This window comes from Bos mutus, chromosome X (assembly GCF_027580195.1).
Source record: "Bos mutus isolate GX-2022 chromosome X, NWIPB_WYAK_1.1, whole genome shotgun sequence".
Taxonomy (NCBI): domain Eukaryota; kingdom Metazoa; phylum Chordata; class Mammalia; order Artiodactyla; family Bovidae; genus Bos; species Bos mutus.
In genome coordinates, this window is record NC_091646.1 from 8,644,912 (window position 1) to 8,717,000 (window position 72,089).

Sequence of the window (72,089 nt, forward strand, 5' to 3'; positions counted from 1 at the left end):
TTTGGACTCTACTTTTTCTCCACCAGGTAGCCTCTATCTCCTCCCTTCCCCTTCTCTCCTCTACCCAACTCTGTGAATCTCTTTGTGTGTTCCAGATGGTGGAGAACACTTAGGGAACTGATTACTGGCTGGATCTGTCTCTCTCCTTTTGATTCTCCCCTTTATCCTTCTGGCCACCTCTGTCTCCTTCCTCCCTCTTCTCTTCTCTGTATAACTCTGTGAACATCTCTGAGCGGTCCAGACTGTGGAGCTCACATAAGGAAGTGATTACTGGCTAGCTTGCTCTCTCCTCTTTTGATTCCACCTCATCTCATCCTGGTCACCTCTATCTCCCACCTTCCTCTTCTCTTCTCTGTGTAACACTGTGAACCTTTCTGGGTGTCCCTCACTGTGGAGAAACTTTTCATCTGTAACCTAGATGTTTTACCATCGGTGCTGTATAGATAGAGAAGTCTTGAGGCTACTGTAAAAATAAGACTGAAAACCAGAAGTAGGAGGCTTAAGTCCAAATCCTGAGAACACCAGAGAACTCCTGACTCCAGGGAACATTAATCAACAGGAGCTCATCCAACGCCTCCATACCTACACTGAAACCAAGCACCACCCAAGAGCTAACAAGGTCCAGAACAAGATACCACATAAATTCTCCAGCAACACAGGAACATAGCCCTGAGCTTCAATATACAGGCTACCCAAAGTCACTCCAAACCCATTGACAACTCATAACTCATTACTGGACACTTCATTGCACTCCAGAGAATAAGTCCAGCCCCACCCACCAGAACACCAACACAAGCTTCTCTAAACAGGAAACCTTGATAAGCCACCCCTACAACCCCACCCACAGTGAGGAAACTCCACAATAAAGAGAACTCCACAAACTGCCAGAATACAGAAAGGCCACCCCAAACACAGCAATATAAACAAGATGAAGAGACAGAGGAATACCCAGCAGGTAAAGGAACAGGATAAATGCCCACCAAACCAAACATAAGAGGAAGAGATAGGGAATCTACCTGATAAAGAATTCCAAATAATGATATGAAAATGATCCAAAATCTTGAAAACAAAATGGAGTCACAGATAAACAGCCTGGAGACAGGGACTGAGAAGATGCAAGAAAGAAAGGTTCAACAAGGACCTAGAAGAAATAAAAAAGAGTCAATATATAATGAATAATGCAATAAATGATATAAAAAAACACTCTGAAGGGAACAAATAGTAGAATAATGGAGGAAGAAGATAGGATTAGTGAGGTAGAAGATAGAATGGTAGAAATAAATGAATCAAAGAGAAAAAAAGAAAAATGAATTAAAAGAAATGAGGACAATCTCAGAGACCTCTGGGACAATGTTAAATGCCCCAACATTCGAATCATGGGAGTCTCAGAAGAAGACAAAAAGAAAGATCATGAGAAAATACTTGAGGAGATAATAGTTGAAAACTTCCCTAAAATGGGGAAGGAAATTATCACCCAAGTCAAGAAACTCAGAGAGTCCCAAACAGGATAAACCCAAGGTGAAACACCCCAAAGCACATATTAATCAAATTAACAAAGATCAAACACAAAGAACAAATATTAAAAGCAGAAAGGGAAAAATAACAAATAACACACAAGGGGATTCCCATAAGGATAACAGCTGGCCTTTCAATAAAAACTCTTCAGGCCAGGAGGGAACGGCAGGACATACTTAAAGTGATGAAAGAAAATAGCCTACAGCCCTGATTACTGTACCCAGCAAGGATCTCATTCAAATATGAAGGAGAAATAAAAAGCTTTACAGACAAGCAAAAGCTGAGAGAATTCAGCACCACCAAACCAGCTCTCCAACAAATGCTAAAGGATCTTCTCTAGACAGGAAACACAAAAAGGGTGTATAAACTCGAACCCAAAACAATAAAGTAAATGGCAATGGGATCATACTTATCAATAATTACCTTAAATGTAGATGGGTTGAATGCCCCAACCAAAAGACAAAGTCTGGCTGAATCGATACAAAAACAAGACCCCTGTATACGTTGTCTACAAGAGACCCACCTCAAAACAAGGGACACATACAGACTGAAAATGAAGGGCTGGAAAAAGATATTTCATGCAAATTGAGACCAAAAGAAAGCAGGAGTAGCAATACTCATATCAGATAAAATAGACTTTAAAACAAAGGCCGTGAAAAGAGACAAAGAAGGACACTACATAATCAAAGGATCAATCCAAGAAGAAAATATTACAATTATAAATATATACGCACCCAACATAGGAGCACTGCAATAGGTAAGGTAAATGCTACCAAGTATGAAAGGGGAAATTAACAAAAACACAATAATAGTGGGAGACTTTAATACCCCGCTCACACCTATGGATAGATCAACTAAACAGAAAATTAACAAGGAAACACAAATTTTAAGTGATACAATAGACCAGTTAGACCTAATTGATATCTATAGGACATTTCACCCCAAAACAATGAATTTCACCTTTTTCTCAAGTGCACATGGAACCTTCTCCAGGATAGATCACATCCTGGGCCATAAATCTAGCCTTGGTAAATTAAAAAAAAAAAAAAAAAAGAAATCATTCCAAGCATCTTTTCTGACCACAATGCAGTAAGATTAGATCTCAATTACAGGAGAAAAACTATTAAAAATTCCAACATATGGAGGCTGAACAACATGCTGCTGAATAACCAACAAATCACAGAAGAAATCAAAAAAGAAATCAAAATATGCATAGAAATGAATGAAAATGAAAACACAACAACCCAAAACCTGTGGGACACTGTAAAAGCAGTGCTAAGGGGAAGGTTCATAGCAATACAGGCATACTTCAAGAAACAAGAAAAAAGTCAAATAAATAACCTAACTCTACACCTAAAGCAATTAGAAAAGGAAGAATGAAGAACCCCAGGGTTAGTAGAAGGAAAGAAATCTTAAAAATTAAGGCAGAAAAAAATGCAAAAGAAACAAAAGAGATCATAGCAAAAATCAACAAAGCCAAAAGCTGGTTCTTTGAGAGGATAAATAAAACTGACAAACCATTAGCCAGACTCATCAAGAAACAAAGGGAGAAAAATCAAATTAATAAAATTAGAAATGAAAATGGAGAGATCACAACAGACAACAAAGAAATACAAAGGATCATAAGAGACTACTATCAGGAATTATATGCCAATAAAATGGACAACTTGGAAGAAATGGACAAATTCTTAGAAAAGTACAACTTTCCAAAACTGAACGAGGAAGAAATAGAAAATTTTAACAGACCCATCACAAGCATGGAAATTGAAACTGTAATCAGAAATCTTCCAGCAAACAAAAACCCAGGTCCAGACGGCTTCACAGATGAATTCTACCAAAAATTTAGAGAAAAACTAACATCTATCCTACTCAAACTCTTCTAGAAAATTGCAGAGAAAGGTAAACTTCTAAACTCATTCTATGAGGCTACCATCACCCTAATACCAAAATCTGACAAAGATGCCACAAAAAAAGAAAACTACAGGCCAATATCACTGATGAACATAGATGCAAAAATCCTTAACAAAATTCTAGCAATCAGAATCCAACAACACATTAAAAAAGATCATACACCATGACCAAGTGGGCTTTATCCCAGGGATGCAAGGATTCTTCAATATCCGCAAATCAATCAATGTAATACACCACATTAACAAATTGAAAAATAAAAGCCATATGATTATCTCAATAGATACAGAGAAAGCCTTTGACAAAATTCAACATCCATTTATGATAAAAACCCTCCAGAAAGCAGGAATAGAAGGAACATACCTCAACATAATAAAAGCTATATATGAGCAACCCACAGAAACACATCCTCAATGGTGAAAAATTGAAAGCATTTTCCCCTAAAGTCAGGAACAAGACAAGGGTGCCCACTTTCACCACTACTATTCAACATAGTTTTGGAAGTTTTGGCCACAGCAATCAGAGCAGAAAAAGAAATAAAAGGAATCCAAATTGGATAAGAAGAAGTAAAACTCTCACTGTTTGCAGATGACATGATCCTCTACATATAAAACCCTAAAGACTCCACCAGAAAACTACTAGAGCTAATCAATGAATATAGTAAAGTTGCAGGATATAAAATCAACACACAGAAATCCCTTGCATTCATATACACTAATAATGAGAAAATAGAAAGAGAAATTAAGGAAACAATTCCATTCACCATTTCAATGAAAAGAATAAAATACTTAGGAATATATCTACCTAAAGAAACAAAAGACCTATATATAGAAAACTATAAAACACTGATGAAAGAAATCAAAGAGGATACTAAAAGATGGAGAAATATACCATGTTCATGGATCTGAAGAATCGATAGAGTGAAAATGAGTATACTACCCAAAGCAATCTATAGATTCAATGCCATCCCTATCAAGCTACCAATGGTATTTTTCACAGAGCTAGAACAAATAATTTCACAATTTGTATGGAAATACAAAAAACCCTGAGTAGACAAAGCAATCTTGAGAAAGAAGAATGGAACTGGAGGAATCAACCTTCCTGACTTCAGGTGCTATTAAAAAAGCTACAGTCATCAATACAGTATGGTACTGGCACAAAGACAGAAATATAGATCAATGGAACAAAATAGAAAGCCCAGAGATAAACCCATGCACCTATGGATACCTTATCTTTGACAAAGAAGGCAAGAATATACAATGGAGAAAAGACAATCACTTTAACAAGTGGTGCTAGGAAAACTGATCAGCCACTTGTAAAAGAATGAAACTAGAACACTTTCTAACACCATACACAAAAATAAACTCAAAATGGATTAAAGATCTACATCTAAGACCAGAAACTATAAAACTCCTAGAGGAGAACATAGGCAAACACTCTCCGACAGAAATCACAGCAGGATCCTCTATGACCCACCTCCCAGAATAGTGTAAATAAAAGCAAAAATAAACAAATGGGACCTAATTAAAATTAAAAGCTTCTGCACAACAAAGGAAACTATAAGCAAGGTGAAAAGACAGCCTTCAGAATGGGAGAAAATAATAGCAAATTAAGCAACTGACAAAGAATAATCTCAAAAATATACAAGCAACTCCTACAGCTCAACTCCAGAAAAATAAATGACCCAATTAAAAAATGGGCCAAAGAACTAAATAGACATTTCTCCAAAAAAGACATACAGATGGCTAACAAACACATGAAAAGATGCTCAACATCACTCATTATCAGAGAAATGCACATCAAAACCACAATGAGGTACCATTTCATGCCAGTCAGAATGGCTGCTATCCAAAAGTCTACAAGCAATAAATGCTGGAGAGGATGTGGAGAAAAGGGAACCCTCTTACACTGTACACTCAGCAGACGAATGGGTATTGTCCATTACTCCAGAGTCCAATACTCCATTGTGTATATGTACCACAGCTTTCTTATCCATTCGTCTGCTGATGGACATCTAGGTTGCTTCCATGTCCTGGCTATTATAAACAGTGCTGCGATGAACACTGGAGTACACATGTCTCTTTCAATTCTGGTTTCATCAGTGTGTATGCCCAGCAGTGGGATTGCTGGGTCATATGGCAGTTCTATTTCCAGTTTTTTAAGGAATTTCCACACTGTTCTCCATAGTGGCTGTACTAGTTTGGAGGGTGTACACCGGTGCACTTTGATGACCCAAAGGGATGGTATGGGGAGGGAGGTGGGAAGGGGGTTCAGGATGGGGTACACGTGTACATCCATGGCAGATTCATGTTGATGTATGGCAAAACCAATACAATATTATAAAGTAATTAGCCTCCAATTAAAATAAATAAATTTATATTTAAAAAAAACAAGTCAAAGATGACACAAATTGATGGAGACATATACCATATTCTTGGATAGAAAGAATCAATATTGTGAAAATGACTATACTACCCAAAGCAATGTATAGATTCAGTGCAATCTCTATCAAATTACCAGTGCCATTTTTCACAGAATTAAAACAAAAATTTTTACAATTTGCATGGAAAAACAAAAGATCCTGAGTAGCCAAAGCAATTTTGAGAAAGAAAACTGGAGCTGGAGGAATCAGGTACCTTGATTTCTGACTATACTACAAAGCTACAGTAATCAAGACAGTATGGTACAGGCACAAAAACAGAAGTATAGATCAAAGGAACAGGATAGAAATCCCAGAGATAAACCTACCCACCTATGGTCACCTAATTTTTGACAAACGAGGCAAGAATATACAATGGAGAAAAGATAGTTTCTTCAATAAATGGTTCTGGGAAAACTGGATAGCTACATGTCAAAGAATGAAATTTGAATACTTCCCAACACCATACACAAAAATAAATTTAAAATGGATTAAATGTAAGATCAGAAACTATGAAACTATTAGAGGAAAACATAGGCAGAACATTCATTGTCACAAATCATAGCAAGATTTTTTTTGACCCATCTCCTAAAGTAATGAAAATAAAAACAAATGGGACCTAATTAAACTTAATTAAAATCTTTTGCACAGCAAAAGAAACAGTCAACAGGATGAAAAAACAACCCTCAAAATGGGACAATATATTTGCAAACAAAGCAACTGACAAAGGTTTAACTTTCAAAATATACAAACAGCTCATGCAGCTCAGTATCAAGAAGATAAACAACCCAATCAAAAAATGGGCAGAAGACCTAAATAGACATTTCTCCAAAGAAGACATAAATATGGCCATCAAACACATAAAAAGATGCTCAACATCACACAGTTGTGTCTGAGTCTCTGCCACTCCATGGACTGTAGCCCACCAGGCTCCTCTGTCCATGGGATTCTCTAGACAAGAATATTGGAGTGGGTTGCCATTTCCTTCTCTAGGGATCTTCCTGACCCAGGGACTGAACCTGGGTCTCCCACATTGCAAGGAGACTCTTTACCAACTGAGCCACCAGGGAAGACCACTAATTACTTGAGAAATGGAAATCAAAACTGGGGCTTCCCAGAGAACACACCTGCAAATCCAGGAAACTTAAGAGAAGTGGATTCAATCCCTAGGTCAGGAAGATCCCCTGGAGGTGAAAATGGCAACTCACTCCAGTTTTCTTGCTTGGAGAATCTCATGGACAGAGGAGCCCAGTGGGCTATAGTCCACAGGGTCACAAACAGCCAGACACAACTGAAGCGGCTAAACAGCATGCATGCAAATCAAAACAATGAAGTATCACCTTATACCAGTTAGAATGGCTAGCATCAAAATATCTACAAACAATAAATGCTGAAGAGGGTGTGGAGAAAAGGGAACTGTCTTTTACTACCTGTGGGAATGTAATTTGATACAGCCACTATGGAGAACAGTATGGAGGTTCCTTAAAAAACTAAAAACAGAATTACTATATGATCCAGCAATAACACTGTTGGGCATATATCTGGAGAAAACCATAATTCTAATATATATATGCACCCCAGTGTTCACTGCAGCACTATTTACAATAGCCAGGATGTGGAAGCAACCTAAATGTCCACCAACAGAGGAATGGTAAAAGAAGATGTGGTACAGATATACAATGGAATATTACTTGCCCATTAAAAGGAATGAAATCGTGTCATTTGCAGAGACATGGATGGACCTACAGACTGTCATACAAAGTGAAGTAAGTCAGAAAGAGAAAAATAAATATCAAATATTAACATACATACTTGGAATCTAGAAAAATGGTAGAGATGAACCTATTTGCAAAGCAGAAGTTGAAACACAGTCATAGAAAAAAAAAATATATGGACATCAAGGGGAAAAGTGGTGGGGAGGGATGAATTGGGAGATTGGGATTTACATATATACACTGCTATGTATAAACTAGATAACTAATAAGAACCTACTGTATAGCACAGGGAACTCTACTCAGTGTTCTGTGGTGACCTAAAAGGGAAGGAGATTCAAAAAAGAGGGGAAATATGTATATGTTTGGCTTATTCACTTTGTTGTACAGCAGAAACTGACACAGCAGTGTAAAGCAACTATACTCCAATAAAAAATAAGATATAGAGTACTACCATCAACCTAAAAATTCTCTTATCCATTTCTGATACATCCTCCTGCACCTCCCAGAAGCAATGGTTTCTATGATTTCCATCTCTTTAGCTTTGTTTCTCCTATGGCAGCAATTCAAAAATGGAATTGTGCAGTGAGTACTATTTGGGATCTAGGTTCTTTAACTGGGTATACTTATACAATTCATCATGTTGTGGGCATCTATAGTTCTCTCCTTTTGGTTGTTGAGCAATAGTCCATTACTGATGTATCAAAATTTTCAATTATTTTTCATGCTGATGGATAGGTAGATAATTTTCAATGTATTTTTTTTTATAAGTAAGGCTACCATGAACATTGTTATACAAAACTTTGTGTGGATATATCCTTTCATGTTTCTTGAGAAAATATCTAAGAGAGGAACTGCTTTGTCATAAGGTGGGTAGTTATATGTTTAATCATAGCAATTGCATCATTTTACACTCCCATGTAAATGTATGAGAGATCCTGTAGCTCTAAATCCTCCTCAACATTGGGCTCTGTTAGTTTTTTGAAATTTAGTCATTCTAGTATATATAGTGATATCTAATCATGAATGTGACTTGAATTTTCCTAATGATTTAAAGGTATTTGTACATCTTGTCATGTTTTGATTGGTCATTACCATTTCCTCTCCTGTGAAGTGTCTAAGACTTTTGCTTATTTTGCAATTTGGCTTGATTTTATTATTTATATATTCTATTTTATTTAAATATTCACAGGCACACACTTAGAGGGTAGGAGGAGAGACATTTAAAAATTCTATCTGAAATGCAAATCAAAACCACAATAACTATCATCTTACTCCTGTCAGAATGGCTAACATCAAAAAGAACACAAATAACAAATGTTGGCCAGGATATGAAGAAAAGGGAACCCTTGCACACTGTTGGTGGGAATGGAAATTGGTGCAGTCACTGTGGAAAACAGTATGGTGGTTCCTCAAAAATCTAAAAATAGAGCTACCATAGGATCCAGCAATTTCATTCTTGGATACATATCAAAAAAAAATTGAAAACACTAGCTGAAAAAGATACATGCATCCTAATGTTCCCAGAAACATTAGTCATAATGGCCAATATACAGAATAAATTCAAGTGTCCATGAACAGATGAAAGGATAAAGAAGATATGGTACGTATGTGAGCATGTGTTGTGTGTGTGTGTGTGTGTGTGTGTGTATCCATAAGATGGATATCCATCTTATTCATAACATGTTACAGAAAAACCTGAGTAAACTTTTAGCCAACCCATACACACACACACACACACACACACACACACCTATACCCATACACCATGAAATTCTCCCATTTGCAACAATGTGGATGACAATATTATGGTTAGTGAAATGTCAGAGAGAGACAAATACATACATGTAATTGAAAAGATTATACAGATGTGTATATATGCAAATAAGAACTCACAGATATAGAAAACAAGCCAACAAACTAGTGGATACCAGTGGGAAGAGGGAAGAGAGGAGGGACAAGATAGAAGTATGGGATTAAGAAATACAAACTACTATGTATAAAAGAGATAAACAACAAGAAAATATTGTATAGCACAAGGGAATGTAGCTATTATTTTATGATAACTGTGAATTGAATATAATCTATAAAAATATTGAATCACTAATGTGTACAACTAGAACTAATATAATATTGTAAATCCACTATACTTCAATAAAAATCTGCTATACTTCAATAGATATATTTCTATCTATCTACACTCTGTATAGTATCAATATACTAACACCTCACAACTCAGAGCATACAGGGAAGCATCTTATCAAACATTTTGAATGCATTCACTTCCAGACATTGGAAGTTTCAGGGAAAATGTAAGCAAGATTCAAATAGGAACATGGAATTTCTGAAAGACAAGGGATAGCCACTCTTCATAGACATTCAAAATTATCAATGCCTTGACCTTTGAATTAGGTAAGATCTAAAGAAGATGCAAGAGTGAGGGACAATGCAATATATCACATTCAGTATATTTCATACCAGGGCTGTGTCACTGGAGGGATGTATGATCTACTGACTGTGTACCATTAGTGCTAAAATGTATCTGACATCAGAAATCCTGAAACTCTGGGAAACTTTTGAAGCAAAGAGATCTTCAAATATATAAGTTGAAAGTGATATTATTGGCAGATGCATGTTGATGTATGGCAAAACCAATACAATATTGTAAAATAAAAAATAAATAAAAAATAAAACTGTAATCTCTGAGGCTGGGGAATTTTTATTTTTGTGTATCTAGAGCTAAGAATGTGAAGAAGGCATATGCACATTTATTCCTTGACAAACCACTAAAGGGAGGAAGGGTAGAAATGGTAAATGGATCCTTTTACCGAACTACTCATACTTCTTTGTTGTTTGTTGTTTAGTCACTAAGTTGAGTCCAACTCTTTTGCAACCCCATGGACTGTAGCCTGCCAGGGTCCTCTGTCCATGGGATTTCCCAGGGAAGAGTACTAGAGTGGGTTGCCATACCCTCTTCCAGGGGATCTTCCCGACCCAGGAATTGAACCTGTATCTCCTGAACTGCAGGTGAATTGGTTTTGGGAAAATTGGCATTTATTTTGCCAAAAGTGGGGGGAACCATGGCAACAGTAAGAATTGTATGTATGTAGGGCTTCCCTGGTGGCTCAGATGGTAAAGAATCTGCCAGCAATGTGGGAGACATGGGATTGATCCCTGGGTTGGGAAGATCCCCTGGAGGAAGGCATGGCAACCCATTCCAGTATTCTTGCCTGGAGAAACCCCATGGACAGAGGAGCCTGGTGGGCTACAGTCCATGGGGTCGCAAAGAGTTGGACACGACTGAGCAACTAAGCACAGCACAGTACAGAGTATCACTGGATGTGAAGATGTTTGCTTGAGCTTTCTGTTACTTCCCTTGAAAGGATACAAATCAATGATCTTTTTATTTTTATTATTTTTTTGGAGTATATGTGTCTTTTTTTAATTTAAATGTATTTATTTTAATTAGAGGCTAATTACTTGACAATATTGTATTGGTTTTGCCATACATCAACATGTATCCACCATGGGTGTACACGTTAACTCGTAATTTCCCTTCTGAGTTGAATGCCTTTGATGAAGCTACAGAGTAACGTGCTGTGCATTTTTGTTCTTTACTTGCTTCTTGTCTTTTCCAAGGTCCTACTTAAACAGAATCATTGCAGCAAACTTATCATCAAAAAGCCACTCATCTGAGAAAGCAGACACTGTTCTTACATGTGCTGACATAGCACAGATGTAGCCAAAAATTCTTCCCCAGCTTCAAATATACAACATCAGGATAAATGACACTGACGTTCATACTCTTCCAACATCCTGTAGAATCTCTCTTCTGATTCTGACCTTTGAATACCAAGTTTTCCAGTTCTCCAGTTATTATTTCTTCTGGATATTATATGGTAAATAATGTTTCTTAGAAATAAAATTGTATTTTCACCTTTACCGAGGAAATTTATCTTGATTTCTGAAAATGATTTTGTGTAGTCTAAAGAGAAGTAAGCTCATATGGGAATGTAAGGCAGGAATGGGGTGGTCCCAGTAGGAACTAAGTGATCCTCTCCAGTAAATCTGCTATCTGGACGGAAGAACTGACAACACATTCATGGATTGAAAAAAGGACCATATATACACACAAGAGTACCAATATGTATGTACAAATACAAAGATAGAGAAATAAACTATAGGACAGAGATAAGTGAAAGGAGTTTAGTGGGGCTAATTGTAAAAGGCTTCATGAATTACTGAAGGAAGGGATGGAAGGGATGAATTCAGTTCAGTTCAGTTCAGTCGCTCAGTCATGTCCGACTCTTTGCGACCCCATGAATTGCAGCACACCAGGCCTCCCTGTCGATCACCAGCTCCCAGAGTTCACTCAGACTCACGTCCATCGAGTCAGTGATGCCATCCAGCCATCTCATCCTCTGTCATCCCCTTCTCCTCCTGCCCCCAATCCCTCCCAGCATCAGAGTCTTTTCCAATGAGTCAATTCTTCGCATGAGGTGGTCAAAGTACTGGAGTTTCTACTTTAGCATCATTCCTTCCAAAGAAATCCCAGGGCTGATATCCTTCACAATGGACTGGTTGGATCTCCTTGCAGTCCAAGGGACTCTCAAGAGTCTTCTCCAACACCACAGTTCAAAAGCATCAAATCTTTGGCGCTCAGCTTTCTTCACAGTCCAACTCTCACATCCATACATGACCACTGGAAAAACCATAGCCTTGACTAGACAGACCTTTGTTGGCAAAGTAATGTCTCTGCTTTTGAATATGCTATCTAGGTTGTTCATAACTTTCCTTCCAAGGAGTAAGCGTCTTTTAATTTCATGGCTGCAGTCACCATCTGCAGTGATTTTGGAACCCCCAAAAATAAAGTCTGACACTGTTTCCACTGTTTCCCCATCTATTTCCCATGAAGCGATGGGACCAGATGCCATGATCTTCGTTTTCTGAATGTTGAGTTTTAAGCCAATTTTTCACTCTCCTCTTTCACCTTCATCAAGAGGCTTTTTAGTTCCTCTTCACTTTCTGCCATAAGTGTGATGTCATCTGCATATCTGAGGTTATTGATATTTCTCCCAGCAATCGTAATTCCAGCTTGTGCTTCTTCCAGCCCAGTGTTTCTCATGATGTTCTCTACATATAAGTTAAATAAGCAGGGATGATTTACTGCCAGGTTTTGTGAGATGTGAAATATGTGAATTGCTAATGTGGTCCTTCCTGGATTCCCCTTCACTAAGTGATATATGAAATATTTGGGATACTTCTAAGGAGGGAACAGGAGAACCAAGCTAGATCTCTGCTAGTAGAGTATGAAGAAAATGAACAGGAGTGGTGATGACTTCATCGGTGAGAGGCAGGATTGATCACCAAAAGCTTGATTATACAAATCAAAGAAGTTATGAATCAAACCTCATTTAATTCAGATACCTGTTAACAGGTATGGTGGGCTAGATGCCACATTAAGATTTCTGACAGTGATAGACCTCAGCATCTGGTGAAAAACAGGTTACTATACAGCTGTAACACATGAAAGGAATTGACGAACAAAAAAAAGTTTTTGTAATCTCTAGGAGGAGTCTAGAGAATTGAGGGCTCTCTGAGAAACAACTAGTGCCCATCCAGTTGAGGGAAAAATAAAACCAGATGTCAACACCTGAAAGTAAATGTCGAAGTAAGCAAATTGGCTATGGTCATCTTCATACAGATAACAGATTCAATAAATGACAACTTGGCTCCCAGGGCTCCGTTCACCATTATGTCCTTGTCTAATTGGTATTTGGCATCCAAGGACTATATCTAAATCCTATTTGCCAGTTTGGAGGAGATATCTTAATAGTTTATAGAGCAGTCTTGAATAGGAGATAAGCAGGAAGGCATGTGGGTTTCTGTATCCATGCCCTGGGTACTCAGAATTCATTTTAGCAGTTTCTTGCTTATTCATCAGATTCAGATGGGTGTATGTGAAGTGAAAAGCCAGTTCTCTTCCATGCTCTGCTTTTAAAAAAACTGGATTAATACATGCATGCTTTTAATACCAATCATCTGATACTACTTCCTCCTGGATCAAAGAAAACATTTTAAGCCTTCTCTTTTTTTTTTTTTTCCTAACTGCATTAATCACTTATTGCATTAAAAGTGTTACTTGACATGAATTGCAAATATTATGCTCATTCTTCCATTATCTTTTAAAATTATCAACTGCATTAACATATTTGGAGGCCTTAATTTGTATCTATGCCCTATTTAGTTTAACCAATAAGATTAACTCCAGTAATAATTTTGCACACATTTACTTTAAAAATGAACATGTTGAAATAATTGTCAAATTAGTAAAGTATTGCTTCAGATATTTCAAGCTGGGGCAAAACTAAATCTTTGCTACATATTGTATTGCAATTCAAATTAAACTACTCCAAGAATGTTATTGGTTTTCTATAGAATAGATTTAGGCAAAGGAAAACTAACTTGCATTACTTTCTAAATTAACAAAGAATCTCAGAGAATCATAAACTATTAAAAATAAATTGGACCCCTACAATATTGTAAAGTAATTAGCCTCCAATTAAAATAAATAAATTTATATTAAAAAAAAATTGGTCATTAAGAGCCACTATCCCCATTTACAAATTATGCAACCTACATGTAGGGAGGAAATAACTGGTGTAAGATGACATAAATTAGTAGAGGAAATAGGGCAAGAACCCAGGTTGCTTGAAATCCAGCTCACTTTTGTCTATCATACAACTTCTCAACATTGTAGAAGGGCTCCTTTAAGGTACTGAGGTTGGGGGTGGTGAACATTGGTCTTAGTATAGTATATTAGTATGCTGCTGCTGCTAAGATGCTTCAGTCGTGTCCGACTCTGTGCGACACCATAGACGGCAGCCCATCAGGCTCCACCATCCCTGGGATTCTCCAGGCAAGAACACTGGAGTGGGTTGCCATTTTCTTCTCCAATGTATGAAAGTGAAAAGTGAAAGTGAAGTCACTCAGTCTTGTCCAACTCTTCCCGACCCCACGGACTGCAGCCTACCAGGCTCCTCTGTCCATGGGATTTTCCAGGCAAGAGTACTGGAGTGGGGTGCCATTGCCTTCTCCGAGTATATTAGTATAGACTGGGCAAATGGAATTCATTTAACAGTACCCGCATATTTCAAAACTGATTAAGGTCATGACAAATCCAGGATAAGAGGTAACCCTCCAACCTGTATGTACATCACTTTGGGCAGGCATTATTTGATTTTGTGGGTAGGTTGACAGAGGAGCCTCACAAAGAAAAGACTGTAGAGGAAGGATGTGTGTGGAGGTAGGGTGGAGAAGGAGGGTGATAAAAAAAAGTAACTAGGCACCAGGCAGATTTTTTTTTATCTAGATTGGCAGCAAAAATGCACATATTTGATATGAGTATCTTCTATTGTCTCCATTAATCCTTTGGTTACAATCCACTAAACACAAGTGGGCCATTATCCTTCATCATCATCACCATCCATAACATTGCGATTGAATGAAAAGGTGAATAACTATAACTCATAATCAAGCTGGATGGTCTTGTTAAATTTAATTTATGAATCATTTCAACATATAGCAAAGGAACAATTCCTTGAGGAAAATGTATTAATCACAAAAAGATTGACTCTTTGAAAACATGGGGGGCTGGATAAACTGCCTTCTGTCACTGAAGAAGATGATTTCTATAGAATGAATAATGGATGTCAAATATTAGAGATGAATAGCAATGTTATGGCATACCCACAGTCCAAAAATGAGTTATAAAAATATTACTTCCTTTTATGTTAATTCGTACTCTAGCATGATGGATTACTATATTTGGAGGCCATTTGACTCACTCATTTATTAAACATATATGTGCTGATGTCTACTCTATGAGCAAATGTTAGTCTAGATGCTAGACATATAATAGTGAACAATAAAGACATAATTTCTGTTCTTATAAATTCTACCTTCTAACAAGAAAGATAAAAAGAAACACGTTTTATACACATACACACAAAGACTTGAATGAAGAGGATGATAATAATAGTAACTAGCATATCTTGGGAGAAGGCAATGGCACCCCACTCCAGTACTCTTGCCTGGAGGATCCCATGGGCGGAGGAGCCTGGTAGGCTGCAGTCCATGGGGTCGCTAAGAGTCAGACACGACTGAGTGACTTCACCTTCACTTTTCTCTTTCATGCACTGGAGAAGGAAATGGCAACCCACTCCAGTGTTCTTGCCTGGAGAATCCTAGGGATGGGGGAGCCTGGTGGGCTGCCGTCTATGGGGTAGCACAGAGTCAGACACAACTGAAGCGACTTAGCAGCAGCAGCAGCAGCATATCTTGAACACTGTATGCCACACACTTGCTAAGTGCTTAACATCCATTATCTCATCTATTCAGTCCTCCTAGATAAGGCTTTGAAGGGAATATTATTCATCCCTACTTTATAGATGAAGAAACTGATGTTCAGAGAGGTAAAGTAATCTCCCTAAAGTTTCACAACATGTGGTAGAGATGGCATTCTAATCTTGATGTAACAATGAAGTTTAAGTTCTTGACCATGATTCTAGGATTTGTTCAAATCATATTCCTGCCTCACAGAAGACGGGGGCCAGATAAAATTTTTCCTTGTTAGGTAAACTGTGTCTTTGGTTAGTGGGTTTTTCTACATGCTTAAAATACACTGTTTAACAGCTCTGTCTACCTGGGCTCTAGGAAAGTTGTAGTAGCTTATAGATCAATGCTAACAATTTTCAAAGGGCAGATGGTAGCAGTTGTGTCTTGCAATCAAAGTAAGGCTTCCTGGGCTACAGCAAAAAGGAAGCATCAATGCATAAGTGAAGTCTAATAAAAAGCTTTGGACTGGAATCCAGGGGTCTTGAGTTATAAATCTAACTTGTTTGCTTATATGCTATGGACATGGAGCAAGTCTCTAAAGAGTTATTACTCTGAAAAATACAAAGAACAGACTAGACATATTTTCCTCTTATAATCTTTTGTTTATCAGTCACATAAGAGAAGTTACAAAGACTAGGCATTTGCCTTCCACTCCAGTTAGGTTTCTTTCTAAGAAACAGCTTGTTCCTTTCCCTACCCTTTCCTTTCTGTTTCTGGGTTATCAGGGGAGGAAGAGACAGTGAGGTGAGGCAAAAGTCAACCATTTCTGCACGATGAGCTGAGAGATGGAATATACCTGGGCATTTCTTTCTTCAAGTCTCACTCTAGGGAAGTACTCTTTGAGTTACACTTTTGGAAATGGGGATTTGGTGAATCTCAGGGCAGGCCAAGTATTGAGTCAATGCTATTTGGTAGTGCCCCAGAGTAAGGTAGGGATTTGGGGTCTGGCCCATTATAGATATTTATCAGCTGATTTCTGTTCAACTGTCATTTACTGGTTGTTTCATTTTAATTCATTGACATTGTTGCTAGCCTTAACACAGGGGCCCTTTACAGACTAGGTCAAGTCTCTGATGTAATGAATGGGAAAGCATTTAGATCATGACTTTAAGAAATAAGAAGTAACTCTAATTATCTATCATGTGTCTTAAAAAAGGAAAACAAGTTTACATATGTCAAACAAAATGAAAGGCTGGGGAACAGAGAGGCCTCCATGGCTGGCAATGAAATAGGAGGTTGCTTCCTAAAGAAGAGGATACAAATGAACTTACAAAACAAATACAGACTCACAGATTTCAAGAACTAACTTATGGTTGCCAGAAGGAAAAGATGGGGGGAGGGATAGTTAGGGAGTTTGGGTATATGTACATACTGCTGTATTTAAAATACATTACCAACAAGGACCTACTATATAGGACATGGAACTCTGCTCAGTGTTATATGGCAGCCTGGATGGAAGGGGAGTTTGGGGGAGAATGGATACATGTATATGTATGGCTGATTCCCTTTGCTGTTCACCTGAACTATCACAACGCTTTTAATCGGGATCTTCCCAACCCAGGGATTGAACCCGGGTCTCCTGCATTGCAGGTAGATTCGTCACTGTCTGAGCCACGGGGGAAGCCCCTAATCAGCTATACTTCAATACAAAATTAAAAAGAAAAAAAAAAAAAAAAAAAAGAATAAAAGAAGAGAAAAAACTACTTTCTGAAACAAATGGAGGAAGAGGTTAAAATTTTATACCCCCTAGTTCAAATGATAGAAATCAATTTCTGTTTACAGAAGAGAAACAGAAGAATCTACTTTTTCCAAGAACAACTCTCACTGCAAAAACATTACTATACCTGGTGATTCTCACAAAGAACTTCCATATAGAATAGACAAGGGATTCACGGATCGCAGAATTATAGACATTGCATCTGGTGAAATCCACCTACTACATGTCACATCTAAGGATAATTATCCCCCAAAAGGTGAAGGGACTTGTCCTGAAGTGCACAGCCATGAAGTGAGAGAGTCAGGCCAAAACAAGAGAGTGATTTCTAGTTTAGTTTTTTTTCCACTTTATCACAATGCCTTGTTTTTCCCACTGAAGGATAGGGGAAAGGAAGGGGAATTTATATTTTCTCTTGTTGATCCTCATATGTCTGGTTTTATTCCTCTTAGAAAAAGTGATCCAATTCAAGTTCCCTACATTGCAAAGATGTTAAAGGGAGGTCACAAAAGATTCAATTGCTGAATGTGATTCATTTCATATGGAGGTGTATATCTGACTCAGAGGACTGCATGTTCTTGAAGGCAATCACGGGTGTGCTTTCTTGCCTTCTCTGCTTTTCTTACTGCCATAGCATGAAATATTTAAGTACAGCAAATTTATATAAATGAGTAAATTAACTAGCATCCTATATATGATTTTGTATTTATACATTTTACAAATACGAAATAGAAGATAGGGTGGTTTTTTCAGAGAAATCCTATTACAGTATTAGCAATTCTTGCAATCTTAAAGGTTAGAAGTATGTTAAAATGATATATAATTATTGACTAACATTTAATATGGCCCAGTTTATATACACTAAAATATTCTCAAATAATTTCTTACCATTTACCTTTACTATAGTTTTCCTTTGAATTCGTATCATTTTGTTAAATCCCCAAATAACAAAAGTGGATCAATGTTGTAAAACTTGTGCATCAAAACATGAAAGTAATGGTAAAGATAATGATATAAATGCTACAGCTCAGAAAAATCACAAATGCAAATTGTCCTTTTATATACATTTGTGCATATATACATATAATGGGATTATGTATTTGATAGTATATGGTAGTAACATGGGACTTTGCAAGTGTGACGATTTTGAGGAAGTAGTGAAAAATGATGAGGTGGGTTAAAGATGAATTTGCTCAATTGGCACACCTCAGCAGGGACCCATTATCACAAATTTCTTATACATCAGCTATCATTTCAAGGATATATAACCTATAATTTCAAGAATAAGTTATCTTGCTTCTTTTTATGTTGAAGATAAAATGAGAGAGCTGTATAAGAATACTCAGCTGTGATGAAAACAGTTTGATTACCAAGAGTTTGACTGTTTTGGAACAATGGGTAATATTCTTTACTCAGAGAAAAAAATAAATAACACTTATTTGGGCATACTTAAAAACCAAATATAAATATTTCAAAATAATACTGAAACACATTTCCTAGAACTGAAAGAAACCTGAGAATAGATTGGTAATTCATTTATAGCTATCAGGCAGTATGAACATGCAACCATCCAACTTTTGCTTATGATGTATTCATTAACTTAGCTATTGACAAGTGCTGAAAGCATTCTTAAGCTGGAAGTACCTTTTTAATAATTTGGGGTCTAAGTTGGGCACAAATAACTACCAATTTTTGATGGAGTAATAACACAACTATATTTTATAAGGAATATTAACAAGTTAAAATTTTTAAATTTCAATAAAATTAAGAGTCTCCAAAAAATGACTCGATATAAAATCTGACCTATTGGTCAAACTATAATTGAGCAGGCTACAGATGCACATGTGCAAGTCTAAAACCAAAAAATTAATTGGAAATAATACTTTTGAAAATCATAATTTCTTTTTGTACTTCCCTTAAAGTGATAGACTCACACATAACAAATACCCTTCCACTGTTGACTATACCTAAATTTCAGCAAACGCAGGGATAGATGAATCTCTTATTCAGTCAAACTCACTTTTGATTCTTTGCTCTCATGTTTCTTCCATGTCAAAATCCTGCTTCTCTTGAATTAGTTATCTTAGGTCCTTTCCCTTTTACTCTAAATTAGAACATCTTGAATTATCTAATGCCAATTTTCTATTCAAGTTTCAAACTTTCTTCAATTTAACTCATATCCTCTCTGTATGTGTGGGCATAACCTCCTGTTGGACATGAGGTATCTAACAAAAATTACACTCAAATGGATTCAAGGATATATTCCAGGGTGTTTTTAAACTTCTCTCTACCACTTTACCTTAGCTAATTTTGAGTTCAACATGGTGTGTGTTCAAGGAATGGTGTTAACTATCTTATAACAAATACTCTGGGCTATCACAGTTAGGTAATACTGGATTTTAAAAAAATGACAGATTCTTCATGTGGGTCAGTTAAATTCACACAGAGAAAACCTATTTCTCTGTTTTATATTATACGCCTAAATGAGATCAGCTGTCTTACCAATGCCTGATATTTCACTTCCCCCTTTTTTTTACTAAGACATGACTTTAGACACCATAAGAATATTATTATAATGAGTAAAATGGTTTTACACCCAGCTTTCTATGTTCATACAGTTTTCCTCATACTACTTCATTTTTTAACTGCCCAGTTGACTCCTAGCTTGTTTCAATATGATCCATAGGACGACTCTTAAATAAAAAAATCAATCTTGCTAAACTGCTCATACCTTCTTAAAATAACCAGAAACATGTTTTGCCCCCAAATATATAAGCTCCATCTATACCAATGGCTGTTCTACCTTCAACTCTCTCTTTGACACTGAGATGGTGTGATCACTCACCTAGAGTCAGACATTCTGGACTGTGAAGTCAAGTGGGCCTTAGGAAGCAACACTATGAACAAAGCAAGTGGAGGTGATGGAATTCCAGCTAACCTATTTCAAATCCTAAATGATGCTGCTGCTAAAGTGCCACACTCAATATGCCAGCAAATTTGGAAAACTCAGCAGTGGCCACAGGACTGGAAAAGGTAAGTTTTCATTCCAATCCCAAAAAAGGGCAAACCCAAAGAATTTTCAAACTACCACATAATTGCATGCATCTCACGCACTAGCAAAGTAATGCTCAAAATCCTCCAAGGTAGGCTTCAAAAGCACATGAACCAAGAATTTCAAAAAAAAAAAAAAAAGGAATTTCCAAATGTACAAGCTAGATTTAGAAAAGGCAGAGGAACCAGAGACCAAATTGCCAACATTCATTGAATCATAGAAAAAGCAAGGGAATTCCAGAAGAACATCTACTTCTGCTTCATTGACTATGCTAAAGCCTTTGACTATGCAGATCACAACAAACTATGGAAAATTCTTAAAGCGATAGAAATACCAGACCACCTTTTCTCCTCCTGAGAAACCTATTTGCAGGTCAAGAGACAATAGTTAGAACCAGACTCAGAACAATGGACTGGTTCAAAATTGGGGAAGAAGTATGTCAAGGCTGTATATTGTCACCCTATTTATTAAACCCATATGCAGAATACATCATGCAAAATGCTGGGCTAGAAGCACAAGCTGGAATCAAGGTTGCTGGGAGAAATATCAATAACCACAGATCAGATGACACCACCCTTATGGCAGAAAGAGAAGAGGAACTAAAGAGCCTCTTGAGGAAAGTGAAAGAGGAGAGTGAAAAAGTTGGCTTAAAACTCAACATTCAGAAAACTGAGATCATGGCATCCAGTCCCATCACCTCATGCCAAGTAGATGGGGAAACAATGAAAACAGTGATGAACTTTATTTTCTTGAGTTCCAAAATCACTGGATGGTGACTGCAGCCATGAAATTAAAAGACACTCGCTCCTTGGAAGTAAAACTTTTACAAACCTACACAGCATATTAAAAAGCAGATACATCATTTTGCTGACAAAAGTCCGAATAGTCAAAGCTATGGTTTTTCCAGTAGTCATTTATGGATGTGAGAGTTGGAACATAAAGAAGGCTGAGCACTGAAGACTCTCAAGAGTCCCTTGGACAGCAAGGAGATCAAACCAGTCAATCCTAAAGGAACTCAAAACTGAATATTCATTAGAAGGACTGAAGCTGAAGCTCCAATCCTTTGGCCACCCAATGTGAAGAACTGAATCATTGGAAATGACTCTGATTCTGGGAAAGATTGATGGCAGGAGGAGAAGGGGATGACAGAGGATGAGATGGTTGGATGTCATCACCAATTGAATAGACATGAGTTTGAGCAAACTCCAAGACATAGTGAAGGACAGGGAAGACTGGCATGCTTCAGTCAATGGGTCGCAAAGGGTTGGACACATCTGAGCAACTAAGCAAAGTCTTCACCACTCTTTCTTAATAGTGTTGACTTCTTGGCATCCATAGTAACACTTCTTTTCTTGTAGGACACAGATTATGTAATAAAAAAGTACATACCAAGACAGTTCATGATCAGAGCTATATCTTTATTACCTTATTGTTTTATTAATTTATTACTTTATTATTATGTGCACTCAGTTCCAGCGTGGAACCAACTGAAAGTAAAATATTTTTCTCAATTTCAGGCCACTTGTCCCAACTAAAGAATAGAAAGTCTCTGGGAAGTGGTCCTGAATGATTTGCATAGGCTGATCAGATTAGATCAGTCGCTCAGTCGTGTCCGACCCTTTGCAACCCCATGAATCACAGCATGCCAGGCCTCCCTGTCCATCACCAACTCCCAGAGTTCCCTGAGACTCTCGTCCATCGAGTCAGTGATGCCATCCAGCCATCTCATCCTCTGTCTTCCCCTTCTCCTCTTGCCCCCAATCCCTCCCAGCATCAGAGTCTTTTCCAATGAGTCAACTGTTCGCATGAGGTGGCCAAAGTACTGGAGTTTCAGCTTCAGCATCATTCGTTCCAAAGAAATCCCAGGGCTGATATCCTTCAGAATGGACTGGTTGGATCTCCTTGCAGTCCAGGGGACTCTCAAAAATCTTCTCCAACACCACAGTTCAAAAGCATCAATTCTTCGGCGCTCAGCCTTCTTCACAGTCCAACTCTCACATCCATACATGACCACAGGGAAAACCATAGCCTGGACTAGACGAACCTTTGTTGGCAAAGTAATGTCTCTGCTTTTGAATATGCTATCTAGGTTGGTCATAACTTTCCTTCCAAGGAGTAAGCGTCTTTTAATTTCATGGCTGCAGTCACCATCTGCAGTGATTTTGGAGCCCAGAAAAATAAAGTCTGACACTGTTTCCACTGTTTCCCCATCTATTTCCCATGAAGTGATGGGACCAGATGCCATGATCTTCGTTTTCTGAATGTTGAGCTTTAAGCCAACTTTTTCACTCTCCACTTTCACTTTCATCAATAGGCTTTTGAGTTCCTCTTCACTTTCTGCCATAAGGGTGGTGTCATCTGCATATCTGAGGTTATTGATATTTTTCCTGGCAATCTTGATTCCAGCTTGTGTTTCTTCCAGCCCAGCGTTTCTCATGATGTACTCTGCATATAAGTTAAATAAACAGGGTGACAATATACAGCCTTGACTAACTCCTTTTCCTATTTGGAACCAGTCTGTTGTTCCATGTCCAGTTCTAACTGTTGCTTCCTGACCTGCATACAAATTTCTCAAGAGGCCAATCAGGTAGTCTGGTATTCCCATCTCTTTCAGAATTTTCCACAGTTTATTGTGATGCACACAGTCAAAGGCTTTGGCATAGTCGATAAAGCAGAAATAGATGCTTTTCTGGAACTCTCTTGCTTTTTCCATGATCCAGCAGATGTTGGCAATTTGATCTCTGGTTCCTCTCCCTTTTCTAAAACCAGCTTGAACATCAGGAAGTTCACGGTTCACATATTGCTGAAGCCTGGCTTGGAGAATTTTGAGCATTACTTTACTAGCGTGTGAGATGAGTGCAGTTGTGCGGTAGTTTGAGCATTCTTTGGCATTGCCTTTCTTTGGGATTGGAATGAAAACTGACCTTTTCCAGTCCTGTGGCCACTGCTGAGTTTCCAAATTTGCTGGCATATTGAATGCAGCACTTTCACAGCATCATCTTTCAGGATTTGGAATAGCTCAACTGGAATTCCATCACCTCCTCTAGCTTTGTTCATAGTGATGCTTTCTAAGGCCCACTTGACTTCACATTCCAGGATGTCTGGCTCTAGGTCAGTGATCACACCATCGTGATTATCTCAGTCGTGAATATCTTTTTTGTACAGTTCTTCTGTGTATTCTTGCCATCTCTTCTTAATATCTTCTGCTTCTGTTAGGTCCATACCATTTCTGTCCTTTATTGAGCCTATCTTTGCATGAAATATTCCTTTGGTATCTCTGATTTTCTTGAAGAGATCCCTAGTCTTTCCCATTCTTTTGAATTATCTTTGTAATGAATATTGTTTTGCTGAGCAACATGGGCATATGAAGCTGACAGGGAAAGAAAGCACAGTGAGTTCCCAAAACAAAAACAGACGAATTAATTGTGAGAGAGAATGTCTTCTTCAAAACTTCTGTAGACCCTTCCCAAACAGTGGATGTAGTCACTGCTGCTATAATCAAGGAAGAAAGTGAAAGTGTTAGTCACTCAGTAATATCCGACTCTTTGTGACCCTGTGGACTGTACATCAGCCTCCTCTGTCCATGGAATTCTCCAGGCAAGAATACTGGAGTGGGTTGCCATTGTATTGCTAATAATCTTAGCAAGGAATGGTCTTTACTTTTAAGTAGAAAGTTTCCACATTCAGGAGAAAGGGGCCAAGTACTTTGGGAAACTTAAAAAAAAAAGAAAAAAGAAAAAACACCAAGGAACAAAGCTCCTGTGGTCGCTATTGCCCTCAGCCTTACAGAACTTCCTCGGGTATTACATTTGACCATTTGTTCCCCTAACCAGCCCAGCTGCTCTCACCAGGATATTTTTCTGTCCTAGGAAACTGCCTGGTGTGTATTCTATTTTAGAAGTGCACTTATCATTGCTCTTGAAATGCCATTTTGCCTTTGGAAACACTCACAGGAACTAGCATTCAGAAGGTGAAAAGATTTTTGAAAGCTAAAAAATTTCCCAGTAGAAGTTTCGATTTTCAAAAAGCCATTAAAGAACACAGCCTGGGTCATTGCTAATACAACAACAGCAAAGTTGAAAATATCTCTCAAACCATAATATTGAGCTAAAAATATTATCATAAGATGGCAAAGAGTAATTAGTAATAGTATCTGCTGCCATGCATCGGTTCCTGCTTTTTGCTAATGCTTTACATTGATTTTCTCAATATTCACAGCATTTATATTCTATATAAATGTAGAAACAGAGACTCAGAGAGGTTAGGTAATTTGCCCATGGTTACCCAATGAATAAGTTGGTCAAGATGAGATTCAATCCCAAGTGTCTTTCTCCCACCACTCTGATTTACTTAAGTCCCTTCCATTAATGCAGCCTAGCCCTTAAAACAAGTATCAATGTGATGGACCCACAAAATAAGCAAGCTGAGCTCTGCATTTACATGGTGAAGAAAGCAGTTTCTTCTGACATTTTGTATCTGCTGTATTATCTACAGATATTTTCTGCTTTCAAGTTTTCAAGAGAAAATTGTGGAAAGTTACAGAATTCTGAGAAGATACTAATAATTGATTTGTGCCTGCTATATGTCAAGTACTTTACATATATAACTTATTTTCAGGACAGCCCTTCAAGTTTTATAGTATCATTGCCACTTAACACATGAGAAAACCAAAGCCTACTTTAGTATTCTAGCAATTGGAGGCATTTTGGTGCTGATGTCCTCTTCCCCAATCCTCCCCTCTTCTGAAGCATAATGTCATAAATGATTTTTAAATTAAAATTAAATGGAAAAAAGACTACTTGTAAAACCCTTTTCAGTATTATTAAAGGCAAAACTATGAAATCCTACCATTAGTCAGACTGTGAGTGTGCCAAATTTAAGTTTTACCAAATGAAACAAATAATTATTTTCATATTTTAAAGGTATCAAGCCATACTTCACTTTATTTGCCAATAGCTGTATTAGTGAAATGTACCCATATCAGATACAGTAGCTCAGAAAAGGAGGCTGCTTCTTTATCTGTGGGCATCAATTGCCTAATGATACAGATTTCTCCCTTCATCCCTCCCTTGATTATACACTAATTTGTTTCTACCTGTTATTTATTGCAACAATAATGCTGTGTAGCAAATCACCCCAAAACTCAGGAACTTTAAAACACTAAGCCTTTATTTAGGTCAGGAGTCTGTGGGTTGACATTCTAAGCCACACTCAGATGGATGATTCTGATGTTAGGTGGGCTTACTCACACGTCTGGCAATTGGTAAATGATAGTTAGGCCATAGGGGTGTCAGGGACACATGTCTTTCATCATGCAGCAGTCTAAACTATGAATGTTATTATGTTGAAGGGAGAGTAGCAAGAAAAAAAAAGGCAGAAGCAGACAAGTATTTTTTAAAGCCTTCAACTTATATTAAATTTTCTACTTTCAAATTAGCAAAATAGTCACAAGGCCAAGCCCAATATCTACAAAGATCAATGATATGGGGAGGTCTGATATAGATGGCCTTTAGTGCAATCCATATATCATAGTCCACTCTTGTAATAATTATTCACAACATTCCTACATGCAAAATATGCTTTCTTCCAAAGAGGATCTCAAAACTTTCATTCAGTCACAACGTCAGACCTAGAATCCAGTATCTCATGATCTATGATCAGGTGCTGACATGGCTCCTCAGATGAGGATCCAAAGACCAACAGATTTAAATGAAAATTATCAGCCACCCACATATCCAACATTCAGTGATGACAGTGGCACTGGATACAAAAATACTCGTCCAGAAAGGGAAAGAAAATGTGAAGCTGCTAGCCCTGGTATACAGCCATAGCAATTCCCATTGGGTATATATGACCAGAACCCTACAACTTAGGAATGGGAAATGCTTCTTACATATATTCCATCATGACTCCAGAGAGTGGCTCACCTGCCCATTGTTCTCCATGGCTTTTAACTTTATTATTCTTTTTCCATTCTGCTTGGTCGCTTCTGAAGAGAGAACTTATAAACATAATTTCTGAGTAACTTTTTAGTCTGCCTCCTGCTCACTGAATATTGAAGGACTGGTGCTTTTCTGAGTTTTCCACAATCTCATTCTTTTTTAAACCAGACTGGTTTCACTTTTGCCCACACAACCCCTGAAAAACTTTTTGGGCTTCACATAAGTATTTTTCAAGTTCACTTCATAGGCAAAAGCCAAAGTCATAATTATTTTTGAGATAGGCCTCTGTCTCTAAATTTTGTTAGTGTTTCTTTGGAGATATCAGGCTGCTGCAAGGCAATACCCTTAAGATTTCTCCAAAGACTTTTGTCTAGTTGAGAATGTCTACTTTGTTGCTGTTTAGTTGAGTAAGTCATGTCCAACTCTTTTGTGACCGCATGGACTGTAGCCCGTCAGGGTCCTCTATCCATGGGATTTTGCAGGCAAGAATACTGGAGTGGGTTGCCATTTCCTTCTCCAGAAGATCTTCCCAACCCAGGGATTGCACCTGTGTCTCCTTCATTGGCAAGAGAGATTCTCTACCACTCAGCCACCAGGGAAGCCTGAGGATCTATTTAGAAATCCCTTAATTCTATCAAATATCTTAACACAGTCTTACAAAACTGTTTTGGTCTTTAGTACTAAGATCACATCTTTCTGGGTGTTCCCTGGATTTAATCTTTTACTAGTATGAGAGGCTATAGATGAGAAAAAATGTTTCTTCTAATCCAGTGAGTTGTTATATTCTCTAAATTTTACTTAAAAACTGGCCAGTTCTTTCTTTAACTCATTTCTTTCTTGTTGTTATGCACAGCAAGTAAGAGCCAGGTGATATTTTCAATATTATGTTTGGCAATACCTTAACTCAAGTATAAATGGTAATTTGGTATATTTTCTATATTCTGTTACAACATTTATCAAATGTTTCAGTAAATAACATGTTTCACCATTTATCCAAGTGCTATAGCAGCTTTCTCACCATTGTTTCAGCCTCCATTCTTTCAACACTGTCTTCCTAGTCTCTACCTACTGCCTTTCCCAAAGCCAAGGACACATATTTCAGATTTTTATTACAATATTTTGCTTCTAAAAGGACAAATATCTCTATTTGTTAACTAGTTCCACAATAATGCTATATAACAAAACAAATCGAACTCAAGAATGCAAATCAGTAAGCATTTCTTAGCTCACAAGTCTCTGGGTTAGGGATTTAGAATGAACGTCTCTGGCCCATGCTTCTGGTCTAAGCTGAACTCCCTCACATGTTTGGAGGTTGGCTGCCTGTCAGCCAGGACAAAAGCCATCACTGGGCCAGCTGGTGTCTCACATCATCCAGCAAACTATCCAGGGAATTTTACCATGGTGAAGGCAAGGAAAAATAGAAAAGTGGAAACACTAAGTACTTTTTCAAGCTACTGATGGCATCAAATTTTCTAGTCTTTCACTGACCTAAACAAGTTTCATGATCAAGTCAATATGAGAAAACACTGCCAAATGATGTTGACACATAGAAACATGAAAAATTAAGGCCATTAATTCAATCAATCAAAAGACACTTATTATATAATTGCCTCAAATATATTAACAGTTTTTCATCCCAATAAGATGACAGCCATCTCTAGGGAAAGGAATTGCTATGCATTTTTTGTTTTTGCTAAGAAAACACATATTTTTGTAATGAAAGATATGGAAAACAGGAACAATTCAAGGAGAAGAGGATTTTAATGAGGATTTTCAATACCCAATGCCTGAGGATTCTGGAAGGTAGTGTGATTACTGAAGCCAGTGGGGACAGGAAATGATGGGCCATGGCAGGGATTATGGTGAACTATAAAGCCCTACATAAAAGCGGCAGCTACTCTTCAGTTCCAACAGATCACTGCCCTAAGTATGGGCAAATTATTGCCAGATGATACAATTTTTTTTTAAAAAGAACGAGAAATCCAGATTTTTTTTAAAATGTGAAATCTCTTGCTTTTTAATTATTGGTGACTAAGTCAATGAAAATAAAATAAAATATTGAGGAGACCACTACTGTATGATTTCCCAAAAAGTCCATAACTGCAAGCTGAATCTGAGCTTAGGTTGCCAGTTTGTGACCTGTGCTTTAGATCTTTGTAGATAGATGGTTCTTAATTTTTTTCCAGCGTTACTGACTGAAATATAATTAACACATAAAATTATAAGATATTTAAAGTACACAGTGCAATAATTAGACATATGTATATATTGTGAAAGGATTCCTCCCATTGAGTTAACACATCCATCACCTGACATATTCAACTTTTACTGTGTGTTGAGAACATTTGAGTTCTACTCTTGGGACTTCCCTGGTGGCCTAGACAGTAAAGTTTCTGCCTACAATGCTGGAGACCCAGGTTCGATCACTGGGTCAGGAAGATCCCCTGGAGAAGAAAGTGGCAACCCACTCTAGTACTCTTGCCGGGAGAATCCCATGGATGGAGGAGTCTGGTGGGCTACAGTCCATGGGATCGCAGAGTCAGACATGATTGAGTGACTTCACTTTCACCTTTCACTTTCACTTTTAGCAAAGTTAAATTATAGAGTTATCAACTATAATCACCATGTTATATATTATATCCTCAGGCCTTGTTCATCTTATAACTAAAAGTTGATACCCTTTTACCAATCTCTCCCTATTTTGCCCACTCCCAGCCCCTGTTATCCACTTATTTTTGGCTATGCTTTTGACTTTTCTTTTTTTTACTACATACAAGTGGTACCATGTGGTATTTGTCTCTGTCTGGCTGGCTTATTTCACTTAGCATAATGCTCTCCAGGTTCATATTTTCTTTATCCATTCATCTGTCAAATGGACATTTAAGTTGTTTCCATTTCTTGGCTATTTGTGAATAATGCTGCTATGAACACAGGAGGATGACAGATGGTTTTTCATTTTAAATTCAATACATCACAAATAAATCTAGCCTGGAAGTGAGTTGGAAATTAGCACATGATCCAGTACTTTTTGCCTTTCAATGATATTACATTTGCATCTAGATGTTTCTTTTGCTTTCATGTGTGTTGACCATGCAAATAAACAGTTTATAAAGGTTCATCTGTGCCAAAGCCCAATTCAAAACGGTATAGGCTTAATGAGAGTCTAGCATAAGACCTGATTTTTTTTCTAGCACTTCCTATATATAGACTTACTATCCCAGTTTGCTGGGGATTGAGGGAGTTCCCAGAATGCAGGATTTTCAGCGCTAAAATTAGGAAAACAAACCAAGACAAGTTGGTCACCGTAGGGAGAACTTGAATCCATGTTGCAGAAAGAAATACTGAGAGTTTCAGGACATTTACCCAGGAGAAGGTATGATAAATTCTTCTGTGTATACTTAAAGACTCTATTATTTTCTTTATATCCCCAAGAAGTTATAAGGATTTGGAGGTAAAGTTACGCATTGTGATTCAATATAACAACAACAAAAAAAGACTTATAATCAAAGCAGCCTAAAGGTGAAATGAGATAGATCAAGAAGTTCCTGAAAATTCTCAGGTTATGGGCAGCATTTGGTATAAAGATATACCAGGAATGTTGCAGAGAGGATTCAAATTTTGGGAAGAGGAGAAGGGGAGAAGGGGTTTAGATTACATGGCCTTTATGATTCCTTCCAATTCTGCTTATATCTTCTACAATTCTGCTTATATCTTCTATGATTCTATTACGATCATAGGATATTTTAAGACACAACCAAGTCTGAAGAGTAAGTTTGAAAAATTTACATTCATTTTCAAAAAGTAACAGAAGAATTTTGAAACAGCAAAATAAGGAGGATAGGGCAGGGGAGAAACTGAAATTAGTCTGAGGTTAGTGTAACAGGTGATGTAAGCTGTCAAGTCATTTCTGAAGCAGGCAGCCTCAGATAAGAGATCAGCCATGGGTGAAGAAAGATCATTTTAGAAGAGAATGAGAAACAGTCACTGAGGATGGTAAAGTAATTCAAGCATTAAATTAATTCTTACATGTTTACCAAAGGGATGACAAAAAATATGCCTACACCTCTTTGTCTCAAGAAAAGTGTTTAAGTTACCAGGGTGACTGAAATGCCAAGTATCCAAACAAGATCAGTGCCAAGTATTAACCCTAAGTTTGCCTGCACCAAATTTCTATATCATCTAAGACAGAAACATTAAGCCCATCCTTGACACTTTGCTTTTGGGTTAAGTAGCACCAGGAACTAGCAAAATGGAAGTCAGAGTTATGCCCAAAGTACTTCCATCTATTCGGCACCAACCAGTTTTAGTGCCTAAGGGATAGAAGATTGAATGAAAAAGAATGGACTAAACCTCCAGATCCTAAGCCCCTAATACAAGCCTGAATTTTATTTTCAAAACCCTGCTTTCACATCATAACACAGTCTACTGTGTTCATTTTTTGATCATTTGCAAAACTTGTCTACCCCAGTTTCTTATCTATGTTAAGGATGAGTTTTGTCTTCAAAATAATCAAGACATGATACAGGGTGCTCGGGGCTGGTGCACTGGGATGACCCAGAGGGATGGGATGGGGAGGGAGGTGGGAGAGGTGGGGGTTCAGGTGGGGAACACATGTACACCCATGGCACATTCATGTTGATGTATGGCAAATCCAATGCACTATTGTAAAGTAGTTAGCCTCTAATTTAAATAAATAAATAAATTTAAATAAAATAATAATAATAAAATAAAATAATCAAGGCATGAGAGTAAATTGCAGTGGGATCCAAATAAAGTTATAAACACAGAATAACAGTTACACTTATTAAATCCTCCCTGAATGCATAGTTCTGTACTAATTATAAAAAGTGAAAAGCGAAGTTGCTCAGTTGTGTCCAACTCTTTGCAACTCCATGGACTGTAGCCTACCAGACTCCTCCGTCTATGTGATTTTCCAGGCAAGAATACTGGAGTGGGTTGCCATTTCCTTCTCCAGGAGATCTTCCCGACCCAAGGATTGGACCCAGGTCTCCTGCACTGTAGGCAGATACTTTACCATCTGAGCCACCAGGGAAGTCCACGTACTAATTATGGAGGGACTACAAAGAAAAAATAGCTGCATCCCCTGAGTTCAATGAATTTACAGTTTCTGGGACAAGGCAGGACAAAATATTCCAATTTGACAAATGTTAACTAATAGAGTTTGATACTTTCACACACTTGTATAAGTGTGTGAAAGTTTTATAATCTTTTTCACATTTTATAAGTGAAGCAATATGAACTGCCCATGAAGTAACCATATGTACCTTTTCGCCCTGGCCAGTCCCAGTTTATGTCTATTGTTTTGGTGCAATTTTTAACAGTATCCATCTTCACTCTCCAAATTTCCTCAGTTTTGATTATCAATTATATGGTCACCTCACAGTAATACATGACACACCTGAGATGAAAATAATGGCTTGCTTATGTCTTGTGCTCTTTTGAACGTGGTCTTAAATTGTATATTCTATGGTGAGAATGTAACCAAGCAGGATCCTATGGGGCCATCTCAGGACAGACCCCTCACCCATGTCCTCTTCTTTAGCTCCTGTCTGAAGTACATAGACAATAGTATTTGATGTACATTTTCTGAGTTGTTTTGCAGATATAACCCCTGCCCCCTCATCAAAAGGGAGATGTTACTCAATTGATGATCATAGTCACATAGCCCCCAGGCCTACTGGAGCTTGAGGACTGATAAAGTTAACCCCTGTGACATGACCCTGCTACTGCACCATCAGTCAATCAGAGAATTGTGCACGAGCTAACCACTTACGTACCCTGCAACCCCTGTCCCTCACGTGGGTTTTAAAAGTGTTTTGCTGAAACCCTTCATGGAGTTCAGGGCTTTTAGGGCATGAACCACTTGTTTTCTTGCCTGGCCCTGCAATAAACCTTTCTCTGCTCCAAATGTAGAAGTTTCCATTTGTTTGGCCTCACTGTGCACCTGGCACATGAACTTGCATTAACAAGAATATGACAGACATGAATTGCTATCTTGTGAAAGTCCATTGCTAACATTTCCTTTTCCACACGATTACTCATTCATACTTAGGTAAGCATCCTTTGTGGCCTGCTACCTGCTCATTCATTCTCATCTATCCTTTCCTACTGGATCATAGCCACTACCACACATTTTCAACTTGGGACTTTGGACCTCAATATCTTCACCGTTCATGCATCTAAAACCTTGGTCTTAGGCTTTCTTGATTCTTTAAAATCACAGTCAATCCACATGGGACACCCATTCCCATGATCATTTATTGAGTGATTAACAGGAACTATACAACTTCTTCAAAACTAAAACTTCAATATCATACATGAGAGAAAAGCTTCCTTTTCTCTCAGTTTTCCTACCATCGTTCCTGCCTAACCAACTTCCTTTAGTCTCATTCATAGTTACTGTTTGCTGACCCTCCTCCACCCCTATGATTTCTGCTGGATCATCTAACTATTTGTGACTTTACTTTGTTTTCTACTCAGCTTAGACTCCATAAAAATCTCATCCATTCCTATGATTTTTATTTTTCATATTCAAATAATATGAAAAGAGAGTCATCCGTTTGTAGCCATAGCACTTCACATAAAAACCAGGGTTATAATGCATACTCAACAAATACGTGTTGAATAAAGAAATTATGATGGGGTATTACCTGTTCTATGTTAAATTTTCTCCTTTGAATTTTCATAACAATGTTATAAGTAGTGTATCTGAAAGGGCTGGGTGGTATATCAACTGGTCTAATGAGGCTTCAGTAATTAGTCACATACTCAGGCAAACCAGGTTTGCTTTGAACTATATGAAAATAAAATAACACCCTAATCTTTGATCAGCTATGCCACACACTATTATTTTATGATTATATTTTATAATATTAGTATTGTAAATCTCTTTATTCTCTCCTAGGAACTTAGCAACTTATTTTAATTGCTGGCTAGTAGGTATTCAGTGGCTCCCAGCCTTTGGGATTATGCCCAAAATAGCAGGATGTCCTATAGGAATAGTCAGTTTATCGGCAGAGTTAGAACTACACACCACATATAAGAAGTGCTTCATAATTCACTGATTTAAATAAGCATATTTTATCACTTACATATGCACAGAAAAAAATAAAACATAATTACAGAAAAAGAGCCAAATGAAAACATTTGAAAAACTGTGTTTTTTAAAAGCATGTACCATTCATCAACCAATATTTTCAAAATATAAACACTTTCATACAATGAAATACCTTATTTGTAAACATTTGACTGCTTTAAATGATTCTCTATTATAAGTAGGTTTTTGCAAAATTTATTTTTTACTCACCTGAACTTTTCTTGAATTCCAACTTTGTTTGTAGTTGTGGAAAATTCTTCCAGAGATGGGACTACCATACCACCTGACCTGCCTCCTGAGAAATCTCTATGCTGGTCAAGAAGCAATAGTTAGAACTGGAAATGGAACAACAGACTGGTTCCAAATCAGGAAAGGAGTACGTCAAGGCTATATATTGTCACCCTGCTTATCTAACTTATATGCAGAGTACATCATAAGAAATGCTGGACTGGATGAAGCACAAGTTGGAATCAAGATTGCCGGGAGAAATATCAGTAACCTCAGATATGCTGATGACACCATCCGTATGGCAGAAAGTGAAGACCTAAAGAGGTTCTTGATGAAAGTGAAAGAGGAGAGTGGAAAAAGTTGGCTTAAAACTCAAAATTCAGAAAACTAAGATCATGGCATCCAGTCCCATCACTTCATGGCAAATAGATGGGGAAACAATGACAGACTTTATTTTGGGGGGCTCAAAAATCACTGCAGATGGTGACTATAGCCATGAAATTAAAAGACGCTTACTTCTTAGAAGAAAAGTTATGACCAACCTAAACAGCACGTTAAAAAGCAGAGTCATTACTTTGACAACAAAGGTCTGTCTAGTCAAAGCTATGGTTTTTCCAGTAGTCATGTATGGATGTGGGATTTGGACTATAAAGAAAGCCGAGCACTGAAGAATTGATGCTTTTGAACTGTGATGTTGGAGAAGACTCTTGAGAGTCCCTTGGACTGCAAGGAGATCCAACCATTCCTGATTCTAAAGGAAATCAGTCCTGAATATTCATTGGAAGGACTGATGCTGAAGCTTCAATATTTTGGCCACCTGATGTAAAAAACTGGCTCATTTGAAAAGACCCTGATGCTGGGAAAGATTGAAGGCAGGAGGAGAAGTGGACGACAGAGGATGAGATGGTTGGATGGCATCACCGACTTAATGGACATGAGTTTGAGTAAACTCCGGGTGCTGGTGGTGGACAGGGAGGCATGGCATGCTGCAGTCCATGGGGTCACAAAGAGTTGGACATGACTGAGTGACTGAACTTTCGGATGCAACCTCTCTCCAGCTTTTACTTCATTTATCTTCGGTAGACATATGTTTCTGATGACAGCAGACTAGTTACTTTCAGACCAATCCATCTACTTAAGACACCAAAAATATCTGCATAGAACATAAATGTAAAATTTTTATTTAAAATAGTATAATGTAATATAAATTAAGCACAATGAGTTTATATTCTGTGTATCATGTATATGTGTGTGTGTGTGTATATATATATATATATATATTTATAATTATTTTATACTAAGTAAGTGTTAGTCGCTCAGTTGTGCCCAAGTCTTTATGCGACCCCATGGACTGCAGCCCCCAGGCCCCTCTGTCCATGAGATTTTCCAGGCAAGGATACTGGTGTGGTTTGCCATTTCCTTCTCCAGGATCGACCGGGTCTCCTGCACTGTAGGCAGATTCTTTACTGACTGAGCTACAAGGCAAGTCCTATTTTTATACTATAAAAAAATACAAATTGTAGTTCAAGAGTAATAAAAGAAGATTCATGTTAAACATATAAGGTTTTCAGTTGAGAATTTGAAGCTCTGTGTTTCACTACTACACTACGTGGATAAGCAAATCATTAAAAGTACATTCAAACTTTTATGGATTATGGAAATCTGGGTCTGCTAGTGCTTTCACCCAGCTATTTCTCAGAATGAAAATTAAATCATCTCTGGAGGAAGAGCACATCAAATTTATCTAAAATATTATACAAAATTCTTTGGCTTTTGATAAAATATAACCAACCTTGCACAAATAAAGGATTTGAGAAATTAATGAAAAAATACATACTACAAATAGACAAACAAGAGATCCATATGTTGAAGTTATCAGACAACCGTAGTTGAAGAATTTCAAGAAAATCAAATTTGTCACAGAGCTAGAAACTAAAACTTAAGAATCACATGGGACTTCCCTGGGAGTCCAGTGGTTAGGACTCCATGCTACCACGGAAGGGATTATGCGTTCAATCCCTAATCTGGGACCTAAGATCCCATATGCCATATGGCATGATCAAGAAATTGAAAATATTTTTAATTAAAAAAAAAAAGAACCCCTCTACTTTGTCACAGAGCACCAAATTGACTGAGCACACACACACACACACACACACACACATATATAAAAAATGCAAACAGAGCTGTTCAAAGGTATCAGAGTGTACTGAACGCAGCCAGACTTGATGTATCAAGGTCAAGAGAAAACGAAAGCACACTAAAGTAAACCCTAAAACTCTGTCTCTTTTCTCTTTTAAGGCATTTTACAATTCTTGCAAGGAGCACAAAGGCTAGCGGGAAACAGATTCCCTGAGCTTATAGCAGTCTCACTGGGCATAGAGAACAAGTTAGCATTTAGGGCTCCCAAAAAGGCCATAATCTAAGGGCCAATATTTCATAGAAAAGGGAACCACACCAAAGTGAGTCTAACATTCTACACTCAGTTTTCCCTTGAAGTAGTTTTTTAAGTTTTAAGCTTTACTTGTATGGAGAATGGTTCTGAGAAACCATACTAAAAGAAGCTGTAGGAGGTGAAAAGGCTAAGAAGAGATTCCAACAGTGTCATGGCAGTAAGGAGACAAAAAAAAATTGAGGTTAGAACCTACAAAGGAAGAATCACCTGGTAAATGAACAAAGCCTTCTGGTAAGACTCTGAAAGAGATGTATCCTAGAGAAAGGACAAAATGCAAATAGACTAGTTGGAGAAGGAGTAAGGCAATTTGACCATACTCTATGCTTCTGTAAGAAGAATAATATATCCTCTCTAAAGGAAAATAATGAGACTTAGAACCTCTAAATTTTTCTTGTGCAATGTCTATTATTCAATATAAAAGTAACAGGTATGGAATGAAACAGGACCAACTGACTTAAATTCAAGAGAAAAGGCAGTCAATAGAAACAGATCCAATGGTGATCCAGACACAAACTTATAGAGAACTATGATGAATATCTTCAAGAAAATAGAAAAAAAAATGGAAAATTTCACAGAAATAAATAATAATAATCAAATGGAAATCTTAGAAATAAAATGTAAAATGAAATAACACTTAAAAGTTTTAAGTAATCTAAATTAGTAATTTGATAGACAAGTTTAACAGCAAATCATTCCAAGTAGAATGGATGAATAGTAAATTTGAAGGTAGGTCAGCAGAAAATGTACAGAATGAAGCACAAGAAGAAAAAGAAAAATGTAAAAATTCTATTGTACAGGTAAATGGAAGCTAAGAAAAAGAGAAGAGAGAAAATGGGTCAGAAGAATATTTGGAGCAATATCAGCCAATAGTTTTCCAAAAATGATAAACACCATCAACTACAGATAAGAGAATATCTATGAATCCCAAGCAGTGTGTGTGTGTGTGTGTGTGTGTCTCCAGACAAAGAATATCATGGTAAAGCTTCCGAAAATCAAAGACAGGATAATATGAAAAATCAGCCAAAGGAATTTAAAGTTCCATTACTTTTAAAACAGCACCATTAGACTAATAGCTAATTTTTCTAAAGGAAGAATAAAATAGGAGTTCTTTTTTTTTAATTTTATTTTTAAATTTACATAATTGTATTAGTTTTGCCAAATATCAAAATGAATCCGCCACAAGTATACATGTGTTTCCCATCCCGAACCCTCCTCCCTCCTCCCTCCCCATACCATCCCTCTGGGTCGTCCCAGTGCACCAGCCCCAAGCATCCAGCATCGTGCATCGAACCTGGACTGGCAACTCGTTTCTTACATGATATTTTACATGTTTCAATGTCATTCTCCCAGATCTTCCCACCCTCTCCCTCTTCCACAGAGTCCATAAGACTGTTCTATACATCAGTTTCTCTTTTGCTGTCTCGTACACCAGGTTATTGTTACCATCTTTCTAAATTCCATATATATGCGTTAGTATACTGTATTTATGTTTTTCCTTCTGGTTTACTTCACTCTGTATAATAGGCTCCAGTTTTATCCACCTCATTAGAACTGATTCAAATGTATTCTTTTTAATGGCTGAGTAGTTCTTTAAAGGACTGAAAGCAAATAATGCAAACTCACCTTACAATTTATAATTAAAACATCTCTACACATACAGACAAAATAAAACATATTCAAACAAAAGCTAAAAGAATGAATTACTATCAAATTTGCCCTGAAATGTACTAAAAAGAAAGGTTTATGAGAGAGAAATGATCTAAGGTAGAAGTATGGTAATGTGGAAAAGAATGATGAACTCCTGAAAGGATAAATTCAAATGGATACTGACCATTTAAAGCAATAATAGTGTTAAATTGTGTGGCTTTAATATTTGCAGAATTAAAACTTTTGGCAGCAAATCACATAAAATGCAAAAGAAGTGTGAATAAAGATAAAATATTAGAAAGGTCCTTGCATGTTTGGAAAGTAATAAAAGCATTTATTTTGATTGCATTTTAATGAGACAAGGGTGCATGCTATAGTCTCTAGGGTAACCATTAAACAGCATGAAATATTTATTATTAACAGGGCAACAAAGGAAAAATAGGATTTAAAAAAAAATATTTGATTAATTCAAAAGAATCCAAAACAGGAGAAAGAAACCACCAAGATAGGCCAAAAAGAAAGTATATAGCAAAATGGTTCATATAAACTCAGAGACATCACTAACTACTTTATATATAAATGACCACAGACTCCAAATAAAAGACACATATTGTCAGTCTAAAAATGAAAATAAAACTCAATTTATTAGTTACCAGAGGCACACCTTAAATGTACAGAAACATAAAACATGAATGTAAAGAGTGAAAAAAATACACCATGCATACAACTAACCCAAAGGAAGCTAAATTAAGAAAATAAAAGGACACCAATCAGAATGGCCATCATTACAAAATCTACAGATAACAAGTGATGGAGGGGGTGTGAAGAAAAGGGAATCCTTGTACACTGTTGGTAGGAATGTAAATTGGTACAGCTATTATAGAAAACAGTATGGAGATTCCTTAAAAAAGACTGAGCATAGTGTTACCATAAGATTCAGCAATCTTATTTCTGGGCATATATCCATACAAAACCATAATTTGAAAAGATATTTGCACCCCTATGTTCATAGCAGCAATATTTACAATAGTCAGGGCATGGAAACAATCTCCACATCCACTGAAAGATGAGTGGATAAAGAAGAAATGATATAATACAAACACAATGGAAAACTACTCATTATACAAAAGAATGAAATCATGCCATTTGCAACAACATGGATGGACCTAGAGATTTTAAGTAACCTTGAGATTATCATACTAAGTGAAATAAATCAGAAAGACAAAGACAAATACCATATGATATCACTTATATGTGGAATTTTTCAGATAAACTCAGAGACATCAGTAATTACTTTTTAAATATAAACTACTAAAGACTCTAAATAAAAGAAACATATTGTCAGTCTAAAAATGAAAATAAAACTCAAATACATGCTTACCAGAGACACACCTTAAATATACGGAAACATAAAACATGAAACAAAACATTCTATCATAAATTATGATAGAAATGAATTTATCTACAAAACGGAAAAAGACTCACAGACATAGAGAACAGACATGTGGTTGTCAAGGGGGAGTGGTGTGGGGGAGGAATGGTTTGGAAGTCTGGAATTAGCAGATGCAAACTATTATATATATAGAATAGACAATCAACAAGGTCCTAATGTATAGCACAGAGAACTCTATTCAATATACTGTGATAAATCATAATGGAAAAGAATATGAATATATATGTGCAACTGAATCACTTTGGTATACAGTAGAAATTAGCACAACATTGTAAATCAATTATACTTCAGTAAATTTTTTTTAAAAAGAAGAGGGTAGGACATAAAGGACAAATTTAATAATGATAAAATGTCAACTCAACAGGCAGGTGAAAAGTGAAAGTCAGTCATGTCTGACTCTTTGTGGACATGACTGTTTAGTCCATGGAATTCTCCAGGCCAGAATACTGGAGTGGGTAGCCTTTCCCTTCTCCAGGAGATCTTCCCAACCCAGGGATCGAACCCAGGTCTCCCACATTGCAGGAGAATTCTTTACCAGCTGAGCTATCAGGGAAACAGGAAGGTATATGCACCCAATAATATAGGTTAAAATATGTAAAGCACACATTTTCAGAAGGGAAACAATATACAGACCTGCAAACAAATCAGGAGACATTAAAATACCTGTCTTGCTAAAAAATAAAACAAAGAAAAAATACTGATTATCTGACAGATGTAAATAAACTGTCTTAATTTGGGTTATCCCAGAAATAGATTTGGAGACAAGGATTTAAATGCTAGCTATTGCTTTGGGAAGCCCAGGGAATACTGGTAGTAGACTGGGGAATTGTTAATGAAAAGAAAATTCAGCTATTGCTATGTGCTGCTGTGGGCACTGGAACTTATTCTTGTCTGTCGTCTTTCAGACAAAGTTAAAACAAAGAAACAAACACTTCCTCAGTATTATCCCAACTAAGGAGTAATAGAATATTTATACACATACACCCACTCCCAAGAGTCATTGATTATAAGGCCAGTCTCTAGGGGAATAAACTCTCCAGCACCTCTGGTCTATAGTGTACACATGGACAGCATGACCTTCCACCTTTCTGCTCTCAGTCATAAACTTGTAAATTGTGGGCAATTTGCAATCAGCCAGAGCACACTGGAGTATTCTAAGGATGTGAGTGAGGCACTGACAGCACCTGCTACAATGACTAACAAGAATGGCCTAATTGATATTTATAGAGCACTGTTCAGTTCAGTTCAGTTCAGTCGCTCAGTCATGCCTGACTCTTTGCAACCCCATGAACCATAGCACACCAAGCCTCTCTGCCCATCACCAACTCCCAGAGTCCACCCAAACCCACATGCATCAAGTTGGTGATGCCATCCAACCATCTCATCCTCTGTCGTCCCTTTCTCCTCCTGCCCTCAATCTTTCCCAGCATCAGAGTCTTTTCAAATGAGTCAACTCTTCACATGAGGTAGCCAAAGTATTGGAGTTTCAGCTTCAACATTAGTCCTTCCAATGAACACCCAGGACTGATCTCCTTTAGAATGAACTGGTTGAACCTCCTTGCAGTCCAAGGGACTCTCAAGAGTCTTCTCCAACACCACAGTTCAAAATCATCAATTCTTCAGTGCTCAGCTTTCTTCACAGTCCAACTCTCACATCCATATGTGACCACAGGAAAAATCATAGCCTTGAATAGACGGACATTTGTTGGCAAAGTAATGTCTCTGCTTTTTAATATGCTGTCTAGGTTAGTTATAACTTTCCTCCCAAGGAGTAAGCATCTTTTAATTTCATGGTTACAATCACCATCTGCAGTGATTTTGGAGCCCAGAAAAATAAAGTCAGCCACTGTTTCCACTGTTCCCCCATCTATTTCCCATGAAGTGATGGGACCAGATGCCATGATCTTCGTTTTCTGAATGTTGAGCTTTAAGCCAACTTTTTCACTCTCTTCTTTCACTTTCATCAAGAGGCTTTTAGTTCTTCTTCACTTTCTGCCATAAGGGTGGTGTCATCTGCATATCTGAGGTAATTGATATTTCTCCCGGCAATCTTGATTCCAGCTTGTGCTTCTTCCAGCCCAGCGTTTCTCGTGATGTACTCTGCATATAAGTTAAATAAGCAGGGTGACAATATATAGCCTTGATGTACTCCTTTTCCTATTTGGTACCAGTCTGTTGTTCCATGAACCCTGTACATTATAGCAAAACTGCAGCATACACATTGTTTCCAAGTGCACATGGAACATTCATCAAAATACACTATATACTGGGCCATAAGACAAGTCTCAGCAAATCTTGAATTGATTAAATACATACTGAAAATGTTCATTGACCACATTAAAATTGAACTAGAATTTAATAACAAAATGATATCCCAGGAAATACACACATGTCCATATATTAGAGACTGCACTTATAAATAAACCATAGTCCTACTTTAAGAAAAACTGATGTTATAGGCAGAACACTCAATGACATAAATCAAAGCAAGATCCTCTATGACCCACCTCCTACAGTAACGGAAATAAAAACAAAAGTAAACAAGTGTGACCTGATTAAACTTAAAAGCTTTTGTACAGAAAAGAAAACTATAAGCAAAGTGAAAAGACAACCCTCTGAATGGTAGAAAATAATAGCAAATGAAACAACTGACAAAGGTTTAATTTTCAAAATATACAAGCAGCTCATATAACTCAATGCCAGGAAAACAAACAACCCAATCAAAAAGTGGGAAAGAGACTAAACAGATATTTCTACAAAGGACACATACAGATGGCTAACAAACACATGAAAAAATGCTCAACATCACTCATTATTAGAGAAATGAAAATCAAAACTACAATGAGATATCATGTCACACCAATCAGAATGGCCATCATCAAAAAGTCTACAAACAATAAATGCTGGAGAGGGTGTGGAGAAAAGGGAACACTCTTGCACTGTGGGTGGGAATGGAAATTGATACAGCTACTATAGAAGATGGTATAGAAATTGCTTTAAAAACTAGGAATAAAACCACCATATGACCCAGCAATTCCACTCCTAGGCGTATACTCTGAGGAAACCAAAATTGAAAGAGACACATGTATCCCATTTTTCATTGAAGCACTATTTACAATAGCTAGAACATGGAAGCAACCTAGATGTCCATGGACAGATGAATGGATAAAGAAGTTGTGGTACATACACACAATGGAATATTACTCAGCCATAAAAAGGAATGCATTTCAGTCAGTTCTGATGAGGTGGATGAACCTAGAATCTATTATACAGAGTGAAGTGAGTCAGAAAGAGAAAGATAAATATCATATTCTAACACATATATATGGAATCTAGAAAAATGGTACTGAATAATTTATTAACAGGGCAACAATGGAGAAACAGACATAGAGAATAGACTTATTGACATGGGGAGAGGGGAGGAGAGGATGAGATGTATGGAAAGAGTAACATGGAAACTTACATTACCATATGTAAAATAGCCAACGGAAATTTGCTGTATGGCTCAGGAAACTCAAACAGGGGCTCTGTATCAACCTAGAGGGGTGTGATGGGGAGGGAGACGGGAGGGAGGTTCAAAAGGGAGGGAGTATATGTATACCTATGGCTGATTCATGTTGAGGTTTGACAGAAAACAGCAAAATTCTGTAAAGCAATTATCCTTCAAGTAAAAATAAATAAATTAAATTAAAAAACCTGATGCTGTCAGCTATGGCAGGGAAGGCCACCCTGAGGTAGAAAAATGTATGATAAGACATGGGAATCAGAGAAAAAGGGTATGTTCCATACAGAAGGAACGTATTATTCCTTCTGTATGGAACATACCCTTTTTCTGAAATACAAAAAACCTCGAATAGCCAAAGCGATCTTGAGAAAGAAGAATGGAACTGGAGGAATCAACCTACCTGACTTCAGGCTCTACTACAAAGCCACAGTTATCAAGACAGTATGGTACTGGCACAAAGACAGAAATATTGATCAACGGAACAAAATAGAAAGCCCAGAGATAAATCCACTCACCTGTGGACACCTTATCTTTGACAAAGGACGCAAGAATATACAATGGATTAAAGACAATCTCTTTAACAAGTGGTGCTGGGAAATCTGGTCAACCACTTGTAAAAGAATGAAACTAGAACACTTTCTAACACCATACACAAAAATAAACTCAAAATGGATTAAAGATCTGAAGGTAAGACCAGAAACTATAAAACTCCTAGAGGAGAACATAGGTAAAACACTCTCTGACATAAACACATGAAAAGATGCTCAACATCACTCATTATCAGAGAAATGCAAATCAAAACCACTATGAGGTACCATTTCACACCAGTCAGAATGGCTGCGATCCAAAAGTCTACAAGCAATAAATGCTGGAGATGATGTGGAGAAAAGGGAACCCTCTTACACTGTTGGTGGGAATGCAAACTAGTACAGCCACTATGGAGAACAGTGTGGAGATTCCTTAAAAAACTGGAAAAAGAATTGCCTTATGATCCAGCAATCCCACTGCTGGGCATACACACCGAGGAAACCAGAAGGGAAAGAGACACGTGTACCCCCAATGTTCATCGCAGCACTGTTTATAATACCCAGGACATGGAAGCAACCTAGATGTCCATCAGCAGATGAATGGATAAGAAAGCAGTGGTACATATACACAATGGAGTATTACTCAGCCATTAAAAAGAATACATTTGAATCAGTTCTAATGAGGTGGATGAAACTGGAGCCTAAGAGTGAAGTAAGCCAGAAAGAAAAACACCAATACAGTATACTAACGCATATATATGGAATTTAGAAAGATGATAACAATAACCCTGTGTACGAGACAGCAAAATAGACACTGATGTATAGAACAGTCTTATGGACTCTGTGGGAGAGGGAGAGGGTGGGAAGATTTGGGAGAATGGCATTGAAACATGTAAAATATCATGTATGAAACGAGTTGCCAGTCCAGGTTCGATGCACGATACTGGATGCTTGGGGCTAGTGCACTGGGAAGACCCAGAGGGATGGTATGGGGAGGGAGGAGGGAGGAGGGTTCAGGATGGGGAACACATGTATACCTGTGGCGGATTCATTTTGATATTTGGCAAAACTAATACAATTATGTAAATTTTAAAAATAAAATAAAATTTAAAAAAAGATACCTAAAATAAATAAATAAATAAATAAAAGTTATTTTTAAAAAATGGAAGGCTCTTGAAGGAGGCATCTTGAAATGGGCCTTAAATGATTACTAAGACTTGGCTGGCCAGAGGGAAAAAGAATAAAGGATATTGCAGGTATAAAGAGCAATATGAGTAAAAAGAGGTATGAACATGACATGTTGGGGTCTACGAACTTTAATGAAATCTAGCTTCTTTGATGTGTAGCCATGCGGAATTAAGTTGGAGAAATAGGAGGAGACCAAATAATGGTGTGGAGAGCAAAGATTTTTAGCTATGGGTCAATACACAAGAGATGAATGTATACTTATGTAGCAAGCTTCCTTTATAAGGCAAGCTTCAGTAGAATATTTAAAAACCTAAATTTAATTCAAAGAGATATTAAAAGCCACTGAATAATATATCCCTTTAATAGCACATGTAAAAGTGGTCCACCTTCTGTTCCAAGGAAAGCATTCTTCTGTTCAGTATATATTGCAACAGCAGGTTGCTATCAAGCCCAATATTATTTAGTAACAGATTGTTACAGTATAACAATCTAACTCAGGCCATTCTTGGTCTTCCAGCAGTCCAACAGGAATGGACTGCTTCAGTTAATTGAATATTCTGTATATTTGTCATGCAAATACAGAAGGTTTAGCAACATTTAGAAAATCTGAGTACAACTCAAGTCACTTAACACAGATTAAGAACTCAAAATCCATGTGCTCAAATTATCTTTCAGTTCATTTCAGTTTATCTTTCTTTGATGATTCAGAAAGCTCTTTGGGTCTTAAGGGGTCATCTGTAGAAATATTTTCTTATGTGTTCAGAAATGCTTAGAGTAGAAGTATCCAGGCAGGGGGTGCTGGAGAAAATGATTTCTTGTAAGGTGATACTCTAATCAAGTATGGGGGGAAAAAAGTATAATAGGGTATTGGGAAAACCTAGAAGAATATCCTGCCAACAGTTGTACAGATTTGGAAAGGGAGAATGTCTCCTGTGCTGGGCATGAGGGATGAAGGACTGTGTATTCCTCTTTACAGTCTCCAAGATACTGCATCAGGCTTAAGCCATAATAGCTACATTCTTTAGCTCTGTTCTCTGGAGAAGGCAATGGCACCCCACTCCAGTACTCCTGCCTGGAAAATCCCATAGACAGAGGAGCCTGGAAGGCTGCAGTCCATGGAGTTGCTGAGGGTTGGACACGACTGAACGACTTCCCTTTCACTTTTCACTTCCATGCATTGGAGAAGGAAATGGAAACCCATTCCAGTGTTCTTCCCTGGAGAATCCCAGGGACGGGGGAGCCTGGTGGGCTGCTGTCTATGGGGTCACACAGAGTCGGACACAACTGAAGTGACAGCAGCAGCAGCAGCATAGCTCTGTTCGTTCACAATGATTGCCCTCTACATCACCAGCCTAGCTTTCAAGAGGGAAAAGGAGGCATTACAATATATGCAGGATGGTATGGAGAACTCAGAATATGGAGACAAAATATATTCTACTGTTAAAATAACTTTGAGGTCCAGAAAATGTTGAGGAGAAAATTCACATTTAGTAAGGCTGAATCTTCACAACAACTATTATTCATATATTATAACTGTGAAATTATTCCCATTTTACAGACAGAGAAACTGAACTTCACTGGGATTAGCTAAACTAATATATAGGTTAGCTAATAAATCTTTAAATCGATATTTAAACTCGGTTTTGTCTCATTCGCAAACTGTTAGCTTTTCAGTATTCTACATGCTCTCACATTCATTTTGGCAACAGCTATATGTCAGGTAGGGAATTAAGCACTTCCTATACATCACCTCATCTCAAAGTTTTAGAGACTGAGGTCCAGAAAGCTTAGGTAACATGTCTAAAGTTATACACTAAATGGCATAAACCAAGATTTGAACCTAGACTCTGATTTCAAAGTCTCCTTTGTTAAGCACTATGATACATGTGACTAGAAGCAGACCATACATATCCCAACCTGATTTTTCCTACTCAAAGTCAGAATGCCCAGTGTTTTTCATCTAACTAGGACATAGATACCCAATTAGGAAGTTGAAATTAGTTTTCTTGGTTTTGTCCCCAAACAATCCATTATTAATACAGCAGTCCTTAACCTTTTTGGAACCAAGGACCAGTTTCATGAGAGATGATTTTTCACAGAATGGTAATGAGACAGAGGGTGGGGATGGTTTTAGGATGATTCAAGTGCATTATATTTATTATGCACTTTATTTCTACTCGAACCCTTGTCTCCTGTATTTCAGGCAGATTCTTCACCATCTGAGCCATGAGGGAAGTCATGGTATTATTACATCACCTCAGATGAACTGGCCTTAGATCCCAGAGGTTGGGGACCCCTGCATTAGAAGATACTACAGTACCTAGCAAAGGGGAGAAGACAGTGTTTTCATCATGGACAATGCCACTTGGCAAAAGGCTACCTCCTGGGGCATCTACTGCCTGTTTTGAAGGGGCACTATCTGGTTCAGAGCTGAGATTAATATAGAGATTCAATTATGTCAACTTATGTCACATGGCCCCAGATGATCTCACTAGCTTCTTCTGAACTGTTTAATCTTCTGTAACCTTCCTTAGTATGTGCTTTCATTTCTCATAGAACTCCACCCTCAACAAACAATTCCATATCCTTTCCTCTCCTCTAGGAGAGAAATGCAGTAGCGAATTGCATATATTTGTTCTCAAGCTTGTGATTTGCCAGGGAGGTTTCAAAGTACTGCCTGACTCTAGAAATCCAGTTCATGAAAAAAAAAATAATAAGATCAAATCCCTTACTATATTAATGGAGTACCATGTTAGCTATAATTACACTAGTTGTAGAAATGTCAGGGTTTGAAACGGTACAAACAGAGAAATGATTCCTCCTACTCACACACTACTCATCTATAATACTGATGTCAGAAGGGAAGGCCTGACACCTGTGTTCTAATTAACCTGTGACCTGTGACCCTTCCACCAAGGCAGTGGTCCCCAACATTTTGGCACCAGGGACTGGTGGGAGACAATTTTTCCATGGACTGGGCAGGGGTTGGGGGATGGTTCAGGCAGTCATGCAAGGGATGGGGAACAGCCGATGAAGCTTCACTCACCTGCCGCGCAGGAGGTGAGCAGCCCAGTTCCTAAGAGGCAGTGGACCAACTGGGGGTTGGAGACCCATGCACTAAAGAATTCTTACTTAGGGGATACTTTCTAATCTGTGGAATGTCAAAAAAAGATAGGAGGTGATGAGGTAAGACACCATGCCTCTGGCCAACAGCTCTCTAGATGCAGGAATAAATAAACCATGACATATGGACCAAATCCAGACTGCTGTTTATTTTTTTAAATAAAGTTGTATTGGAACACAGCCACACTTATTTATTTAGGTATGTCTAGTGGTAAAGAATCTGCCTGCCAATATAGAAGATGCAAGAGATGCAGGTTCGATCCCTGGGTTGGGAAGATTACCTGGAGGAGGAACTGGCAACACACTCCAATAGTCTTGCCTGGAAAATTCCATGGACAGAGGAGCTGGTGGGCTACAGTCCACAGGGCTGCAAAGAACTGGACACGAGTGAGCACCGCACATTCTATTCTACATTCTACTTTACCATTGTTGTTGATGCTCTTCACTCAGTCGTGTCCAACTCTTTGCAACCTCATGGACTGTGGCATGCCAGGCTTCACTGCCTTTCACCATCCCTTGGAGTTTGCTCAAATTCATGTCCATTGAGTCAGTGATGTGACTGAATCATTGCATTCTCTGTCATTCCCTTCTCCTCCTGCCTTCAATCTTTCCTGGCATCAGTGTCTTTTTTAATGAGTTGGCTCTCTGCATCAGGTGGCCAAAGTAATGGAGCTTCAGAATTGAATAGCTGTTCTAGATAACATGTAGCCTACAAAGCTGAAAATGTTTACTATCTTGTTCTTTACAGAAAAAATTTGTAACCCCTGGTCTATTGGGAACAGTTGACTTGGAAACTACAATGAACACAAAATCAACCCATACAGATAAATGCCCCTTAGGTACCTTCTGTTCCCCACGACCCCTCCTGTTGTTCTCTCTCCAAATTCACAGGAGAACTCAGAAGGAAGGTACCCTATGAAAACTAATGTGAGTTCTTTAGAGAACTTATGATTTCAGCAAATAGGGGGGAAAAAAAGAGTATGATAAAATTTCAGCATACAGAGCACTTAAAAGTGGTAGGGCTGAACTGAGAAGATGGCAAATTTAGGAGAGTTTAAGTTAGCATGAAGACATTTAGGACCTCAGGAGAGATGATTTTTTAGAGCATGACAGTTACCTAGGGCCTACTCATTTTTATATTTTTACTACAAACTTCCTGACTCATTCATAGCAAATAGAAAGTAAATACCTCTTCTCTAGTCCCTATTTTCATTCTGTTCATTCAAAGTTTTGAGCAAGATACTAAACTGGATGCTGAGAATGTAGCATGAATAATCAGAGCTTGTTTTCTATTCTCACGGGGCCTACAGTTGAGTGAGAAAAAGAATTGAAGATAAGCTCACAAGAATTTATAATTTGGATAAGTACCACAAAGGAAAACTATAGGATGCTCTAAGAGTCCAAATTGAGACTGGAGGGGGTAAGGATAGTGTTACAGTAACAGCAACACTGATAAAGAACATTTAAGACCTGAAGAGTAGAGAGCAGTTTATGTGAACTGCTCTTTCTCCTATTTCTATTTTTCCTAGGATAGAAATTTGGCATCTTCAAAGACTTGAAACAAAACCAGAATCCTAAGCAAGGGTGAAAGAAATGGAACATTAGGTTCAGTATACAGGTAGAGTACAAAGCACACTGGACATTGAAAGCTCTAGAATTTTATTACAATAATAAGAATGCACAACTTAGAAGTAACAGGGACCATGATTTCACCTACAGTTTGCTCTATCACTTCAAGAAGAAGGTAGAGGACAGACAAAAAGGGAGGGAGGTCATAGCTTTCATTGGCAAAGTCTTAGGGGGCTCTTGTAATATCTTCTGTCTCTCCTCACTTTTAGTCATCTTTTTTTTCCTTTTCTATACTCTCTACTTTTCTGCTTATTCCTTTCTCTTGCCTTCCTCTCCTCTAGTATCAATGGTCCAGTGCCCTTGGATTTCAGCTCTCAAGCTTATGCTGTTAATTTTACTGCTTTAGCAATCAAATCAGCTCTGCGGACTGGCCTGGGAAGTCAGATATTGCTTAGAGTGTTGGAACATACATTGTGTGCCAGGTTGAGTTTGTACATAGGGCACCTTGTATTTGGAAGTTGGAAAACATCTGTACTATAGATCTTGGTTCAGTGGATGCCCAATGCTTGTTTACTCATAGGTTAACATGAACACCTTCATCTCTCTTATTTCCAACTTAACTGTAACAATTAATCCCTTAGCCAGCATTGAACACCCACATTGTGCTCTCTCTGACTTTCCCCTCCCATATTTTTTTCTTTTCTTCCTTAAAAAAAAAATTAATTTCATAGCATTTTTCTAATTGAGGAACAAGCAGTTTTATCTCCAGCTAAACAAATGTGCCATTAGCAAACAGATCAAGGGGGGAGGGTGGAAAACATCTTTTGGTAAAAGGGTCCTTTCAAGCACAGCCGCAACCTCACCATATTCACAACTGACTGCTTAGGCTACACGGAAGGCTGGACTGTAGCAAACATATACAAGTACAGACTACAAGACCACAGCCTACTGTGATTCAATCATAGCTGCCCATATACTTCATAAATCACTGCTGCCCATCACCATAAAGTTTAGCCATTACAGCCATAATTTGAAAAATATTGTGATGGAAATTTCTGTTTAACAAAGATTTCCAAGCCTTGAGTGATGGCCCATTTATTTCAAGCAATTTACATTTATATAACTTTCATTTTCTGCCACCTAGAAATGAAAAGCCAGGGTGCCTGCGAACCATCTATTAGGATTAAGCTCTCTACATTTTGGTCTTGGGGGTTCGTACTTTATCAGACCTCCTTCTTCTTCTCTCCTCTGTTGCCTGGTGGTAAGTTCCATGCTCACAGTGAGAAGGAAATGAATATACAAGCACAGAACAGTATCTGTATTGTACTGGAGCTCCTGAGAGCCATCCACTGAGGCAGTCAATTTCCAGCTGAGATATCCAGGTGCCCCTCAAGGCAACAGAACCCTCAGTTGCTCTGGTAACTTGATGTATTGCTTTCCTTACCCCACCTGTGTCCTAGTCTAGCTTGACCCTGGAGCTGCTGTTGATTCTACCTCTGTGTGTCCATGCAATACCATCACCACTTTCAGAAAGGAAGCCTACACTACTCTCTTTGATGTTGCCTCTTGATTTCAGATTCATCCTAGTTTATATCTTGGCTACAAGCTTTCTTCAGGTGTTACATATTTTCATCAGCCTCTGGCCCCTTTACTTTATACAAGTTCAGTTTATTCTTTTTAATATTGGTATCTCCTTAAAGAGTGAGGCAGCACATCATGATCAATTAGAGCAGTGCTTCTCACAGTTTAATGCACATAAGAATCACCTGGGGATCTTCTTAACATGCAGATTCTAATACAGTAGGTATGAGTGGGGCCTAAGAGTCTGCATTTTTAATATGCTCCTAGATAATGCTGATAGATCTTGGTCCACAGGAAGATTAATACCTAACCTACAGAGTTGTGTATTAGGTAAACCAACCAAGCAAAAGTGCCTGGTAAGAATGAAGGGATTGAACCCGGGTCTCCCGCATAGCAGGAAGATTCTTTACTGACTGAGCCACGAGGGAAGCCCAAGAATGAAGAGAATCAGCATTTTTTGAGTACTTACTTTGAAAACTACTATGAGATTTTCATCCATGATTTAATTTAAACCTCACAAGAACACTATTAGGAAGCTACTATTAGCATTATTTTCATGATAAAGACACAAGGTTAATACCTTGTCCAAAGTTCCGAATGTGTCCTATACAATGTTCAGGTTCTTAACCATCATATAAATAAGTACTTGGCAAGTAAAAGCTAGACTTTTTGATCCAAGATAGAGCCATATAATCAGGGGTGCTCACGAGAGGTTAGATAGTTATGAGTTTGGTGTACAGGCACTTGATTATCAAAAAAATTGGTTGAACAAGAGTGAAGATTGTCTCAACAACTAAGACTCTATGATACTGTGCTTGGTAATGGTTACATTTCAGGTGAAAAATATTTATCACTTCTGGACTGAGAATGGGGGAAGCCAAATAAGCAGCTTTATCCATGGTGAATCTAGATTTGAAAAATGGATTTGATTCAAAAGCTAAACTTGGACTTCCTACCCCCTCAATACTCCCAATTTTAAGATAGTGAAGTCCACTAAAAGGCAGGAATGACTTATTAATCTAAGTGAATAAATGGTAAAAAAAAAAAAAAAAAAGTAGAGTAGTAGTTGGGAACCACTAGAACCGATCTGTTTACCCCATAAAGATTGCAAGCACATATGAAGTTCACCTTGTCTGAGTACAAGGGATCCAAAAGAGATAGGAGAGAGAGAGAGAGATTGCGGTAAGCCTGAATTGCCTTTTCAATACATTTATTCTGCCTTCTGATTAAAAGAAAATTCTTGGGAAGGAGTGTGTAGGATTTGAAGATAGACTGAAAATATTCTCTCCAAAATAACTCTCCATATCCCCCTAACTACACAAAAGAGAAACAGAAGTCCCCTTATATATAGTACCAGGCAAGAATCATGGAACAGGTAAACATATGTCATCTCTCCAGGTAGTGATAAACATGTATTTTCTTGATTTGACAGCATGGAGTAGAGGTTAAATTATGGGCTCTACTTAAGTTACAAGGGCTTAATTCAGGCTTTGCTAATTACTCTGTAACATTAACAAAGTCACTTAATCTGTGTATCAGTTTCCCCACATCTAAAATGGTAATAACAGGACAGAATTTGGGGGAGATAGTGGAAACAGCAGCATTCTTCTTGAATCTCCCTGAATTCGACAATAAAAAAACATATGGAACAACTAGATATCACAATAAAAAATTCAGGAGCAACATTTACAACAAAATTAGGTAATAAGATACCCTCACAATCTCAAAATACCAGCAAATGAGCAGGAGAGATATCAACATGCAAAACTAGCATGGTATCAGGGAATATGCAGAACAGAGTAGAGGGAAGCAACAGGGCATCTCATGGACCTCAGAACAAAAGAGCCCCAACATAGTTTAAAAGTGTTTATAGGAAATACAGCAGAGTAAATTGAGAATAGCAACAGAAACTGCATGTAGAATACAAGAAAGGCGATAAGCAGAAGAGATTAAGTAAAAACTCTGTAGCCCTGAATTGGATGAAATAAGAAGTATATATATGAACTCATAAGGTTTCCTTCCTTCCCTCCCCATCTCCTCTCTCCCCCTCCTTTCCTTCTTTCTATCTATCTATCTTCACCAGCTCTACACATGGCAAAGGCATAGAAACACTGGCCATAACAAATAGTAACAAGTTGTCTAACATCCAACTTGTGACTTGAAATACTGTGTTGTATCACAAGAAACTAGGGCATCTTAGAGAAATAACTGATTCTAGGTCAGCCATATTTTATCATATAAGACAATATATATGTTATGAAAAACTATTAGAGTCATGTTAAAAGAACTCAGGGGCCAGTTTGAAAGGGATCTTACTGACCATATATGGAAAAGTTTGAGATTGAAAAAGGACTACATTAGTAAAATTGCATAGTAGGCAGCTCCAAGCTTTCATTTCACCAAAGAAACATCACAAAATCACCAGAAGTTTTCAGAACTCTAGAAAACAGTCAAAGGTTTAGAGCAATCAAGTGAACACTGAATCAAGAAAAAAAAAAAAAAACCTGAAACAATAGAAAAATTTTATGGAATTTATACTAGCCCTTGACCCACTCATGGTGGCAGTTTTTCTATTAAAGATACAAATCTGATTTCCTGGTGTGGGATCCTGATACCTGGATCCAAAGGGAGAAGACTAGGCCTTGTTCACAAATTATTGTATATGTGTATTCTAACTCATTTGGAGGATACCTGAAGGACAAAGGTAAGGCAATTAACTCTGTTTCAAATAACTCAGAATTTAGGCTAGAAAAGTGGTAGGATTTGCTCAAAAGTGCTACAAGCTGAAATAACAGTCCACAGATGCTTGATGACAAAACATAAAATAGTCCACCTAAGGCCCAGAAGACAAAACTTGAGTTTCTTGGGGAAATTAGTACACTCAAAAGGATCTGTATATACAGGGAAATTTAGAAAGCCATGTGAATGCTCAGTAAAAGCTGAAGAAGATACAGTTTTCAACTAAAGCTAATCCTCCAGCTCAGTTCAAGCCTGGCCAATTGTGGAAGGAATGTCCTCACACAGAGCAAACCAATAGGAATAGGAGAAGTATTTTGTGTTTTAGGGATTTATCTGTTTGTTTGTTTTTTCTTTGCTGTTGTTGTTTTAGCTTCTAGCATTCAAGAAAATCTGTTAAAATATTACCTGAGCACATACTAAGGAAGAGAGACTTCACTGACCACAAACAATGAATATAGTATACAAAAATAGTTTTAGAAAGTCATTAAACAAAATAACTAGTGTATCCTTCAACAATGATGACAACAGAAAGCAAATCCTAGGGAAGGGAGAAAGTCTGATTTCAAGAGTTATCATATTATAATATTCAAATTTCCCATTTTCAGCAACAAAACATATCAAAGAGCATACAAAGAAGTGGAAAGGTATGACCCATTCAGAGAAACAAAATAGAGTGATAGAAACCATACCTGAGGAAGTCAAGACATTACACTTACTAGAAAAAGACTTTAAAACAACTATCTTAAATATGCCCATATGGACCTACTGTATAGGACAGGGAATGCTACCCAATAATCTGTAATGGTCTACATGGAAAAAGGAACCTAAAAAATAGTGGATATGTGTATATGTAAAACTATTCACTTTGCTGTTCAGCAGAAAGTAAAGCAACATTATAAATCAACTATACTCCAATAAAAATGAAGAAAAAAACAAATAAAATGGCAGTTTTGCATCAGTGTAACAAAGTGAATAAAACCTAAAAGATCTGTGGAACACTATGGACAGAACAACATGCACATCATGTGAGTCCAAGAGGGAGAAGAAAAGGGAAGAAAGAATATATGAACAAATAATGGCCCCAAACTTCCCAAATTTCGTGAGACATATGAATCTATATGTTATCTACAAGAGATCCAAAGGCATAAATATCTTGAAAATGCGCTACGCTCAGTCGCTCAGTCATGTCCGAGTCTTTGCAACCTCATGGACTGTAGTCTGCCACGCTCCTCTGTCTATGGGGATTCTCCAGGTAAGAATATTGGAGTGGGTTGCCGTGCCCTCCTCCAGGGGACCTTCCCAACTCAGGGATCAACCCATTGCAGGTGGATTCTTTACCATCTGAGCCACCAGCGAAGCACATCTTGAAAACAGACACATGAAAAAAAGACTTTCTATCCAAATAGTAACCCAAAGAGATCTAAGGTGTCTATACTAATATCAGAAAAATATACTTCAAGTCTAAAACTGTTACAGGAGAAAAAGGACATTACAAAAGACTCAATTCATTCATAAGATATAACAATTATAAAAATATGGTTAATAAGCAATGATAAACCAAATAAGAGCTCCCAAATTAAGCAAACATTGAAAGAATTGGAGAGAGAAATAGATAATTCTACAATAATAGTTGGAGGCTCCAATACACCACATACAATAATGGACAGAATGACTATATAGATTAATAATGGAATAGAGGATTTGAAAAACAGTATAAACCCATGATGCATAATAATCATTCTACCAGACAACAGCAGAATAAACATTCTTCTCAATTGCACATAAACATTCTATAGGATAGACCCTATGTTAAGTTATAAAGCAAGTTTCAAAAATTTAAAAGATCAAAATCGTACAAAGTATCTTTTTTGACCACAGTGGAATGAAGATAGATCAGTAATAGAAGGAAAACTGGTAGATTCACAAATATGTGGAAAATAACACATTGCTAAACAATCAATGGAGAAGGCAATGGCACCCCACTCCGATACTCTTGCCTGGAAAATCCCATGGACGGAGGAGCCTGGTAGGCTGCAGTCCATGGGGTCACTGAGGGTCGGACACAACTGAGCAACTTCCCTTTCACTTTTCACTTTCATGCATTGGAGAAGGAAATGGCAACCCACTCCAGTGTTCTTGCCTGGAGAATCCCAGAGATGGGGAAGCCTGGTGGGCTGCAGTCTATGGGGTCACACAGAGTCGGACATGACCGAAGTGACTTAGCAGCAGCAGCAGCAAACAATCAATGGTCAAAGAAGAAACCACAAGAGGTATTTGATCATACTAAGAGAAAAATAAACATGAGAACACAACACACCAAAAGTTATAGGATGCAGCAAGGGCAGCATTCAGAGGGAAAGCCATAGCTATAAATGCCAAAGGCATAAATATCTTGAAAATGTGCTGTGCTTAGTCGCTCAGTCATGAAAAAAGAAGGATCTATCATAGATAAATTAAATTTATACCTTAATAAACTAGAAAAAGTAGAATAATTTAAAACTAAAGCTAGCAGAAGGAAGAGAATAATAAAGACTGGAACAGAAAAGAATGAAAAAGAGAATAAAATAAGTACAGATTTTTTTTAAAACAGTTGGTTCTTTGAAAGATCAACAAAAGTTGACAAATGTTTAAGTTAGATTGTCAAAGAAAAGAGAGATGACACATATAACTAAAACCAGAAGTGACAGTAGGAGGAACGTTATTTACAACCTTACAAAACAAAAAGGATTGTTAAGAAAAAATCATGAACAGTTGTACAACGAAATTAGGTATCCTGGATGAAATGGACATATTTCTAAAACCACAAAAATTACCTAAACTGACTCACGAAGAAACAGAAAAGCTCAATAGTTCTTTAACAAGAGATTAAATCAGTAATCAAAAATAAAAAAAGAACTGGACCAGATTGCTTCTTCACATATAATTCTCACCAAATATTTAAATAAGAAATGACCCAATGCTTATCAAACACTTCCAAAATGTAAGAGTAGGAACCAATAACTTATTCATTTGATAATACCAAAGCCAAAAAAAGACATCATAACAAAAGAAAGTTACAGACCAATATTCCTTATGAATATATTAGCAAAAATTCTCAACAAAATACTAGCAAACTGATTCCAAGAGTATATTTAAATGATTATACACCATTACAAAGTGGCAGTTCTCACAGCAAGGCAAGGATCATTCGACATAAGAAAATCAATGTAATATACTACATTAAAGAACATGGAAAAAAAGACGCGATTCTTTCAATTGATAAGAAAAAAGGCCTTTGACACAATTTAACATTCTGTCAGGATAAAAACATACATATAACTAGAAAATAGATAGTGGTGATAGCTACAAAACACCATAAATGTAATGCTACTGAATTGAATTGTACACTTAAAAATGCTTAAATTTTTAAATATTATGTGAAATATAGATACAAAATTTCAAAAATGATACAATGAATTGAAATATATTAAATATCTTAAGTCCATGAGTACTTAATGATATTAAATAATAAATGATTTGTTCACTTTTGGAAGTTCATCTTTCTTTATATTAAAGTGGGCAAATAAAAGGAAAGATAATGCATGTGTCCTTCCTCTTCTATGTAAATTTTACTTCTCATTAATCAATTTGTAGAAGATACATCTATTCTAAGTATACTATCTATAAGCAATAATAGAATTAGAATTTTTATCATTTCCAATCCCTAATTGATTATTTGATCTAGGCATTGACCATAAATAGATGCTAACACCACAAAAAGAGATGGAACAAAACATGTATGTCTCATTATTAAAAATACAACTCTGACTGTAGTTTACTGAAGAGAACAAATAAGAATCTGAAGCAAGCTTCAGACTGATCTGCCAATTTGCAGGAAATACTAGGGTAGAAGAACATGTTTAATTACACCATGAGCATGCAACATATTCTTTGAGTTCTTCATCAGATATTAATAAAGCTAACAGGTGTAAGGAGAATCTTCAGAATTAAATAATTTTTAAAATATAAAAATTTTCATAAAAATAGACAAAATTGTAAATACATATGAGGAAAATATTACTGTAAAACCAAGATGGAAGTCACTGTGGGGAAAGAGAGAGGTTTTGACTTGACGGGGAAATGGAAGGGCTTCAGGGTGGCTGCTATATTTCTGTTTCTTGACCTCAATTGGGTACACATGGGTTTACCTTATAGTAGCCCTTCATGCCATATATTTGTTCAGTATGTTTTCATAGTCTATGTTTTATTTTACAACAAGAACATTAAAAATTGATTAAGGAGAGAAATGCATTCACAAAATTTTTTTAAATGGCAATATTAGTATTTGAAAGACCCAGCCTTTGACTGTGTGGATCACAATAAACTGTGGAAAATTCTGAAAGAGATGGGAATACCAGACCACCTGATCTGCCTCTTGAGAAACCTATATGCAGGTCAGGAAGCAACAGTTAGAACTGGACATGGAACAACAGACTGGTTCCAAATAGGAAAAGGAGTATGTCAAGGCTGTATATTGTCACCCTGCTTATTTAAATTCTATGCAGAGTACATCATGAGAAATGCTGGGCTGGAAGAAGCACAAGCTGGAATCAAGATTGCTGGGAGAAATATCAGTAACCTCATATATGCAGATGACACCACCCTTATGGCAGAAAATGAAGAAGAACTAAAGAGCCTCTTGATGAAAATGAAAGAGGAGAGTGAAAAAGTTGGCTTAAAGCTCAACATTCAAATAACTAAGATCATGGCATCTGGTCCCACCACTTCATGGGAAATAGATGGAGAAACAGTGTCAGACTTTATTTTTCTGGGCTCCAAAATCACTACAGATGGTGACTGCAGCCATGAAATTAAAAGATGCTTACTCCTTGAAAGGAAAGTTATGACCAACCTGGATAGCATATTCAAAAGCAGAGGCATTACTTTGTGAAAAAAGGTCCGTCTAGTCAAGGCTATGGTTTTTCCTGTGGTCATGTATGGATGTGAGCGTTGGACTGTGAAGAAGGCTGAGCACCAAAGAATTGATGCTTTTGAACTGTGGTGTTGGAGAAGACTCTTGAGAGTCCCTTGGACTGCAAGGAACCAGTCCATCCTAAAGGAGACCAGTCCTGGGTGTTCATTGGAAGGACTGATGCTGAGGCTGAAACTCCAATACTTGTGGTCACCTCATGTGAACAATTGATTCATTGGAAAATACCCTGATGCTGGGAGGGATTGGGGGCAGGAGGAGAAGGGGACGACAGAGGATGAGATGGCTGGATGGCATCACGGACTTGATGCACATGAGTTTGCATGAACTCTGGGTTGTTGATGGACAGGGAGGCCTGGCGTGCTGTAATTCATGGGGTCACAAAGAGTTGGACAGGACAGAGCAACTGAACTGAACTGAACTGAACTCATGCTGGGAAAGATTGAAGGCGGGAGGAGAAGGGGACGCAGAGGATGAGATGGTTGGATGGCATCACTGACTCAATCAACATGAGTTTGAGTAAACTCCAGGAGTTGGTCATGGACAGGGAGGCCTGGCATGCTGCAGTCCAAGGGGTCACAAAGAATCAGACATGACTGAGGAACTGAACTGAACTGATTAGTAGTACCTTAAATGGAAGACTATGAGAGTTAAGTGAAAAGTATATTCAAAGCATTTTGACATGCCTGGTATGTCTAAAGTTCTTACTATCAGGTCATGCTTTGTTTTTGATTCTAAAATTAAGTTTTAAATCTAGGTAGTTGTAACACCAATTTAAACACATTTGTCATCTCACCATTACAATAAGCATAGAGGTGAGGTACTCATTCTTTGCTTCAAGGGTGTAACTGGCCATTGCCTTAATATGTTACAGTGTCTGTTTTGCAATAATAATGGTGAATTGGAAAATTAATTCAATTATGAGGCCACTGACTTTGAATAAGGTACTTTTGTCATTTATGAGCTGTGCTAAATTGTGTGTGCAAGAAATACACTTCTATTTGGTTCAGTCCTGAGTTTGGGGAGGACTTATTCATATTACAGCAGCTAGAATTATCTTAACTACGACATTTGGGTAAATTGTTTAACATCTTTGTTTTCTGGGTTACTCTTTTGCAAAATGGGTATCAGTCTCTACCTCAAAGGGTTGTTGTGAGGATTAAAAGGGTTCAGGTTTATAAGTCATTTGAACAATACCAGGCAGGCTCTGTCATTAATGGCTTTCTGGCTGCTTTTTGTCAGAACTGGCTCAAGGACTGGGCACCGCTGATCTGATGTTTGCAGAAGATTCTCAGGATTGCAGCTGACAGAGCTTGGGGCAAAGACTGGTACACATATGCTTTTGGTTATCTTTTTATATTGCTTAATTTATCCCTGTGCTGACCACACATTCAAAACACCTCAAACCTTTTCTTTCCCTGCTTCACTCCTTAATCACGTGTGCTGCTTGATAATTTATTGGCTTTTCTTTCCACTTAAGCACAGGGGACCTGTCATATACAAAGTAGTTCCTCCTAGAAGCATTTCAGAAGTTAATAATTCCAATAATATTAACCTGAGAGAATGGCACTGTTTGACTGAGGCTGCATGGTTATTCCCTTATGTGTCACTTGCTGCTTGCAATATGCTGGGAACGATGCCTTGTTATAACTGGGCCTGCTTTCTACTCTTTCTTTGTGGTCCCTCAGGTAAAATAGGTAATACGTCAAAGTAATTAATTATGGCTAAAACCAAGAGCTGTACTTTGCCAGCCTGAACTCTTTGGGAATGGGAATATGAGGACATTGTCCTCTCTGGGCAAATTTGCTTATGTTTATACATTTTTAAAACTGCTTATCCCTGAAGAAAAGAAATTAAGTCTCACAGTTATGGATTGGAAAGTCATGCGGATTTCTATTTTGAAAACAAGAGCTAAGAGGACTGGCTAGAAGTAAATGCCCCAACTTCTCTTAACACTGCAGTTTTTAGAAGGCAGGTCTAATACCTACCTTAACAGCCATCTAGGGTTGAGCAGACTCTTGCTGTGTAGGGTTATAGAGTTATAGTTTAGGGATTCAAAATGTGACCTTTAGAATAGGCCCTGTCTTGTAAGTGGCTAGAAACATCAGTCACAGGCATAAAATGAGGCTTCTGGACTTTTCCATTACTACCCATGTATTCCTGGGTAGGTCAATCACAATTCTAAGTATAAAGTAGCCTCACAGACATGTTATGAACATGAACTATGGAAGGTATCATGCCAGGTGTTCCAGTGACAAAGATACATAGGACTAGGTCCTTTTCTCTCTCTTATATGGGTAAGGAAATTGAAGCCATTGGGCTTTGGGATCTCTAAAGCTCCTTTCAATCCAAAATTTCTTCAGTATGACCATGTCTGATGTTTCATTTATTTTAAATTATTGTGCTATGCTCAGTCACTTCAGTCGTGTCTGAGTCTTTGTGACCCCATGAACTGTAGCCCACCAGGCTCCTCTGTCCATGGGCTTCTCCAGGCAAGAATACTGGAGTGGGTTACCATGTCTTCTTCCAGGGGATCCTCCCACCCAGGGATCAAACCTGCATCTCCAGCATTGCAGGCAGATTCTTTAGTGCTGAGACACCAGGGAGGCCATTACTAGATGCTTCAAATGTAGTATTTAAAAGTTGGCAGCAGTTTGGATGGGTTTTCTTATTATTCCCAATGATCCAAGACTTCTGAAATGCAATGGGAAAGGCAGAAAATTTAGCCATTTCCCAAATTTGGGCTCCTATCGGCACCTCTCATGTCCCCCACTGTCTCTGCTGAGATACCGGGAAGGTGATTCCAAATCAGAAAGGTCATCTTCTATGTCAATATGAGCATTGTTGCTATTAGGGTTTGCTACCTTCTTAATATCAATGGACCATCTCTAAACGAGGATTATTGCTAAGGTGACCATTTGGAATTATGGCAGGCAGAAGTGTAGGTTAAACTGTGGAGATATATTTCTTAACTTAGGTGCTTCAATGTGAAAAAATATATCTTGTATCAATGTGCACAGGAAAAAAGAGGAGAGAGCCTTCACTCTGGACTCTGAGGAGAAACGGGACAAAAAAATAGGCAGGTTCTATGTCACTAAAATGATATTTCCTTCTCTGGAGAAGGAAATGGCAACCCACTCCAGAATCCTTGCCTGGAAGAGTCCATGGACAGAGGAGCCTGGCAGGCTACAATCCATGGGGTTGCAAAGAGTTGGACAAGACTGAGCGACTTCACTATGTCACTAAAGAAGGAAGTCAACTTGACTTTTGAGATTACTTGATGGGAAATTAAATAATACTTGTGAAGGGCAAGAAGGGCCAACCTTAGCTAATGGCTAGGTTCACTCCATCTGTCTTAACTGAGTAGGCTTCTTTCCCAGGAAGGCTCCAAAGGACCATCCTAAACATCTCAAGGGAGAAGGCAATGGCACCCCACTCCAGTACTCTTTCCTGGAAAATCCCATGGGCACAGGAGCCTGGTAGGCTGCAGTCCATGAGGTTGCTAAGAGTCAGACACGACTGAGCGACTTCCCTTTCACTTTTCACTTTCATGCATTGGAGAAGGAAATGGCAACCCACTCCAGTGTTCTTACCTGGGGAATCACAGGGATGGCAGAGCCTGGTGGGCTGCCCTCTATGGGGTCTCACAGAGTCAGACACGACTGAAGCGACAGCAGCAGCAGCAGCAGCAAACATCTCAAGAGGTGACATCACAGTAACCTAAGTAGAATGCCAGAATAGCACCTCAGAGATAAACATGGAGATGGAATGGTGATTTTTTCATCTCTTAAATGGAAAATCATAGTAACAGTATCTACTTCATAGACTGATGTGACAATGAAAGAAATTCATACATGAAAGGGTACACAATAAGCACTTTATGAAACAACAATTTTAAAAAAGGAAAAGGAGTCATCCCAGTGCACCAGCCCCAAGCAACATGTGTATACCTGTGGCGGATTCATGTTGATATACAGCAAAACCAATACAATATTGTAAAGTTTAAAAAAAAAAAAAAAAGAAAGAAAGAAAAGGAACGCTACCACTGAAGACTGAATCAGGCTATAATTTTTCCATGGTTTTATTCTCCAAAGTGAGTTCAAACATACTTGTCACACACATTTGTATATTAATGTACACATGAGTATGTTTATAGTATGGCTAAGTTGGTAGGAGTGTAGGTATACATATGTGTACATGAGCAGGGAGGGGGTCAAGTATAAGAGGGAGTATGTGGGTACTTAGTACAAAATTACATTGTACTTGGACATGATTACATGGCATGATTTTGCTTATTCTGCTCCAAAACATCTCTTCTTTTATTGCAATCTGTTTACTTGCACATCCAGCTGACATCTATTCTACTACTTTAATTCCTATTTTAATAATTTCCCCAATATCCTAATATCCTTATCATTTTTGGAAAACAAACTATTTGATAAAAGAGACTGCCTGCATTGTTCCCTATGCACTAAATTTTTAAACCTCCTAAAAATGGATGGCTTCCTGGTTGATTTTTCTCACTAGCATCATGTCCTGAAAATAACCTCTTTTTACTGTGCTGGTTGACACATAGCAAAGAGGGACTTTAATGCTTTTTCTTGCCAGCTAATCTGAGTCTCCATCAAGCTTAAAGTTACTTTCTTTGTTTATCAGGAGATATAAATCTAATAAGCATTTCCACTATCTTGAAACTGATATATGACAATGATACCCTAGGTCAAAATGAAAATTAAGGCAGTGTAATAACTATGTAAGAGATAGCTTCCTTACGATAACCCTCCCCATCTGTACAAAGATATGTTAAATTTCCACCAATCCAGGGAAACAACCCTATATTCTTTTAAATTGCTTTTAGGAGACTGAAAACAAAGATTCAATTTTTTTAAACTTGGTCATTACTGATTGCTTAAATCTTCACATTTCCCTTGTAAATAATGTATTATAGCTACATTGTAACAGAGGGCGCCACTGTGTGTGTTTGTTAACATCAGAGAATCCCATCAAGAGTCATGGCACCATGATGAATTATTAGGATTTTTTACAACTGTCTCAGGTTACTGCACCTAGGATCAGATGTATTCAGTTGGAATAATGGTAGTTAGATTTTTGTGCTAGAATACTAAAGGTGAGTAGAAGCATTTCCAGACATTGTTTTGTTCATACAAAGACCTGCCATTCAAAAAAAAAAAAAAAAAAAACACATTGCAATGAACAAAGTTCAGTTCAGTCGCTCAGTCATGTATGACTCTTTGTGACCCCCATGGACTGCAGCACACCAGGCTTCCCTGGCGTTAGTCCATCACCTGCAGTTAGTCAATCACCAACTCCCAGAGCCTGCTCAAACTGATGTCCATCGAATTGGTGATGCAATCCACCCATCTTATCCTCTGTCATCCCTTTCTCCTCCCACATTCAATCTTGCCCAGCATCAGGTTATTTTCCAATGAGTCAGTTCTTCACATCAGGTGGCCAAGTACTGGAGTTTTAGCTTCAGCATTAGTCCTTCCGATGAATATTCAGGATTGATTTCCTTTAGGATTGACTGGTTTGATCTCCTTGCTGTCGAAGGGACTCTCAAGAGTCTTCTCCAACACCACAGTTCAAAAGCATCAATTCTTCGGTGCTCAGCTTTCTTTATGGTCCAACTCTCACATCCATATGTGACCACTGGAAAAACCATAGCTTTGACTAGATGAACCTTTGTCGCCTTTTAAAATGCTGTCTAGGTTGGTCATGGCTTTTCTTCTAAGGAGCAAGCATCTTTTAATTTCATGGCTGCAGTCACCATATGCAGTGATTTTGGAGCTGAAAACAACAAAGTCTGTCACTATTTCCATTGTTTCCCCATCTATTTGCCATGAAGCGATGGGACCAGAGCCATGGTCTTAGTTTTCTGAATGTTGAGTTTTAAGCCAACTTTTTCACTCTCCTCTTTCACTTTCAACAAAAGGTTCTTTAGTTCTTCTTCACTTTCTTCCATAAGGGTGGTGCATATCTGAGATTATTGATATTTCTCCCAGCAATCTTAATTCCAGCTTGTGCTTCATCCAGAATGGCATTTTGCATGATGAACTCTGTATACAAGTTAAATAAGCAGGGTGAGAATATACAGCCTTGACATACTCCTTTCCTGATTTACAACTAGTCTGTTGTTCCATGTCCAGTTCTAACTGTTGCTTCTTGACCTGCATACAGATTACTCAAGAGGCAGGTAAGGTGGTCTGGTATTCCCATCTGTTGAAGAATTCTCCACAGTTGTGATCCACACAGTCAAAGGCTTTGGCATAGCCAATAAAGCAGAAGTAGATGTTTTTCTGGAACTTTATGGCTTCTTCAATGATCCAATGGATGTTGTCAGTTTGATCTCTGGTTCCTCTGCCTTTTCTAAATACTGCTTGAACATCTGGAAGTTCATCGTCCACATACTATTGAAGCCTGGCTTGGAGAATTTTGAGTGTTACTTTGCTAATGTGTGAGATGAGTGCAATTGTGTGGTAGTTTGAACGTTCTTTGGCATTGCCTTTCTCTGGGATTGCAATGAAAAGTGACCTTTTCCAGTCCTGTGGCCACTGCTGAGTTTTCCAAATTTGCTGGCATATTGAGTGCAGCACTTTCCCAGCATCATCTCTGAGGATTTGAAATAGCTCAACTGGAATTCCATCACATCCACTAGCTTTTTTCATAGCGATGCTTCCTAAGGCCCATTTGACTTCGCATTCCAGGATGTCTGGCTCTCGTCCAGTGATCACACCATCGTGGTTATCTGTGTCATGAACAATAGAATGGGAAAGACTATAGATCTCTTCAAGAAAATTAGAGATACCAAGGGAACGTTTCATGCAAAGATGGGCACAATAAAGGACAGAAATGATATGATCCTAACAGAAGCAGAAGATATTAAGAAGAGGTGGCAAGACTACACAGAAGAACTATACAAAAAAGATCTTCATTGCCGGGAGCAGGAGCTCCACCCCTGGCAAAGGTCATGAGGAAGGAGGCTCGGCATACACAAAGGCAGAATCGAGCCTCAGGAGTCCCCCTGGAAATTCTCGAGCATCTACCCCAAAAACCAGAGTGTGCCTAACTTTCTGCTTTGTGCTCTCACCTACACCTCTGACTTTATGGGAGGGCTGTCCCCCACTACCTCTCTCTGAAAAAGGAGTTAACTTATAGCTCCAGTTAATAAAGTTCCTGGGTGTGATAGTGTTTCAACCTACAAACTCCTTTGGAAATCCTCTAGCCTGCCTGAATAGGTTTTTCCAGCCACATGTGATTGCTCAGAGCCTCCCAACTGTGAGAGGCATGAGATGTTCTAAACTGTCTAAATACAGAGTCCTTTGAGCAGTTAAAAGATTGATTAGAAATTGTATTGGTGAAGGGTTTTTCACTTATTGGGCCAATGTTTGCTGCTAAGTCTCCATACCCCTTACCTACTGTGTTCTTGGCAGTGTATTGATTGATATAATGGGTGTATAGAAATGTAAGTAATAGCCTCAATGTTTGTAACCTTGGACCCTTGAGTTAATTCTTTTCTTGATTGAGCCCACCTCACCTTTGCCCTATAGGAATGCAGCTTTGTCCAGTGCTTTTTGGAGGCTGGCGCCTGACTTTAGAATAATCACCTTTAGAGAAAAATAAGTTTCTTAAAATGTTAACAGGCCTCCTGGCCAGAAGATGATGTAAATCACCTGAACTTTTGCATATGATAAGTTTGAAAGCCTGGCTTCGATTAGGACCAGGAACTGCTGTCCTTGCATGACTCCACTCCTTCCCCCATTATCCTCTATGCATAACTTAAGGTATAAAAACTACTTTGGAAAAATAAAGTGCAGGCCTTGTTCACCGAAACTTGGTCTCCCCATGTTTCTCTCTCTCTCAAATTCTGGCTGAGTCTCCATCTGGAGCGCAGAACCCGCCATGCTTACTAATTATGCCTGGGCTTCTAAGATCCGACCGGGGAGGCCTCAGTGTCTCCTCTCCTTCCGGGAGAACGGAAGGACGCCTGCGGCCCATGTAAGTGGTGCAAACTTCTTGTCGTGAAGTTTTATTGGTCTCCCGCGTAAACCAAGCTACTCAGCCTCTTTTCTCCACTGAATTTCCTCACTGAGCTATCCTCATTCTATTACTCTTTATATCTTTGATAAATATTTAAATAAATAGGTCACCTACGCTGTTTCTCCTTCGAATACCCTGGATCAGCCGGGGCTGGACCCCGGCATTTCATGACACAGATAACCAATGTACTAAAGATCAAGATAAATTTAGATTAGAAATTCTATAATAATAATCCCAGGGAATTATATAAATATGTAAAGTGTGTCAAGCAAGATATGCTGCACTCAGTCGATGATTCTGCCATATTAAAGGTCAAAATTGGCAAAGATAATATGAATCATTCTCCTTCTATAAATTTCTTCCTTTTTCCCTCCTCTCCTTTCTTCTTCCCTTCCTCATTTCATTAAACATTTACTGAGCACTTGCTATTTACCAGGCACTGTGCTCGCTGCTATCAACAAGGAACACAATGAAGAATAATTTATAATCCCTCTTCTCAAAGAGCTCATAGTCTACTGTTCACATACCTCCTGAGCATCACTATTAACTGATTGTTAGGCAAGGGTATTACAACAGGGAGCACTGGTTGGTAAGAAGGCACAGATAAGTGACACATAACCCAAATTTAAAAGACAACTAAAAAAGCACAAAATGTTCTAATATCTTTGTCTCTCTGTAAAGCCAAACTGTCCCTCATACCGGAAGTACTGATTTCAGCTCAATATATTCGAGAGTTTTCTCCTGCCCAGTTTTCTGAAAACAAAATGGGCTATGACTTGTATAGAATGATTATCATTTGAATAATCAAATATATGTTTATGTCTGTTTGTTTAGACCTAAACAAGCTGGAGACTGAATAACATGATGTCTAATGCCATTTCAAACTGTATAAAATGACTATATTTAAATACAATAACAGAGCTTATTCAATCCCCACCCCCCTTCAATTCAAGCACTGCAAATTGTTTTGGGTCAGGGCCCACTGAACAAATAGTACCATCATCCTCCATGGTAAGAAGTCTACAGTACTAGGAGGCTCCTTCTCCTTCAATGTGTTCAGTCTCAAAGCTCAAAATATACCAAAGAAATATATTTGTTGTGGGGGTTCATATTACCCTACATTTGATATCTGGCAATGACTCTGGGTATCTGAAATAGAATCAAACAATTTTGAAAATAAATAAGAGTCATACAAAATCACTATAAAATCTATTATTTTAGACCTTGACAAGAAACATTTAGGGAAAATAAACTCCTTGACATAAAATTACTACTACTGCATTTGCTTCATTTGAAATGCAGAAAAAAATTTCAGTTGAATCAAAACTACATTTTTCTGTTGATGCAAGCATACAGTTATGTTTTTTTTTTTTATTTGCTGTGGGTTGCTGTTGTTGTTTATTTCTTTTTGGCAGCTTCTTCCAAATGTAACATCTAGTCAAGAGAATGATTTCTTGCAAACTTTATGCCATTATTTCCAAGGATAATAAAATAAGAAAAAGAAAAAAGAAGATCCTATATTCACTAAAATAACACAGAAATATAAGCTTTCACCCATAGACACCACAAGATTACACATACACACACACGCACAAATACACAGAGAGAAAAATAGTTAAAATATTTTGAAAACAGACATTTAACATCTAGTTTTAAAATCTGGATATTGTCCCCAAGCTCTGGTCCTCATTATACTATTATTTCCTTAAGAGATTTCTCCCTTAGTGATATCATCCTCTTTTACCATTTCAACCATCATTCCCCTCCATCTGTCTTTTCTATCAATCATCTCCACCTGACTTGTGCAATCTCCATCTTGATGTCTCAGTAACATATACAAATAAATTCAAAGGTACAACTCCTCTCTGTCTTCCTTATTTCTACCACTGTAAAGGAAAATCCTTTCCCTAATCACTCAAGTTGTAAACATTTGATCCCTTGCCCTTCATTTTGGCCTTTCTTATGTAGCCAATCATTTAATGATGCTAACTCTTCACAATGGCTATCATCTTCCTTCTCTTGCTCATGGTTTCTACTCTGTTTTAGGGATTTACCATCTTTAGTCTTAAGTATGGTAATAATCTTGTTCAGTTCAGTTCAGTCACTCAGTTGTGTCCGACTGTTTGCAACCCCATGAATCGCAGCACACCAGGCCTCCCTGTCCATCACCAACTCCTGGAGTTCACTCAAACTCATGTGCATCGAGTCAGTGATGCCATCTAGCCATCTCATCCTCTGTCGTCCCCTTCTCCTCCTGCCCCCAATCCCTCCCAGCATCAGGGTCTTTTCCAATGAGTCAACTCTTCCCATGAGGTGGCCAAAGTATTGGAGTTTCAGCTTCAGCATCAGTCCTTCCAATGAACACCCAGGACTGATCTCCTTTAGGATGGACTGGTTGGATCTCCTTGCAGTCCAAGGGACTCTCAAGAATCTTCTCCAACACCACAGTTCAAAAGCATCAATTCTTTGGCACTCAGCTTTCTTCACAGTCCAGCTCTCACATCCATACATGACCACTGGAAAAACCATAGCATTGACTAGACGGACCTTTGTTGGCAAAGTAATGTCTCTGCTTTTTAATATGTTATCTAGGTTGGTCATAACTTTCTGGATTCAATCCAGACTCTCCTTTCCCAACCTACTTCACAAAACACCAGACAAATTCTACTGAAAATAATATTTACACGTGTCATATTTTCCCCAAAACTTTCAATGGCATTCCTAATTATTTTAAGAACAGTGTATGAAACCTATAACCTAGAATTCAAGTTCCCACATATTTGGGCTCAAGTGTTATTCTTTTAAATTGATCAATGTGCCAAATTGTTTAGCATCCCTTACCACACTTAAGAGCAGACTGAAACTGGAGAAAGAAATAAAATATTGTACAATAAACAAGAATACAGGGTCTTCAGGCTAGGTCTGTGCCTCTCTGCCTATGTCTTTGCTTATATCATTTTTTGTCTACCTGAAAAACCACTACTGATCCTTCCTTGCTCTGCATATGCCTACTAACCCAAGCTCTCATGTCCATATTAATCACTCTATTTGATCTTCTCTAGAGCTATCCTCTGTGTTACATGCATTTAGCATCCTCTGCCTTATACTGGAATGATCTCTCTCTCTGGGTATCATTTTATTCCCCATTTAGACAGTCAGCTAATGAAGGTCAGAAAAAGGCCTGGCACTTCTTTGGTAGCCCTTGTGAACACTAGCCAGGCACTCAGCACATGCTGGTGTTTGAATATGGAGCATTTACCAAAATTGTGTCTTTGTCTGGTTTAGGGAAAATTCTTGACCTGACTCAGTCCTTTATTTAACTGATGCCAGTTTGTTTATTAGTGTGTAGACCTAGCCCCAATTAGTCTGCTATTCCTATAAATTATAACCTGCAGGGCCATGTACCTAACCTTTCTCTGTAGATTGAGTTTCAAACTGTGACTGCTTCTTTTAAGCACATCAGTCAAAATCCTGGTTCAGAGTTATTTAAAGTGGTTTGTATTTTACGGTCCTATGAAGACTTCACATTGCAACTGCTGAGCTTTAAAAACACAGAAACTAGAAAGAGGGTACAAGGAACTGCCATCTGTCCCTATAAACAATTATCGGCCAGCCATCTGCCCTTATACTGGGTAATGATTTTAATGCTGGTAATATCTGACTGAAATACTCTCTCTCCCTGGAGCCAAAGAAAGGGAACCCATTAAAAAGTGCTGATCCTTCTAGCTGTTGTTTGTGACTGTTTTCTCCCATAGAAGAGCCTATCATTTCATTTGAATCTCTATGCTCTTCTCTATGTATTAAAAAGTTATTCTTCATGACCCATCTACAAACACTGCAGCTTATCAAACAACTAGGTGCTTCTTCGTACAAATTACCAGAAAGAATTAATAGAACTGTAAAATATCATTTAAAACCATTCAAAATGAACCAAAGTGTTGAATACAGTATAAAAGAGAGCTAATAGTAAAGGGATTAATGATTAACCTCAGGTTCAAGCCAAGCAGAATACAGAAATGAAAACCAGTTCGATGCCTTTCAAAATCAACTCCACAGAAGTTCACAATTTAATGTAATCCTTCTAATGGGTTCACTGCTTTATTTTTCTGTGATCAAAACTGAGGCAAATTAACATGTGAGTGATAATGAATTATTCTTTTAAGGTAGGGGATGGCTATTTGACAATGCATGGATTTCTACACGTGTGACTTAATACATGAAATCAAGGTCCTGCTTGGGGTATTAACTCTAAATCATGGTTCATTCAGCTCATTCCTGTTTTATACACAATTGTCCTAAAAGATATGTGGTAACTTGTAGCTTTTATCAATAATGTAAATCTCAAGGTTAGGAATATTACCCAAATGGGCAATGTGGGTTTTCAGTCAGTACCATTTCTTGAGAGACAAGCATTAACTGAGTTTCAACCCACAGTGTCCTAGACTAACTCATTTGTCCTGAAATTATTTGTTATTCAAGTGTAGACTCAATTTTTTAATAAAATAGGTTTCAATAAATGTGTCATTTCATACATTTAATGTGAGACAGATATCTTGCCAACAAGTTTCATGTCTAAACTAATTCTAATAATTTATACTTAAAGAATTTAATTATGTTCAACAATTCTTTGCCTTGCTTTTAATTGTTTATTATATTCTTTCCTCTAAGAAGCACGGCTTCTCAGAAGTCTGCCTTAAGTAATGGGAGATGAGCTCCTACAATATTGGCTAACCCACTGAAACTAGCTAGGAAATTTTCAGCTAGCTGATAGAAGGTATGAAAAAAGTAATTCTCAGACACGCTGTATAAGGATGTGAGAACTTTTGCTGCAAATTTTGGGTCTGGATCTACAAATAAGTATCACTCCCATAGAAGCTTCAGGGACTGAGAGTTTTAAGGGCTGTTAAAACCCTAAGAAGAATGCATGCTCCTCTAGAAAATGGCCAGTTTCTTTGACTTGACAAATGATGCTAAACAATGTATAAAATAAAACCTCAATTTAGAGCTAAGAACTATTAATGAGGTGTAATTTTATTTACATTTTAGTAAACAAATTTAAAAAAAAGATCAATCATGTCTTTTTATAGAAAAATGTGAAAACAAGACACATTTTTATTATTGCTGCTTTAAAATGTATAACTTTCTTTGTTCTCCTGTACCTGACAATTTTAAATACATGAGTTGTGCTATTTATATTATAATAATCACAACATGTTGTTTAAGAATAAAAGGAAAGCATAAATTTCCACATCATTCAACTTTCATTTGAAA